This window comes from Leptosomus discolor, chromosome 3 (genome assembly GCF_034619465.1).
Source record: "Leptosomus discolor isolate bLepDis1 chromosome 3, bLepDis1.hap2, whole genome shotgun sequence".
NCBI classification, from domain to species: domain Eukaryota; kingdom Metazoa; phylum Chordata; class Aves; order Leptosomiformes; family Leptosomidae; genus Leptosomus; species Leptosomus discolor.
In genome coordinates this window covers 65,480,398-65,544,985 of record NC_141393.1, presented here as the reverse complement: position 1 = coordinate 65,544,985, position 64,588 = coordinate 65,480,398, and the positions used below count along the sequence as shown (strand labels likewise).

Here is a 64,588-nt window from a genome sequence, read left to right as displayed (position 1 = left end):
TTTAAATCTAGCACAAGTTGAGCAATTTAGATGAAGAAAGTGAGTTTGGTACAGCCTGAGAATCCTGTTTGGGTTAACAGGTAAATGATGGATGAATGTCTCAGAAGTGCTGAAGCTTTTTCTTCAGCACACACTGCACATGTAGTATATGTGGATGGACCACTTGGTGGATCAGGAATTGACTAGATGGTCATATCGAAAGAGTCATGGTCAACAGCTTGATGTCTGAGTGGAGACCAGTGACGAATGGTGTTCCTCAAGGATTGGTACTGGGACTAGTGCTGTTTAACATCTTTGTTGGCGACATGGACAGTGGGATTGAGTGTACCCTCAGCAAGTTCGCTGATAACACCAAGCTGTGTAGTGCAGTCGACATGCTGGAGGGAAGGGATGCCATCCAGAGGGACCTTGACAGGCTGAAGAGGTGGGCCCGTGCAAACCTCATGAAGTCCAACAAGTCCAAGTGCAAAGTCCTGCTTCTGGGTTGAGGCAATCCCAAGCACAGATGCATGCTGGGCAATGAGTGAATTGAGAGCAGTCCTGTGGAAAAGGACTTGGGAGTGCTGGTAGATGAAAAGCTGAAAATGAGCCAGCAGTGTGTGTTCGTAGCCCAGAAAGCCAACCACATTCTGGGCTGCATCAAAAGAAGCATGGCAAGCAGATTGAGGGAGGTGATTATCCCTCTCTTCTCTGCTCTGATGAGACCCCACCTGCAGTGCTGTGTCCAGCCCCCCAGCCAGGGGCCCTCAGCACAAGAAAGACATGGAGCTGTTGAAGCGGGTCCAGAAGAGGACCATGAAGATGATCATGGGGCTGGAGCACCTCCCATATGAGGACAGGCTGAGAGAGTTGGGGTTGTTCAGCCTGGAGAAGAGAAGGCTCCGGGGAAGCCTTAAAGCAGCCTTCCAGTACTTAAAGGGCGACCTACAGGAAAGATGAGGAGGGACTCTTTATCAGGGAGTGATAGGACAAGGGGTGCTGGTTTCAAAATGAAAGAAGGTAGATTTAGATTAGATATTAGGAAGAAGTTCTTCACTACAAGGGTGGTGAGACACTGGAAGAGTTTGCCCAGAGAAGCTGTGGATGCTCCATCCGTGGAAGTATTCAAGGCGAGATTGGGTGGGGCTTTGAGCAACCTGGTCTAGCAGGAGGTGTCCCTGACCATGGCAGAGGGGGTGGACTAGATGACCTTTAAGGTCCCATCCAACCCAAACCATTCTATGATTCTGTGATTCTATCTGAATCAAATCCCATAATTAGAGAGGTCTTCAGGTTTTCGTTGCGCTGGCCGCTTGTCTATGCCAGCTGTTAGGAAATTGGGTCATGCTATGTGATATTTATTGTATTCTATTTCACGGCTGGAAGATGTCGATATCTGCAAGAAGGCCAGCTAAATGGAGGATGGAGGTTGCAGGATAAATCACAAGGTTGGGATGTGTGTGACCACTGCGTCTGAGCATTTTACCCCAAAACCAACACTCTGTGAAAGGAAATTCAGGTCTTCAGATGCTCAGACTTGTTCTGAAAAAATACTGACCATGAATTCCACCGTGAGCAGTTTGGGTCTGCAAATAACTGCTGTATATCTTGGATTTTGTCCCTATGGATTTGGAGTCACCATATAGCTCCATGCTTCTAAGTTTCAGCTTTAGAATGAAGGACTGGATTTAAAAGATTAAAAAAAATACCCCCACCATTATTAAATAGTCAGCTAGTCCTGTAGGGATAATAGTTTTAGCTCCACGAATGCTTGTAGTAAGGGATAACTTCATTTGCAGCTGATGCATGTAGGAGCACTGATGGAAGGAAGCTTTTTCTCTTCTCTAAGAGGGTGAAAAAAAGTAGTAATGGGTTTGACCTGTGAGAGCATCTGCTTAAGAAGCTGAGGCTATTTCAGATGTACAATGTTAGACGGAGACAACCCTCTGGTGGTATTGGAAAGTAAAAGTTACTAAAAGGTGACTTTCTTCGTCACCTGTTCCCAGTTCTAGAAGAGGACCATAACAGGAATGTAAATGGAATTATTTGACTTCCAGACTTTCTTTCTGGTCTCATCCAGGAGGTGTGAAATTCTGTGCAGCAGTTGTTACGGGTGATTGGCAATGCAACGGTCATATTATGTAGTAGCAAATTTCTTTTCTGTATAGTGCCCCATAAATATGCAGACCCTCTTTTGATTTGATTGGTTCATATTCTCTAACTTTAAAACAGTTTTAATAAGGAGCTTGAAGGCAAACTGATGCAGAAACCCAAAGATATTTCTTTATTTTAATAACTTTCTTCCCCAACCATTGTAGGTCGCAGCAATGGGGAGATGTTGTTGGTTGAAATCCACATTTGGTTGTAAACTTTTCAGTCAAACACTTCCTTAATGTGCTTAATGTGTTGTCAGTTGTTGATATGAATGCATATTTGTGTGTGGTCTGAACTCAATTTGGAGGTAAAAATCCTACAGGTTAGAAATCACGGTGAGCAAACCTCTTCTCTACAATAAAAACATGCATTGATTCAATATATCTTTACTTTGATTAGTTTTGAGAAGTTCTCAGTCTAGCTTTCAGTCTGAATTTTATCAGAAAGGAAGCAGCCCTGATAAATGATGATCTTTGTGGGATTTTTATGTTTATTAATCATCACCTTTACGCAGTTTATTTTAACTTGCATGTTGACAGCAGGATAACTGAAATTTTGCTTGAGAAAACCAACTTTTATCTCAATGAAGAGAGCTCCTGGAAGGACAGGATCATGAAGTGGACCCAGTCATAGAGAAAACATGGAGTGCCCTGTCTGTGCCATAGCAGGAGAGGTGGACATGTAAGGCTGGTGTGCATGTCCCATCCCTAAACCCGATCTCCATTTGAAGGGATACTAAGAAAAAACACCTATTGGGACTGAAAATTAGACCGATATTGGACATTTTCCCATGGGACCACACAGCATAACTTCTATTTCAGAGTTCAGTCTCAGTGAATGTTTTAAAAGACCCTTCTTATAAAGGGACTTTCTCCCTATTGGAAAAAATTTGCATGAACTGCGGCAGTTCCCAACAATTATCTTCCTCTTGCTGATAGTGGGTTTTCCCTTCTTCTTGGCAACGTGTCAGCTAAGGTGTGTCTGCTTCCCCATCACTGTATTACCAGTAAACTTCCAGGAGTTCTGTGATAAACTTGGGGATTATGACATCAATATCTTATACGAAGTTTTGTGGTGACAGTCACGCACGAGAATTATTCTGCTATGAAAGATGTTTGCAAATTGGGGGAAAAAAGGATGAAACTTCATCTCCCCAGCGAGGATTGTTCCTATGGTGCCCATACAAGGAGATAGGCAGGTGCCATTTAGACTCTTCTGTTCCCTGTGGGAGACAAAGGGGTTCGCCACATCTCTTCTTGATGACTTTTCAACTGAGCCAATGCAAAAGGCTTCATGTTGTTTGAATCACAAAAAACACCACTTCAGTTGCATCTGACTTCAGGACACAATTCTCCAAAGCATGGAAAATTTCCACAGACAGCAGCTGGGGTCTCAGCACAATGGTTCTGCTGGCTGCTGCTGGTCCGTAAGGTGACTGGCTTGGTGACAAACTCAGAACTGCTAGAGTATCCAACTTGCTGACAAGCACCTTCCCCTCCTCCTTCAGACAAGTTTTATCTTAGTGATCTCTCAAACATGAGGTAAAAGAGCTTTTTGTGAAAGGATCAAGCAGCAAATAAACTTGTAACATGGCTTGGTGTTGACTTTTCAAGGAAATATGTCATGGCTAGCTATAGCTTCTATAGGTACATTGGTGATAAAAGGAAGACTAGGGAAAGTGTGGGCCCTCTTCAGAAGGAAACAGGAGACCTGGTTACCTGGGAAATGGAGAAGGCTGAGGTAGTCAATTACTTTTTTGCCTCAGTCTTCACCAGCAAGGGCTCCAGCCACACAGCCCAAGATGCAGAAGGCAAGGCAGGGACAGGGAGAATGAAGAACTGTCCACTGTAGGAGAAGATCAGGTTCGAGACCATCTAAGGAACCTGAAGGTGTGCAAGTCCATGGAACCTGTTGTGATGCATCTGCTGGTCCTGAGGGAACTGGCGGATGAAGTTGCTAACCCACTATCTGTCATAATTGAGAAGTTGTGGCAGTCCAGCAAAGTTCCTGTTGAGTGGGAAAGGGGAAACATAACGCTCATTTTTAAAAAGGGAAAAAAAGAAGACCCGGGGACCTACAGACCAGTCAGTCTCACCTCTGCGCCTGGCAAGATCATGGAAAAGAATCTCCTGGAAACTATGTTACGGGACGTGGAAAATAAGGAGGTGATTGCTGACAGCCAGCATGGCTTCACTAAGGACAAATTGTGCCTGACAGATTTGGTGATCTTCTACAGTGGGATTTTACAGCATTGATGGGTAAGGGAAGAGCAACTGATGTCACCTACCTGGACTTGTGCAAAGTATTCCACACTGTCTCACATGACATTCTTGTCTCTAAATTGGAGAGACATAGGTTTGACAGATGGACCACTTGGTGAATAACGAATTGCCTGGATGGTTGCATTCAAAGAGTCATGGTCAACAGCTTGCCGAGCGGTGTTCCTCAAGGGTCGGTACTGGGACCAGTGCTGGTTAATATCTTTATTAGCAACATGGACAGTGGGATTGAATGCACCCACAGCAAGTTTGCCGATGGCACCAAGCTGTCTGGTGTGGTTGACACGCTGCAGGGAAGGGATGCCATCTAGAGGAACCTTGACAGGCTGGAGAGGTGGGCCCGTGCAAACCTCATGAAGTTCAACAAGTCCAAGTGCAAGGTCCTGCACCTGGGTTGAGGCAATCCCAAGCACAGATACAGACTGGGCAATGGGTGGATCGAGAGCAGTCCTGTGGAAAAGGACTTGGGAGTGCTGGTGGATGAAAAGCTGAATGTAAGCCAGCAATGTGGGCTCATAGCCCAGAAAGCCAGGATTGGCTTTTGATGCATCCTGAGCTGCAACAAAAGAAGCTTGACCAGCAGATCGAGGGAGGTGATTCTTCCCCCTGGTGAAGACCCCACCTGGAACACAGTGTTCAGCTCTTGGACCCCCAACAGAAGAAGGACATGAAGCTTTTAGAGTATGTCTACAACACAGAACTAAGTGGCTGATGTCAATGCCAGTGCTGCTCCCAGCATCCTGCCTTTGCTCGCTGTCCCACAATGGTGCTCTCTGCCCAGCAGAGCCTGACAGCCAGCATTTGTTTCCTCTGGCACATATGCCCCAACACAGCAGGTTAAAGGGTGAATGAAAGCAGCTGTTTCCTCTCCTCGATGGGAGTAAGGAAGGCTTGCAAAACCCAGAGAGCCCTGGCAAATGCCCCTGTGAGTGTGTAGGCATATAGTAGTGCTTTGCATAGCAGAACCATATTGAACTGGCAGCATGCATATGATTCAGATATCTTGCATCAGCCCGTTGGCTGGCTAACAAAACCCTCTCTGCCTGTAGCTCAAGGAAATTTAGGGGTTCCCCTTTTTCTAGTCACTGCTCACATGTGGTCAGTGTGTCCAGGAACTGTTTATATTTCCCCGAAATAATAAAAATATTACCTTTAACTCCTGCTTGACATGAGCAGAGATGGTGAATAGAGATTCAGCTCTCCTAAAATACTGCTAAAATCTGCATTAGCCAGCTGATTTCAGCAACATTTCACCTGCCTGTTGATCACTGTCCTGCAGTCCCAGACACTGAAAATAGCCAGGTATTTGCTATTACTTCCCATAACCTGCTGAATGGAGAGAATAAGTTTACTCTGTATAATGGCAAACTACAGTATAAAACACATGGAGAGGTTTGGGGGTCTTAAACCACTGTTATTCAGTGATTTCCATTGTTGGCTCTTTCGTATTCCGATTCACAGTGGAGTATGTTTAAAAGCTGATCCTAACTCGCATTAAGAAATAACAAAGATCTTCATAATAAAAAGCCCAGCCTATTGTGATTCTTTCTATGTAATCTATTAGGCAAGTTGAAGGGACAGAGCCTTGAGCAAACATTAACATATTTAAATTGTCAAGCACCAGCAAACACACAAGTACAAAAATTGCTGAAAAGGTCCAAATAACTTGCATTGCGCTATACTATCTGCTCTGGTAGTATAAGATAGGGGAAATGGTTTATTGCCCTTTTACTTCTGTGCAAAACTTGCTGTGCAAGTTCAACATTTAATGGTATGAGTAACTTGAAAATTGAAATACAGATATTAGCGAAGGATTGCCTTTAATGTCTCGTGCCTGGCCTCTAGGAACAAGCTTATCCACTAACTTTACTGAATAATATGAAGGACCTATTGAAACATTTGGGTTTTATGAAACACTTCTATGTATCTTACCAAAAGCTCTGAAAAGCAAAATAAGTGCAATTGCAGAGTTCAGAACTGAGTGTTCATCAAGAAGAAGATACAACTGCTCGTGAGCCTCAGTAGGGCTGGAATCAAGTTTCATCAAGTTTTGCTGATCTGGTCTGTCTGTTCTAAGCCTATGATCTTGATCACAGGAGCTTGTCACAGCGAAGAAAAAGGAGGAAGATTTCTGTGCCTCAGTGATAATTTTGGGTGTAGTGTGGGCACCCCCTTTCAAAATGTGTTTGCAGCTGGTGATGGAGCTCAGTGAGAGCAAACACTTATTTCAGCTCACACTCCCCTCGGAAGAGCTATGCATCACCTTGTCAAAGCTTGCTTATTGGTGCTATTTTCCTCTTTTCCCCAAACCACAGCACTCCTGAAGAACCCTGTGCCACCTGCCATATTCCCATATGAAATTTTAAGCAGTCTTCTTTGTCCTAGTGTGTGAGGCGCATGGAGGAGCTAAATACAGCTCTGTGTGGCACTGTGGCAAACTTTCCCCTCTGTTCTTCTATCCAAGCCATGCCTTAATGGCCTTGCATTTGTTCTGTGCAAAGATGAAGGTTGACCATCGCCACCATATGTGGAAGTAAAAACACATGTGAGACAAAGTGGAGAGCACTGCCTCTTTCCCACTGCCTGTTGGAGCCAACCTGATGTCTCAGACATCCTCAAGTGTCACTCTTTGGGATAGATTTCTGCAAGTTTTTGCTTGTGTTAGCCAAAAATGCCGCTGCTGTTGGCTGCTGAGGTGGATCACATGAACACACACACACACACACTTTCTACGCCAACATTGGCTGCCGGAACACAGAGACTGCAATTTCTTCCCTCTCTGGCTGTTACAATGCTGCTGTTGGGGACCCACAGGCACATGACAGCATACAGCACGATATGCAACAAATCTTGATTTCTCAAGCATTAAACCAAAATATTTATTTCTATCCATGTATTTAGCTATTGCAAAGCCAACATCTATTACCAAACCATGAGGGCTATGGGAGTAAAGCATCCTTGAAATTGTAATAGGACTTAGTGATAACAGGAAACCCCCAAACTGTAAAATGCAGCAGATCATAAAATCTAAACAATTAAGCATAGCTGCCCTCAGACAAAGCAGAAGTGTCTGCTGTAATACTGGCATATCTTTTTGTGGTGTGTATGCTTAAACTTGAGCAGTGCATATGTAAGTCAGAAACTGCTGTCACTCAGCAGCTTTCCCCTGTTTCAGTGATCATTCTGCATAAGACACATCATGATTGTTTTTCCTCTGCTCCCTTCTAACAGTGAGAATGAGTTTGCCATTTGCAGTGAAATAGTGAGCCTCACAGTGAGGATAAATTTAATAACTTTGCAAAAATACCCACAGACTCTAATGATAATGTTGAATATTGAGCATTTCTGCATGGGTTTAGGGCTGAGTGCTAACCCTGAGGTGGGTGAAGGATCTTGCACAGGTTTCATCATAAGGTTGCTTAAGTGTGGTTTTGCCCCTCTCAAGTTAGATGGACGTTTTGCAATGGTCAATATGGGGCTGCTCTTTCTGCTCTCAGTGACCATAGGAATTCATTGGGTTGCAATTTCAGTATCTCTTTTTCTCCATTATCTTTAAAGGCTTCCCCAGATCGCATTCCTGTACAAAGCTAGTTATAACAATGGAAAAAAGTGTCATTGTTTGGATCAGAGCTGTCACCTGCTGTGAAACAGAATCTGACCTTTATACAGCTGTTTTTCTCAATTGCAATGAAAATGGATGCACAATTAACACAACGCTAATAACTGCATGACCAACAGTAATGCACTTAGTATTTCTGCATAGGTTAACACATCTAAACAGTGACTACATTTTGTCATAGGAAAAATACGGTAAATACAAGAATACTAGTATTTCATTCATGAAGGTGAAAGAATTTATAGTGCGTAATTCTTTGCCAAGTCACCAGTTGTGTAAGTGTGAGGAAACTGTTCATGTGGTCAGCTTGATGATCCTACTAGTTCTCATGGATCATATCTCCTGCAGTGAAACATCTTTGCATAAGTGCAGGAAGTCCTAAAAATTGAGTCAAAGATCAGTGACATACTATGTTTGCTGACTGATACATGCAGAAGGTACCATTTCTATGACATCAGGTCACAGGATAACTCAGGCTGGAAGCAACCTCAGGAGGTCACTGTCCAACATCCTGCTCAAAGCAGGTCAGCTCTGGGGTCAGACCAGGTTGCTCAGGGCTTGATCCAGTTTGGTCTTGAAAACCTCCAAGAATGGAGATGGCACAGCCTCTCTGGGCAATGTGAGCACGTGTGGCATGTTGTACCTTCCTCCTGCCCAGAATGAGCAAATTGCCCTTGTAACATTTGTTTCTAAAATGAATTCTTTTGCTAATAATCCTTGCCATGTTTTTGGCCCCAAGTCCATCGTCATTCCTCTACTGGTCTCTTAAGTAGATTCTTAGGAAACTAAAATTATGTACTAAAATGTTCTGTGATATGTTTTGTACGATAATATAAAGAACCACCCCCACCCCCCCCAAGATAAACCCAGAGTCCGGTCCCGGTGAGTGCACTGATGGTTGGCAGGACAGGTGGGAAGTGTGTCAGGATCTGCTTTGTGGATGTGGGCGCTCCTACCTGTGCCAGGTAACAGGACCTACAGTTTGAACTCTTTCTTCTTGAGATAATACTCTTTTTTTCTTTTTTTCCTGAACCTCTTTTCAAGATCAAGTTCTTCTCTGTACAGATCCAGTTTATTTTAAGGAGGCTGTAGATTCAGAGGCTGTAACTGCACAACAATATTCTTGTCATGCTTGCTAAAGTCTTCAATGAAAATCACTTGAATTAATTAAAACCCTAACCCCAGCCCCCAGCAGGATGTAAAAGAAAAAAATTCCCTAAGACCATGGAGATGATCGAAGTATTTTTTTATTTACTCATTTTTATGATCAGTTTTAATGTTGTCAGTAACTGTTCAAGGAATAAACTGATATCCACCTGTTTTAAATACCATTTGTAGAATTATGTATGAAACTTGTAGGTTATGTACAGTGTAAACAAAATTGAGATGATTTACACTAGCTACTGTAGCTACTGTAACAGGAAGTGTTACAGAGCGAAACGCATTGCAACATATGGCTCAAGGCGACAAAATTAAAGTAAAATTCATTCTTCTGATTGCAACTTTTTTTAATGCTGACATATTGCTTAAGCAAATTGTGAAAGAGTTGGTGAAGTTTCTAGTCTGTTTGAATCCTTTTCTAAAATCAACTCACTTGAACTATATATTTAAAATTGCACAGGCAAGAATAAGACTGTATTTTCTTTAAATTAGTCTATTCAAATTGGAGTAACATTTAAGAAAGGACTGCTGGGCAGCTTTGCTAATATGGGTGTTTCAGAGTCCTCAGGATGTTGCCACTGGGAATGTGTTTATCAGCATAACTGTAAAATGTACGGATTTCTTAAAAGTTGGGAAAAGATTCAGGTCAATCTGAAAAGCTTTTTTTAGGATTAATGTCAGCATGACTGGGTTTGATTGAAACACTTTGGACCTGAAATCTTTAATTTCAATCTTAGGACTTTTTGTTCTTCAAAATAAAAAGGAGTAACTTTCACAATGGCACACTTCACAGTAAAATCCAGCATGTGTTGAGTGCTGAATGTAGGGACAAGCGGCTAATGTTCCTGAAGTATTTTGGCTGAAGCCATTTGACATGAATTCTGGAATTAGACTGCAACAACTTAAACATCAGACAGTTTTAATTCACCTCTGAATTGCAATCTGAGCCTACTTTGGAGTCATGAGCAGCGAGGTTATTCACGGATGGATCCTTAAGCTGTGAAGATCAGTTGACCTGTTCTGCAGCAGAAGAGAGCTGGGGTCACGGATTCATTGTTCTGATCTCTCTTACTACTGCTTGCTCCCACTTGAGGACAGGTATTCCCAAGATTGACTTGGGTAGATTCAATTTTCAGAGCCTTGAGTGAAATGTTTCCCCCATTCAAGGGTTAGGCTGCCCATGCCGGGGCCACCTCTGATACAGTGCAGCCATATGGGCCAGACCATGGTGACAGTAGCTGTGGGAGAAAGCTGAGAGAAGTGGGAGGTTCCTCCACCTCTGCTAGGAAGCTTGACTTCAGCTCAGGGCCCCACCCTTGGTCCTACCAGGACTGCCCTGATCACCACCACGGGCTTGTCTCAGCCTTCCCCATCTCTATGGGCTTGTCTGGTGATCTCCAGGCTGTGCATGACCCTGGCCACTAGACCTACTCTGCTCAACCTGCTCAGGGGTGGTAGGATAGCACCCTGGTCACTGTGGATGCTCTGCTTCCCTTACTGCCACCCTCAAATGGACTTTTTTTGCTTGTCCAGACTCCCCATGTCTGCCTTTAATTCTGGCTAGATTTTATATTTCAGGTTATTTTAGATAAATGAGGTAGTCAGGCTTACTCTTGGGCTGTAAATCTTTCAAAATAAACTAAAGTAAGGAAGATGTGTTAGCTGGTACCGTTTATTCTCCACCCAAAACAATTAATTTAATGCCCAGCTGTAACAGCTAAAATAGAACACTTTTACAAAAGTGCCATAATGAACAAACAGCTCTCAAGCTGGAATGTCATTAGCCAAGTTGTCAATGACACTTCAATACCACTTAAAGCTTCTTCAGTTGCCCTCCAGCAAATTGCTTTTCTGCAAAGATTTCTGTTAGAATGATGGAAATACTGGAAATGACAAATCTTTTGTGCCTCATTGCAGAGTGTGTAGGCAAACAAAAATTCTCTTGTACACAATGGGTTTTCTGCTCGTCGAGGGGCTGGAGAGGCAGATCCATGGAAGAGAAATATTCTTTGTAGTGTACTAAACTGTTCACACTGTTTCTTCAGCTTTGTACTGTTAGAGCTTTGGTGAGGGCTCTTTGTTCAATGGCTGCTGTGCACTGCAAAATTCTTTGTATTTTTTCTTTTCCTGCTTTTATTCCTCTTCAATTTTTGTATCAGCTATTATTGGCAGAATGGCCAACCTTTCTGCACTATCCTGAAACCAAGATTTCCCTGATAAAACTGACTAAATTACTGATTATAGCCCAACAATATGCTTCCTTTTACTAACTTCCAAAGCCTAGGCATACTTCTGTTCTATCTGAATGCATTGCCACTTTTTTTTTTTTTTTAAAAATAATGAATTCCAAGTAAGAGTGTGTTCTGCTTCTGCACTTGGAACTTCACAAATACTGAACAACTTCTTTATGAAGTATATTTTACTAATACTGGCTGAAACCTGAAGTAAAATCGACTTTCAAAGAGTTTGTTAGTCTCTTCATGAAAATGAAGTCTAAGATTTCTTCTTTGATAGTTGCAGTGGTTTTTCTACCACAGTAGAAACCTTCATAGTTCAAGCACTGGAAAATCTTGTGGGTAAAATCTATCACTTTTTCTTGTTTCAGTCATAAATAATGTTGAATGCTCAGTAATTCATAGAACCACTCCAAGTGTAAGGAACTTGGGAGGCCTCTCTTGCTCACAGCAGGGGTCAACGCTAAATTCAAAGCGGGTTACACAGGGAGTTATCCACTTGGGTCTTGAAAACCTTCAGTGATGGAGTTGGCACAGCCCCTCTGGGCAACCTGCTCCCATACTTGACTGTTCACATGGTCAAACAATTTCTCCTTAAATCCAGTCTGAACATTTCTTGTTTCAGCTTATGCTGCTTCTCCTTCTTCCTCCTGCCACGCACCACTGTGAAGGGCTTCACTCCATCTTCTTATCCACAGACTTGGAGCTGATTGCTCTGTCTCCTCTTTCAGGTCACTGAAACAGATACCAAAGAGGACATTAAAGAGACCCCGTGGTATCACACCGTAGGAGCCTTTAAGACACAAGAATGTTCACAGCCCTCCCTGTATTTACATATGTAAGCCTTTCACCAGGCAAAACTCACCCTTGGTCAGGCCATGCTGTTCCTGGTGGCCTTGTTCTCCCACACATGTTCAGAAATGTGCTCCAAGAGGCTCCCTGCATGGGGACTGAAGTGAGGATGGCTGAACTTTACTTTCCTCATCCTCCTTTCCCTTTTTGCAGATGGGTATAATATATACTGGGAGAAACATTTGCCTTTTCAGTCATCTGGGTCCTTCCCTGATCTCCATGTTCTTTCAAAGATGATAGACTGGTCTTGCAAGGACACCCGTCAACACTTTCAGCGCCAGTGGATGCCACCCGTCAGGTCGTGTGGACTTGTATGGGCTAAGATTTCTTAAGAGACCCTGACTTGATTCTCTTCCCACTGGTAGATCCTGTCCCCCTTGAACCCTGTGTCTAAGCTCAGAAGCCTGGAAGACCTTCCTGGTGAACAGTGAGACAAAGGAGGCATTGAATACCTCATCCCCATCTGCATCAATTGTCACTAAATCATCTACCCCACTCAGCAGTGGGCCCACATTTTCCTTGTTCAGCCTTTCACTGCCCATGTAGGTGTAGATACTCTTGACATCCCTTGCAAGTCTCAGCTTGAGGTGAGCTGTGGCCTTCTCAATGCCATCCCTGCGCACCTGGGCCGTGTTTCCAAGTCCCTGCCTTGTAGCCTGTCCCTGCTCCCAACTCTGTACACTGCCTTCTCAGTTTGGAGCTCAGTCTAGACAAGGCTGCTGTGGATTACCACATTCCCAAACCACATTTCCTATTTTTGTGAGAATTTACTTTCTGTTATGAAGATAGAAAAACTGTAAAGGTAGAGATTTCCTTTTGTGTTTAGATCCAAGAGCACATTGTGACTCTTGAATTTCTGTTTTCTTGATGTACTGGGAAAGCACAGTGTCTTCAGCTTCTTACTTGGCTATTAACCCTGTCAAATAATGAAGATGATATTTTGGTAAGTGTTCACTTGTGAGTAGTGCTACTGAATCATGAGTTGCCAGGAGAGAGTATTTATAGCTGCCATCAATGTTTATAGAAGCAAAGAAACATAGGAAACTTTGCTTACACATGAAAAAAAGCTTTTAAAAGTGTTTATTCTAGAATGCAGAGTTTAACTCTTACATGATTACATGATGCTGTTGATATTTTGCAGGCCTGGGCAGATCCCTGGACATTTTTTCTAGGGTCATGGTGACCTTTACATGCTGTGCTTAATGGCGAATTAGAGAAAAGGAGACATTATTTGCATAAACTCTGGTATAATGGATTAATCCATGTTTACATACATAATCTGTGAGTCACTAGGTAAGTGCCAAAAATCTGAGAACAGAAGATAACAGTTCAGTGCTTTGCAAAGTTCCTTTTCAAGGTAAACAGTCCTGTGCTGCTACTTGATGTGTGATATTTTTATACCAATTGTATTGAAAGAAGGTATATTCAAGAGGAATGTTCTTAAGCATTGAACAAATTAAAGGATTAAAGGATTTTCTGTGCTCTGTTACCTTCCGTCTCTTGGGGAAGTGAGTTCCTATAAAGATTTTATTTCAGTTCCTAGAGTTTTTGAGTATGTGGTGTTTGAACAGATAATTCATATGTTTTCATATACTCTTAGACACTTATTTCTGTTAGCTTCTCAGATGGAATTAATTTCCATGTGCACAGTTAACAATGTAAATACTGGAAATTGGACATTTTTGTTTGCCTCTTGAGATCTGTTAGGGCCAGGGGCTATTAGAAGATCATAGAATCATAGAATCGCAGAATACCAGGTTGGAAGGGACCTCAAGCATCATCTGGTCCAAGCTTTCTTGGGAAAAGGACGATCTAGATAAGATGGCCCAGCACCCTATCCAGCTGAATCTTAAAAGTGCCCAATGTTGCGAAACCTACCACTTCCCTGGAGACATTATTCCAATGGCTGATTGTTCGTGTGAAAAATTTTCCTCTTCTGTCCAATCAGAATCTCCCCAGGAGTAACTTGTACCCATTAAAGCTCCTCTTTTCCATGTGACTCCTTGTAAAAAGGGAGTCTCCATCTTCTTTGTAGCCATGCTTTAAATACTGGAACATGGTGATAAGGTGTCCCCTAAGCCTTCTTTTCTCAAGGCTGAACAAACCAAGTTGTCTCAGCCTTTCCTCATATGACGGGCTTCCCAGTCCTTCAATCATCTTTGTGGCTTTTCTCTGGACCCTCTCCAGCCTATCAACATCTTTTTTGTATAACAGGGACCAAAACTCAACACAGTATTCCAGGTGTGGCCTGACAAGCACTGAGTAGAGTGGCATAATGATGGCTCAGTATCTTTGAAAAATTGAAATATATTCTAATCAGGAGACCTGTGAGATACAGTTACTATGTAATGTTAAACTGCATGAAAAATACAGTTTCTTGATCAATGTTAGAACAGCTTCCTAAATCTCACTTTGTCCTTGTGAGTTGTAAGTGGACACATGAATGTGAATAGGAATTTAAATTAAGTGACTTTTTTGTAGCAAGTCTTGTTATGAGAGAGTGGAGAGTTGCATCATTACTGCATGAGCATAGCAATAAGATGATGAAATATATCTTTCAACAGCTACTGATCCCAGCCACTAACGTTTCTTATATTGTTCCTTATGTTGGTACTTCTGAAAGCACTTTTTACAGGATTTCTACTTTATGGGAAATCTTCAAAGGCTATTTTTCTTTGAATTGCCACAAAACCAAGTTGAACGCAAGTTGAAAATGTTGAAATTCTCTGCAAATTGGAAATACTGTGTTTAGACATGCCATATGTGGCAGTCTTTTCTCTCGGCCATGCAACAAGACTGAGTCAATAGTGCAGTTCTGTGACAATAACAGAAAAACAATAGTAAGTGATGGTAAAGATCTTATTTGGCTGTTGGTGTGCGTGTGTGCGGCAGGGTGTTGGTCATTTTTTCCATCCGAGAAACCAGTAATTCATTTCAAAGGCTTTCTCCATTTCATGACCTTGATGGAGATGACTCAGATGAGAATATTTCTGAAATTTCCCTTGGCAGGTTATTGCACAGTTTTACAGCCTGTCACCATAAACAATACTTTTGTGAACACATTCAGCCCTTAAAATTATGTATTTGTTAAATTTTTGTGTAAGCTAATGTGTGAACTAATGTGAGTTCTGTAATAACTTGGTGGCATATAATGGGCTTTCCCTGGGGTATGGCACTGGGGACTGTTCTCATCCAGGGAAGGGCTGTTTGCAAACAAGCAGACTAGTGTCCTTGCAAAATGAAACCCCTGCACTGCACTGGTGCAGTGATGGTGTTAGCTCTTGCTTCTCTGTCTTGAAAACAGCTTTTAGGAGATCAGAATAGCTGATATTGCAGACACTTAAATTCATTGTTTCTTTGCGCCAACAATTCTTATTAGAAGGATTTTTCTTTTGTTCACATCCCAGGGTTGATGTTTTGCTGTTACTTGTGTGGCAGGTTTTGCTGACACATTGAGGGATACATTATCAGAGTGCCATAGTATAGGGGTGACCATATTGACTTGCCTCTATTTATGGTTACTAATCAACGAATGGCCCTTCTTCCATTAATCTGAGTAATTATTAAATCTAGTTATACTTTAGGCTTTGCCAGTATGCCATGGAAAAATGGTGTGTAGTTTTGTAAGATGTGTAGAAAAAGTCATCCTTTTGTTTTAAAATTGCATCAGATAATTTGAATAGCTCTCAAGCTGGGTAGTGAGAAACAGTGACTACTCCAGTGCTACTCACCTTCCAAATGCCATCCAGTCATATCTGCGTCATGGATCAAGCCCTGGGCAACCTGGTCTGACCCCAGAGCTGACCTGTTTTGAACCAGAGGTTGGACCAGAGAACTGCTGAGGTTCCTTCCAGCTTGGGTTTTCCTATGAGGCTGTTTCTCCCACCACCCTGCTCTCTTCCAAGTTATTATATTATATTATATTATATTATATTATATTATATTATATTATATTATATCATATCATATCATATCATACCATATCATATCATATTTATTATTATCATATATCTCCTTCTGTATCAGCTGTTCTGTATTTTTTGTCTTCCTTGTCTTTTTGCCTTTCCTTTTTTTTCTTTTTTTTTCCAATCCTTTTTATGATGGGAGGGGAACTGTTAAAAAATCCAAGGGTATCAGTTGCTTGCATTACTTTTTCCATAGCACGTGTCTTCCACACAGATATTTGTCTACTCCTACAGATTGGCTCGCAGCCATTGTTGAGATTTGGTCTCTTCAGGCAATATCCTGAGTTTTGCTGTCATATTTGTTTCAGGAGTGCAAGGCAAAACTGTGCTTATGAAAAGAAATTCAGTTGCTAAAACTTTGCTTTGAAGGATTGTCCTGTCCTAATAACTCGTGTTCACATAGACAATGCTCATGTAGGCAACTATCCTAGAGAACTGCACAGAGACAGACCATATAATGGTGCCTGGAAGTAAATTACTAATGACTTCTCCTGCATTTAAACTGATGAGCTATCAAAGGAATTTTTTTTTTACATTATGATCAGTTTCGCAAGTTAGCCAGTCCTTGCTATTTCATTTAATGATTTAAGCTTATGAAGAAGCAGATATAGATTATTCCATTTTAGCATTTGGATGACTGCACAGGTACTGCATAAATACCAGTGAAATAGGGTTTCCCATCAGGCATGACAGTAGGAATATTTAAAAGGGTTTCAGACTTTAGATTCAGACTTGACCCATTCTGCTAAACTTGCTTATGCACACCTAAGCTATCTGTTGGACAGACCTGATGTCTGTTTCTGGTAAAAGAAAGAGATTCAGGATTAATGATTCACAGAAGACAGATGAATCAGTTGTGAAAGTTAAAGTCTCTTTTAATTCAGACTAAAGTGAATTAATATATGCAATGCATAGAAATTAAATGGATCAGGAACAGTGGATTGCATTTACATATGTAATGTAATTGTATTACATACGTAATCGGCTATGCTAGAGTCTTGAAAAATATTTCAGTGTCATCATTAGAAGTCCTTTGGTGCTTGTTTGAATTTTGGTTTAGTTTATAATGTGTATGTTCTCTTTAAGATATATACTGTAACACGCTACTTCTTATTTAGCAAAGACAGTATTTCAAATGGGGATGATAATGGGTAAAAGTATGATAGACAAATTATATGAAGCCAGACAGCTACAATTTATTCAGGTTACTAAAGGCTTTCCGTTTCATGGACTTGAAAGAAAAATACTGGTTCGTCCTACGTGAGTGTTTGCAGTCTCAGCTTGTGTGGTGCTGTGCTAGTGCTACATCTCAATGAGCAGAGAAGCAAATGGAAAAACAATTAGCTGCATTTTTCTGGAAGTCATACTTTTCTACCAACAGTTGCCAGGCAATGTCAGAGTCCAGGAATTAAAAAAAGAAATAATTGCTTCTGTTCAAAAATGCTGGAACAAGTGTGGAGTTACGCCACTACTCAAGAGCTAGACAAAGAAAAAAATGGCTGCGAAAAATTTTCAAGCATCATAATATGACTCTTGTCTGTCTAAGCCTGCATGCCTTTCACGAGGTCTTCCTAGCCTCTATTTTGCATCGCTTTGGCTGCATACCAGAGGGATTTCACTTTATTAGAGTTCTTACAGTTCTTCTGGCTTGTGATGATGTGATTACACTCTTCTTATTGTAAAATGCTTTACTCTTGGTAGTTTCTTCGTGCTCGAGTGACAGCATTAATGCCTGAGAGGAAAGAATGTTTCTGCCTTCACCATTTTTATCCTTTTTGGTTATTCTATACATTCAAGTCTCTCTAAAAGCCAGGAGAGTTGCTATTCCACATTATGTAAGGAGGAATCATGAATTTTTCATCTTATTCTGTCACTACCAAGCAACCCAGTCCACATTTCTCGCTCTTACACTTTAGTGTAAGTCACAGATAATTTAGACAGCCTTGTGAAGCTTTACAATTTCAGACAGTTTAGGAAGATTTTCCAAAAATCAAAGGGCTTTAGACATCCAAGATGCTCTGAATCATCCTTTGTAGGTGCACAGCTCCGTCCACTGACTACATTGGGGAGAAAAAGTTCTTTTTTGGGTCTTCTGAGTCACAGCTTAGTCGGATTCCCAAAGCAGCAGCAGGACGAGGATCAGATGAGAGGGAGACCATGGGTTCACCTCCTTCCTTGGAGTGGAAAATTTTCTGGGGTTTGTCAAAAGGAGCCCAGCTGGCCCTGACATCGTGTGGGAACTCAGCTGACAGCAGCACAAAGCAGCCCCAAAGAGGGCTTGTAACTCAAAATCTTTCTCTTATGGGACGTGATCTGTAACAATCAGTAGAAGCACTCACAACTGATAGGTACAACTCAAGGATGGATGTGTTTTTTCACACCAAGGATCCTTCCAGCCCCATACCCATCTCCTGCCGTGGTGCCTGGGGAAGAACAGCACAAGCCATTTGCCCCCAGCCCAATGTGGTTTCCCACCAGTAACCCATGATTAATTTTTCCAAGTACTTATGCAGTCCCTCCATGTAACACTTGTTCTAGAGCCCAGAAGGTGACAAACACCTCCTACCAACCTTTCCACAAACCTCTTTCTGATCCTCACTGTCCCCTTATGCCCTATCTTGGAGAACAGTGACTCAAAAAAGGTGGGTTTTCTTACAGCACTCTTCTAGCATGTCTCACTCAGCTGTCAAAGGAAAGAGCTCCTGCTGACGGAGCTAGGGAGCTCCCATCTCCCAGCAGAATAAAGTGTTCTTCCAGATGTTCCCTGCAGCTGGAAAATCTTTTGTGCTCATAGGAAAGTGACTACAGCATTTGAGTCCCCTCATGTGGTTTCTATCTGAAAGATATTTGGTTAATCTGTGATGGAAATGCATCTGTTAAAAAGGTAAGTTGGCCTTTGCCTTCAAATCCTTTGGCAATCTTGGTCATGAGCTTGGAGCAGAGCAAGGCCTGCATGCTCAGCACTCAAACATGAAACTGCTCTGTTGGGCATTGCAGGATTCAAACACCATTTAAAACACATAAGCGGGGGGGGGGGGGGGGGGGGGGGGCGGGGGGGTGTTACCTTTGGGAGAGGCATTTCTAAATTGCTTCCTCATGGTCTTCATGGGCCAACTTTCCTGGTCAGAGCTGAACCGTCACCTTCAGGGGAGAAACCTCTTTGGTAGAGCAATCAAAACATGATCAGGCTCTTCAGTAAAAGGAAAGAAAAAGAAAAGAAAAAGCGACAGGAAGCGCTGGAAAGCAGAGGCGGTGGAGGGAAGGTGGGAAGCATGGCCCTGTAGCAGCCTCGCAGACATGCTGGGCGAGCATGCCTGCCCCTGGAGGCTGTCCTTGGATGCAGCCGGAGGTCCACGTCATATCTGCCATCCCTTCCTGTCCCCAAGGCTCCCAGCCCACGGACGAGCATGATGTCAGGCTCTTTGCACAGCTGGGAGCCTGGACTCTGAGTGCTGCCCACTGATGGCAGCTTGCACTCTCTGCGTGTTTGACCAACCTTGTGCTACATCTCCTCTGTTTCTCCCCTTCCTGCACCTTTCTCTTGCCATCCTTCCTTTGTTCTTGCCATCTCATTTTTTCTCCTCTTCCTATGCTGTCACTTTATTTCATCACTGACTGTCTCCTCTTCCTCCCATTACCCCATGACCTCCCTTTCCATCTTTGACTCTGCTTCCTCGTGATATAATTTTTTTCCCTAGGAAAGTAATCCACCGTACTGCTGATGCTTTGCTTCTCTGCTATGTTGTGTCTTTCTAAAAATGAAGCCCTTCGCATGAGGGTCTGTGTTGTTTCTTTTGTTTCTAGGCCACAAAAGCTGCTCCCTGTGGAGGCCTCAGGGCACCATGACAATATAAATAGTGATAATTAATGAAGCACTGCCTGTACGGAAGAGGCGGGAGAACTGACGACACAGGGCTGACATTTGGGAACGTATATGGTCATTAACGAAAGGCTGTTGAGACGTTTCTCCTGCAATTGTGGAACTATTTACTGCTTCAGACTGTTGTTAACTCCCAGGAGTTACCCATTAACACACAAGCAAGGCGCAGAGTTATGGGTATTTAAATATAGAAGAAATCGATGCATAAGCGAGTTTAATGAACGTTAGCCACAGATGGAAGTAAACAAGTTAGGCCAGGTCCTTGCAAGCTCTGCCCAATTGCCGTTGGCCAAATTAAACACCAGCCGAGGCCTTACAGAAGATAATTGCTTTTCTGTACAGCAATGTCTGTCAATGTATATCTGTTGGCAGTACGTGATGAACAAGCTCACAAGGCTTTCCCTTTCCCACATCTTTCTTCCAAAATGTCCCCACCTGAAAAGAGGTATTTCTGGCTTTCTTCCATCATACTGTGGTAACATGCATTGATGCACCATCAAGTGCCCTCACAGCACTCTTCAAAAGACACAGAGCCAAGCACTGAAAGCTAGCCATGAAGACAGGTGTCTGCTCTGCACAGCTTTTACAGGAAATTTCTTGAGGTGTTTGTGCCTGCAGAGAGCTCTGCTAGAGGAGAGGGGAGTGAGGAGATGTGGGAGAATGGCAGGAGGGAGCAGTGAGCTTTTTCACCCACATCTGGGAGCTGCCTTCCTTTTCCAGGCTCCTGGAGTAGCAGTCAAAACCCAATGTGTTTAGTTGAAATCTACACATGCTACACAGTTAAGCTGTCAGTGCACTGTCTTGGTGCAAGCACCCAAGATCAGCCCTGCTGCTATTAGGCAGCAGCAGGTCTCTTATTTCTGGTTCTCCCCATCTTCCCTGGCACATGCTCATTTCCTGACCCTTGGGTGATACACTTAACCTGGTGTCCTGTATGGATGTCCTTTGAGAGGTGTATAGAAGGTGTCAGGGATTTCCTTACACTTTGGACATGTTGGGGTGACACTCTCATGCATGTTGTAACACTGTGCTGTTCCATATAATGGTCTCACCACCAACACAGCAGCATCGCTGTTGCTCCATGGTGGTAGCCCCAAGGACCATAGCATCACAAAAAGGTGGGGTTTTTTGTTTATATTGCCATGTTTCTCGTAACTCTGAGGTCACTTGCAACCAAGCAGGCAGACTGAGTCTCCATTTTCTGTTGAACAAAAGTCTGTCCAGTTTCCTGTGCGGGGGCCACTGTGCAGCTGAACTTTGCTCAGTGACAGCACAGTTTGGGTCCATGATTGGCCTGAGCCCCTGGCGCTTCAGCACTCTGTTTTCCTACAGTCTCTGAGAATGAGGGAGAGGAGGGAGATGTGATGGCATGCCAAAGCTTGTGCTCCTTACGACCTGCTCCTTTGCACCCTGAAGTGCATCAGATATGCCACATACAGCTAAAATGAGTTTAGTCTGAACAGTTGACTGGTTGGTTACTGTATCTTCACAAGCCTACGTAAGAAAGGCTAGCATAATAGTCTAGAACAAACAAATAGGTTTTTTTTTTCCCTAGCCAATTTAAATATATTTGTTTTGCTTCCCAGAGGCACATTTGCTGTGCTGCCAGCATGACATTTTGTGCTTGACAATGACTCTACTTTGCATATAGGGTGAATTTTAAAAACTTTCTCCTTGTCCCAGTTCACTTGAGGGCAGTATAAAATATCTCTAGCCTTTCCTTAGGCTTCCATCCCCCAAACAACTTATACATACCATTTTAAACATCTTTCTTTTCCGTGATAATTTAAGAAACATCATTCAAGTGCTGCAATCATATTTTGGCCAGGGTGCTTCTTTTTAGATCATAACAGGCCTGGGAGTACACTGTCCTGTCCAGAGTGTTATCTCAGCCAACCGGCCCCAATACCTCTATTACAGTCACTCCTTTTATGACATTCATAGCCTCTTTTTGTTGCCAAAAAAATTTGCCTGACCTTTTGCAAAACCAGCATGAGTCCTGCTTTCCTCCAGACTCCTCTCTTCGGTGCTTCTGTTCAAGAGGTGGGTTTCCCCACAGGAGGTGAGAGCCAGGTTTGGCAACCTGCTGAATTCCCCTGCTCCTTCCCACTCTCCAGCAGATCATGAAGGACAGGAGAGGGAAGGGAAAGCTAGGATACTGCAGGTGGGTCTTGAAGACCTACAAGATGGAGTAGTTCCCTCTAAGAAGGACAGGCTCCAGGTGCAAATACTGGCATGAAAAAGGCAAGTCTGGTCACCAGAAGAATAAAGGCAATGTTTGGCTACTTGCCTGATATCTTCTGGACCTGGTTAGCAATTAGCCTTCTAATTTTGAGGATGGAGACATTATGAGAGGTTCACCCAGCAACTCTCTGGAGCATTTCAGCAAGTGACAACCAGTCAATCCTTGCACCTCTTCTATAATTTTAATGTCTCATTTACTCTCCAATCCAAAATCACTATTCATGCTGAACTCTTATGTTTTGTTTTTCTAGGAAAGCTGCTTTTGCAGTCAAATTCCTTTCTGTGAAGTATGAAGCCAGTTATGAAGTGAGAAAAACATTTGCATGGACTAGCGGTAGGCAGGAAAAGATTTGCCATCCTAAAAAATTCTCCCATTATATGGTGGGAGAGAAATGGAAACTGACAGTTGTTATTTTTTTGAAATGAAAAACCAAGGAAGGAACTGGTGTGGAAAGAGTGATCGTGCTACAGTGAATTTATTGGTAGTTAACGTACTTACTGGAGGATTAAGGCATTGCAAAAGCTTATCCCGAGCAGTTGTCTAAGAGCCTCTGCAAGAGGGTAAACCTCTGCACTATCTGTCAGATGGGAGGGGGAAGGTCTCAGCTGTGTTTTGACCGGGAAATTCCTTGCTAGACCTGAGAAATATTTCCTAAAGACAATTTAGCTGAACTTGGCATGTTTCCATAAAAATATTACATTCCAAGACAGATTTGTCCAAAAATTTCCACCGGGCTCAAATGGAGATGTTTCCTTGCTTCCCAGAATATGAAGGAGGTGAAAAAAACTTCATATTTTCTAGGGGGGCGGAAAAAGTGTCTTCCAGTTCTGAATGAATGTGGCTCCACATGTCCACTCCTTACTCATCATGAGTCTGCTCAGGAAGCTTAATATTATTAAGCAAAATAAACTCCTTGATAAAGATGCTTTTGTTTGACATCAGGAAAAGTCCAGGACCCATCTTGAAAAAGGTTACAAGTGAGTTTCTGCAGCACTGGATGTGGCCCATGACATCTGAAAAGAGCTGCTATGTTACTGGGTCTGCAAACATTGCTTTTATGTTTAAGGACTATGTTGATGGGAGGGTTAAAAATTGGGTAGAGGTGTAGGGACTTTATAAGGAGACTGGAAACGTGTTTTCAAAATAAATTTTAAAAATTGAGAGTAAAATACCACATTGCTTATTTAGATGTTAATCTCAACCAAGGGAACCTTAGCACTGCCCTTTCATGGACTTTTACTGTTGTGGCCCCGTTATCATTAATATATTTATTTAAAAATTGGTTTCATTTCACCTGTTTTGACTTCTGATATCATTATGAAGCAGGGCTGAAGCCGTTTATTGCCTAATATGCATTTCTTAATAGGTTTATATTTCTTTTAAACATTAACTTTACTTTTATTCATTGCAACATTCCTATGTTATACTCTATCCTAAATTAAAATAGGTTTTTTTCTTATCTTCTTGTGTAAATACTTGTAAAAACAAGAAGCTTAAAAGAAATCTTATCACGATGCTCTGGAGTATTTTAAATTATGAAGATTAAGACTTGAAAGATGTTTATTATAACTTTTACAATCAGATTTGGAGATGCATGATAGTTTTTACCTAAAAAGCAATGAATACAAAACAGTTAAACTGTTTTTTCAACTGTTTTTTTCTTTAGCCAGGGCAGTAAATAGCCCTAAATATAGCATAAAAATTAGACCCGTTTCTTCTGCTGCTTATCTTTGGAGAGTTGCTGCATTCCCCAAATGTGAATGCATGCTCCTTCCTGTGGGATAACAGGTCTTTAGGAAGAAGGCATGTACACACGTGTGTGTGTACATATACACACATTATCTTTGGCATCTGCTGAAGAGCTTTGGATGAATGGGTAGCTTTTACAGAGGCCATTTTTGTAGTTCTGGTTTAAACCTGGAAGTTTCTCATCTGTGGTTGATTTGTCTTCTCCCTTTCCATTATGAACAGTCATCACATTCCTTCTTAAAAATAGGTCTGTAGACAGGAACTACATTTAGGACAAAGTAGTAGTTTTATAGTAAAAATTAAGGTACCCATGATGCTGAGAAAAACAGGGACACACCTTAGTCAAAGCCATCATGGACTGAAGATATGGTGTCTGACCTGAGAGCTGCCCCTGTTTTGCACTGGAAGATGGACCAGAGAGCTCCAGAGGTCCCCTCCAGCCAGTTACCCTGTGATTCTACCATTGCTCGTTGTGTTCATTGCTTATGGTATCTCAAATCACACATAAAGCATTTGCTTAAATCATGGTTAGTTATAATACTTACATACCACAAAAATAATCTGATAGCATTTTCTGGTATATGAAAATTAAGCAGCTATTCTGCTAAGTGAAATTTAGCATGAGTTTTTCTTTCAGTCAGGCACATGCAAAATACATACCTTCTAAATAAAAAGAATGTGCCAAATGCAAAGAAGGTGCTGTATGGCTATTAGCACTTCAAGTGAAAGCTGAGTTGCTAAACAGCTTTCCATTACTCAGGAAGGATGTCTTCTCGTTTTGCAGTACAGAGACGAAAATGTTAATTTTTCTACTTCACTACTATTGTAGGAAACCCATCCTGGTCCCTCTGCCCAACTGATACCAAGGTCTTCTGCACTGTGCTGTGAGATTTGCAGACCGAGGTAGCAAGCCCAAACTCTGAAACCCTGCAGAAGACTCCAGATGATCACCTTCACCTTCTGATAATAAATGTGACTTGGCCATTGTTAGACCAATCTAGGTAATACCAGCTTTCTGTGGAAAAAAAAAGTGGGCTGCAAATCCAAATTTTCACATTGCTTGCATCAAGCAGTAAGCTTGTATCCGTAGGATGGTGCTGAATAAAAAACTATGTTCAACCTTGGCTTCAGTCCTTGACTGTTAGGAGGAACATTGTCACTGAGGATGAGAAAAAGGCTGAGGTACTTAATGCCTTCTTTGCCTCAGTCTTTAATACTCAAGACTAGTTACCCTCAAAGTAATCAGCCCCCTGAGCTGCAGGACAGGGATGGAGACCAGGAAGCAGTAGTTAATGACCTCCTATGCCAATTGGACACTCACAAGTCTATGGGGCTGGATGAGATCCACCCTAGAATACGGAGGGAGCTGGCGGAGAAACTTGCCAAGCCACTCTCCATCATTTATCAGCAATCCTGGTTACCTTGGTTAGACATTGGAACAGGCTGCCCAGGGAGGTGGTGGAGTCACCATCCCTGGAAGTGTTCAAAAGACATGTAGATGTGGTGCTTAGGGACATGGTTTAGTGGCGGACTCAGCAGTGTTAGGATAGTGGTTGGAGATGATGATCTTAAAGGTCTTTTCCAACCAAAATGATTCTATGATTCTATGAAATATCTAGATTGTCTTCTCCATTAGAGGAGAACAAACACTGGAACAGTTATTGACTGCAGCTAAAAGCAGAAAATGCAAACTTTTAGCTACATTCAGATTAGTAAAAAATCAGCTGAATAAAATCAAGCTAAAAAGTAAAACGTTCAGAAAAATTGACTGTTATGGAACTCATTTTTCAAGTAAATGCACTTTACTTCTTATCATCTGTGCCCTAAGGGTTATGAGAAACAGGGAGTGCAGTAAGGAAATGAGGAGGGGATTTTGTTAAGGAATTGAAAACGTGCAATCTTACAATTATTTTTCATTAGAAGTCAATAGTGGAATAAGGAGAACTTGACCCAATTTGAGGAGAATTGCGTGTGGCTGTGAACTGGAAGGTGGGGCTGGCTTTGTGCAAGTCGCACAAATCTAGACTAGCCTAAAATCTGATGATGGATTGCTCTGTCAAAGCTTTATTCAAGTGGGTGCATTTCTGGCCATTTAATAAAATAGGGAATCTATTCATAATCTCCCATGTCACCTACCCATTCATGCGCTGAACCGTAAGTAATGTAACATTTTCTGAAGGAAGAATCTTCCTGTGAAAATGGAGCTAGAAGCAAATAAATAAAAATTTTATTAGTCACTCAAGAAAATTTAAATCTTTTTCTGATTTCCAGTTCCCCAAGTAAATTTTACAGTTATTGAGAACGAGCAAGCAGATTTAATGTGATGGGGAGCAGTAAATTCTTCTCACTAATTTTTTTCTCAGACCAACCAGTATGAAAGCACTGAAGCAAATAGTTCCTCAGTCTATCTTCTGGTTCCTGGTATGTAAGTGAAGAAGAAGGAAAAAAAAAGAATTCTGTATTAAAGGCATATCTTGTAGTGTCTCATTATGACTGAAAGCAGAAGTGGCAGAAATCTCATGGGAACCTTTTCCAGTGAGCTTCCTTGTTCATTTTTGCAAAGTCAGGAGATGCAGATAAGCTCTTCAGTTTTTCAGAAATCAGCTCTAAATCTGATATGCAGTTACAGAAGAGTTTTTTCAAATTACTTCGTAGTACTAAGTGTCCCAAGGAGCTGGTTTATGTTGAATGATGCCTGCAGGTTTTTCAGTACCCTAACAAGTTATATAGGGAAATAGCTTTGTACCTGTCTTTCCATTGCACCCCACTGAAGATGGAGACTGGAAAGTACTGCTAAAATAGCTGCTCCTTGATCCTAGGAAAGGACATAAACTTTGCAAATTATGTTTGCAGCAGAACGTTATTCAAATCATGTGCAACTTCAACTATGTCAAATTTGATGTGATAGCTGAAGTCATTGTAGACCTGACTATGGAATAAGCAAATATTTAAGAAGAAGGTGGTAAATGTTTACTTGTTTGCATAGAAGGTTTAAATGGAGTTGCGAGAAATTTTTGCAACCAAGGGTGACTGAGGAAGTGCCTTTAAAGAGGAAGACAACTTCCTAAAGCCCAAGGAACCTTGGGGATTTTAATTCTCTATTCACAAATCCTTCATATGAGAAATGGAATTATTTTTGCTGTTGCTTTTAAAAATTAGTCTGTGAAACACTATTGGTCTTGGCTTACTGGTAAACCATTGCCTGCTCATTTTTTCTACATCTCATTTTAAGTGATATTTTAACTGAAAAGCCTTACACATTTGCACCTACTTAGTAAGTGATACAGAACACTTGCTGGCATTCTTGGGGAGCCCTGAACTTCAGTATCAAACAGATCTCCAGAGATGCTTTCAGAAGTGCCAATTGTCACAGAAACCAAAAAACTGGGGTCTGCTAAAGCAGAGTCACTTTTCAAAGTCTCGTCTCTTCTTAAATGTTCTGATGTTTGTTTTGCAGTTACGGGAGCCACTAACTCGGTCTTCACAGGGTGGGTGTTCATATACTCCTTAAATTTTTCTCAAAATGAGGCATGCATCCTTTTTCTTTCTTCAGACGGAGAAGAAAACTTCATGGAAACTTCAGTAGTGTTTCATCCTTCTCTGTCTACTGAGTAGGAGAGCTTTTACAATTGAAAGAAAAAAATGTCTCATATAGAGTGAAGATTATTGAGAACATCTAAGTTTATCTACTATAGAGTAATGCCAGCTTGCTTTTGGGAAGATTATGTATATTTTGCTTGATCTGTAAAAAGACCTTCCATTTCATGGTCAGGTTGGTAAATCTTTTGTTTACCATTAAGACTGGGTCAGTTATGATAACAAACACTGAAACATTTCACCTAGCAAACAGTGAAGAGAAGCTGGTTTTATTTTTCCGGGGCCAGAAATAAGTCCTGAATTTGTCTGAAATTCTACCAATTTATTGGACATTGAGAAAATTCAATCCATTTCTAATTTAGAAATGCATTTCTTTTCTGCTTTCACTGAAATTCTCTGTGCTATAAAAATCTCAGCCCTGGTTTACTTGGAATGTTCTCTACTTCCCTGCCTCATTCGACACAACACCTTTTTAACAGCTTCTCTGAGATGTCACTGGCTCATCTTGTGTTACATCCCAGCCTTATGTAAGAACTAGTATTTCACAGCTGAGCAAGCTCAATGCAGTTTTGTTTTAGTTATTACCTATGACTGCTACTTAGCAACTCTGCCATTGTTAGGCAGGATTAACTAGGCAACAGGCTCAAAAGCCACAGCTGGAAGGATATCACGTTGTGTCAGTTCTCAGCGTAAAGTTTTGAAGATGTTGGAGAACGTAGCTGAAGTCAATGTCATGGCTTTTAGCTGTGTTTTGTTGCTCTGTCACAGTTCACTGAAGCTTTTTGGGGCTTAAAATAATGCAGAATAATTGATACTTCAGCAATCTCACGAGGCTGGGTTTTTACACCAGAGCTGTGTTGCTTCTTGGGGTCTTGGTCTCACCTCCCGTCTCTGAAGACCTGCCAGCATAAATTTGGAAATATCCTTATTAGCAGCCACACGTTATGGAGTTATGCTAAAGCCAGTATGATCTGCACAATGTTTCCTTGATGAACGCTAATGAAAATATTTTCTTTGGGTAGATATTCATGGTATATGGGAAAGCCAGATGAGATGACACGCTGTTTGGGGAACATGACTTCTCCAGCTGCCACCTGGCTGCTCCATGGTGCTCCATGTGATGGGCATTGCTTTCACTTTTTTGCCCATTTTGGTGTGTGCGTGTTTAAAAAGTTTCATGTACTCCCATAGAAAAGTCTACCACAAATGCAGTCCTTTTGCGGAAAATGAATGGGTGTTAAAATTACCTTTCAGCAGGGCAGGTTTGAACAAGGATGCTTGCACACACCTATATCCACTACTGTGTAAGCCTGAAGTAATGAGCTACACCTGGTTACCGTGAAAAAATAAAGTGCAAAGCAAGAATGCATTTTCCGCAGGATCCTCCTTTAGCCTTGGTATTTTTTTTTTATCCTGAGACAGAAGCATGAGCTGCTACTTTGCTACTGTATTAAGTAAAGATCTGAGACGCTTGCAAGCAGGATGCTGCTCGTTATGTGACACTTTCTATTTTCCCAGTGCCCCTCTGGTAACAGCTACTAATTAACAGAAAAAAAAAAAGACCATTAGGATTATAGTTGGTTACAAGATGCAATGTATTTTCAATTTGCTGTAGATGCACCCTGCAATGGGCTAGATCCTCAACTGGCATGCAGTCATTTGGTTTGAAATTAGATGCTTTGAACATTATTTGCCTTCTCCCCCCAGGTTTGGGGTTTCCATGATTTCCTTTCTATCTGATGGCTAATCCCTGCTGGGTAAAATGGCTCAGCTTGCCCAGAACTGAGGACAAGTAACCAGCATGAGTCAAACCTTGAGTGCTTTGTACTCTGCCCTTTCCCAATGGTAAAATAGCGAGATCCCACAAGCTTTAATATCCTCTCTCAGCTGATGGTGCTCAGCTTTCAACTTGCCCAGGCCGCTTCTGTCTGTCTGGTTTCTCAAGCTTTAGCACAGCTGTAAGTGAACGCTGAGATTTTCAGTGCGGTCTCAGAATTTTCAGCCAAGAAAATCCCAGAAAATAAAATTGCTGAATTTCTTGTTCTATTTTTTTCCTTCTCACTTTCTTGACATCTACTTTGTTGTTTGTCTCGCTTCTGAATGGCAAAGGAGGAAGGTAGTGGTTGCGGTTTTTTTTTTGTTGTGATCAGTCTCTTGCCAATATTAATGAAAATGTCTGGACTTACAGAGTAAGTAAGCACAGGAGTCACAGGAGATTTTACACTAATTTTAAAAAATAAGTATGAGAGGGAAAAAAGTACAATTTGAAACCAATCATGTTGCCTCAGTATAATGTTATTTCCAAACTGAAACTCCAGATTAAAGGAAGAGGAGCACTCAGCTCTTTCCAAGGAGTTTTTCCATATGATGTTTCTTTGCGATGCTGCTGCATTTCTGCCTTGTGTGGCTTTTTTCAAGACTTTTAGCAAAAAGGTTAGGATCTCTCTATTCACCTCCTTTTTCATATTTAGAGTATATAGCAACAGCCTGCTCCTTTACGTCCCATATATATATATTCTTACAACTTGCAGGTTTTTTCCTTTATGGTCTTCCAAAGAAAACTGCACATCTTTGCAATAAGCTTTTCCAGAGCTGTTCACCTATTTCAGTAGCTGTAAAGAGGCAAGGAACAAATTATATGTCCATTCCCCTCTACCCGGTTTCTCACTCTCCTTCGACACTTCCTGCAGCTTGGACAAGCTACCTGTTGACTTCTCTGGATTGATGCCGAAAGCCAAAGGGGTATTTTCTTGCAAAGCAGAAGCTGCTTGTGATAGAAACGTTTACTGAAATCTGGGTAGAGACTGCATTGGGAGCATTAGTGCTCCAGTGTAAAGGCCAGCACCCCTCCAGCAAGTGTATGAGAAGTCATAAACTTGGTCAGATGCCTGCAGGGCTCCAACTCAGCACCCAGAAAGACCTCTTACGCAGTGGGCAAGTGAGCAAACGACATACGGCAAAAGCCCTCAGTAAAGATGGTGTGCAGTGACCTGCTCCCAAAGCATGGAGCTCTTGGGCTCCTTGACAGACTTCCCTCCAAGGGTATGACTTAAATACTGAGCCCCCCTCCTTTACTGCATTGCCTTGGGTGAAACAGTTACCTCAACCCAGGCTAGAGAGCAAGTATTTCACAGGGCAGGTTTCCTCCGAGGAACATTCTTGCCTTTTGTATCATCAGGACATGCCCCTGCTTAGAGGGAAGGAGGAGCTCCTACACAATCAGGCTATCTCATCCATCGCATGCTGAATCCATTCGCAGTGGCCCTTCCCTAATTAGGGCAGCAGTCACCTGAAAAACCTTCTCCGTAGATGACCTTGCTCTTGCCTTCACTGTGCCACGCCTCCCCGTGCAGCACCTTGCCATGCTGGTGGCAGCCGCCAAGCCCATCCTCCTCCTGCTGAAGTGACCAGCCTCATCTTCACTTACGCGCTCTCTCAAATTCTCCATGAAACAGAAGCATGTCAGAAATGAATTAACTTGTAGAGTGGATGAGTTGACTGTTTATTAAAGAAAAAAAACCCCACATTGCTCATACATGCTCTGCACATGCCTTTGTTCACCCACAGCCTCCAGCGCAGCCAGGAGAGGGACTGAAGTGATGCTCTTGGAAGGGTCCTCAGGATGTTGCATTTTTGGGGCTGCAGATGGTCACTGAAGTCACGAGGACTGAGTTTTAAGTTGAGGAGAGTTGCTGGAGGTGTTTAGGTGCCCGGGTACAATAGGAATATAAGGAAACTGCACACTGATGGATATAGAAAGGAGCTAAAGAGCAGAGGTAGGAGGACTGTCATATTCCCAGGGTGGAGGGTCATTTGGAATATAGAGCTGTGGGTCACTGGGATGAGCCTTGGAGCGAAGAGGATTTTGGAAGGTGGAAGGAAGGTGACTGGGTGAAGACTGTGGCTATAGGGTTGGTCACTAGGAAAAAGCTGTGAAAGGACAGGGCACCAGTATTGGGATGGAGGAGCATTGGAGATGGTCAACAGTGGGATAATAGTGGAGGGCTGAGCACAGAAGTGTGCTTAAGGTGACATTTGGTCAGTGGCTAAGTGGAGGTGGTAGGAGTTGACTGAGGCAGTACAATGTGCATGATCACCTCAGTTGTCTCCTTCATAGCTTCCTCTCATTTCTTATCAGAAATGAAAATGTAGGGAAAAGACTAGGTAGCCTCAGAGGTACTCTTTGTAGAAGAGGAACACATTGCACCAACTCATGCAATTCCTGCCTCTTTTTTTTTTGTGCTAACCTCACTGCTCTTCTTTCCAGCTTGCATCACTCTTTGCAAAGTTAGTCAATAACTGTGATGGAGACAACAAAGCAAGATGCTTAGGCAAAGGTAAGAGTCAATGAAGAAGTGGCCATCACAGCTTCAGAGTTTGCCATCTGACAATAGGGACAAGATAGCCCCGCTAAAAACATGCTCAAGTGCAAAGACCTTGTCCAGTAGTTACTTGTATCCCAAAGCAGTTTCCCTTCTGGGGTGTGCTAAGCTTGAAGAGAAATGCCTATGGACTACTCTTGCTTGGGAAAGTCTTGGCACTCGTTAGTAATGAATGGAGGTTGATTACAGAAACTTGGTGTTGTGTAACTCTAGTATTATGCTTTCCCTCTAGAGCACCTAGGTATTCAAGATAGCAGTACTGACATCTTCACTGTGGTGAATAGCTGGTGACTTCTCTAGTGACATCATAGTGAAATCTCTTTTCACTGGTAACCAAAGGGAAAAAATACCTGTATGTTAGGGGTATCTTGGGTTTGAGATATGAGAGAAGTTAATGCTGTCAGTAATTCCCTGGAATTCTCCATTTAATCTTGAGTGGTAATGGTTTCATATTAAATAGTGCTGAAGGAAATCACAAGCAAATGAGCCAATACAGGTAATGTTTTCAATTTATTTATATAAACAATTGCATTTTAAAAATATTCTTGCCCTACAAAAATAAAGTGAAAAACAATTCACAGAATCTTAAATAAATAATCTCAAACATACATATTTGTCATGAGCAACTTGAACCCAGCCAAACCCAGCAGGTTGGGTCACAGATAAGTGACACTTGAAATGTGGCTACAGAGCACAAAACACAGAATGAACATGATTCTTTTCTGAAGCAGCTTATAACTTAACTCAAATGACATGGTCTGAGGAACTCTTCTTTACCTACCCCAAAACAACTAGATCTGTCCAGACTTGTCTCCCTTTGACTTTAAGCCAAACACTTTTCCTTATTAATAGTAGAAAGGTGCTCTGAAGTGTGTTCCAAAGATGGATCTGAATGACAAGTGCATGTTTAACAAGTGTCCAAGCAGTTTTCATTAGCACATACAGTACTGACCATCCTTTAATACAAGGTTATTTAACTTTTTCCCTTCTTCATGCTTCAAACAGAAAAAGGAAAACAAATGCCCTTCTTTCTCCCAAAGCATTCATACCAAAGACCACCTCAAATCAGTCACTGGTATTGATTGCTATTGGAGATCTTGATTTAGCTAGTCACATTAACAATTCCAGACTTAGACAGCATAAGGTAATTGGTGTCTCTAAACAATCAACAGAAACAGAAGTCACAGCCAAGCTATACTACTGCCATAGCCATCAGAATGCATGGGCTTCTACAAACTTTTGAGAAATTCAGATGAAATATGTAACTCAAGTCTTTTTCCACAAGTAGTCAAGGAATTTGGGGCAGGGGCACAGAATACCAGGTTGCTGCTCTATTCCAGTCTGAAGTGACTTTTTCTTTTTACCTATAGTTCCCCAGCTGTTTTTATGGGAAGATCGTCTTCTACATTTCCTCTCTAGAAATTAAAAAAAGATACCCTTATATGCAAAGTTTGAAGTGCTGGTACAAGATCCCGTGAAACTTCTTACGTACCCAGATGAAACTAGATATTTTAGTGTTAAATCAGGACAAATATGGCTAGGAGATTTTGTGCTAGCTAGCCAGCTTTAATCAAGCTTAAGCCACTTACTTAAAATGCCTCTGTTTATAAATTATAAACAAAACATTATCCCTCCTCCCCCCAATAAATAGAACAGTAAGTCACAAGTATGGCCTGCGTACAGACATAAGGTACCTTCAAGTCTTGATGCCTTGAAGTTTTACTAGATCTATTCTGTACACATTTCACTGCTGTATAGATTCACACAGCTTCTCAGTTTTCATTATTCCCCAATAATCTCTGTGTTTTGGGTACACAAAGCTATACTAGTCACATCCTTAACTAAAACTATACTGTCCATTTGTCCTTAAAGTGACAGATTAAAATTATTATCAATTAGACTAGAGAACTATAGCTATGAAAAGAATACCAATACTTTGGACTAAGTCTAAGTCGTTCCCAAACTTGCATAATAAAACATCCATATCAAAATACAAGCAGCCTTGTACTGCAGCCTCAGAACCAGTTACTTCTAAGTTCAGTACCTTATCATCATCCTCTTACACAAGTAATACTTCTATGTCATATGCTTCAAAACCAAGTAGGATCCAAGAGAAGTTCTATTTTTTTAAAATAACTAATTTTAAAAACTATAATGCCATATGAAAGTCAATTTACATATAAAAACAAACATATAAGTTACTACACAAAGTGCCTTATTTGCAATGAGGGCGAGGTAGTATCAACAATAAATGCAATGCATTTTCTGACTTTACATAGATGAGCAAGTCTCAAGTATATGTATTTTTTGTTAATCTTGGGGTGCTCATACTAAATTCATAACATTTTCTGGCAGTTTAAGTCAAATTTTTCTTGTACTTTTAGTTCAATGGCTTGTTTTCAAGTTTAAGACATTGCTGAGGCAATAACTTGCTTTTGTAGTGTTATGTGACCTATCAAGTGAAAAGAAAAAACCCACCACCACCCTTTGTCAAGTATTAAGAGAACATTTAAAAAAGTTGGAACCTTTGTCCACTTTGGAATACGCAGTTCTGTTACAGAAGACTTTAAACAAGGGATTCACCACTGTAGAGCTCAAACACAGAAAATCCCTTTTGTAAATGGAAGCCTTACCTAAGTAAGGAATCCAGAGCAACCCCCACAATGAAGATGCTCAAGGGTTGTTTTTTTGTTTGTTTGTTTCTTTGGTTTTTAAACACTTTAAGGCATAAATAGAATAAATTATATAGTTAAATAAATAAATAGATGGATTTTTACAACTCAGCAGATCGCTCTTTCAGTAGTAGTGTGGGGTTGATATCTTCCATTGCTGTTTTTGAGGTACTAACATTAATAGTTGCCTCTGTGGGTTCAGGATTTAAGATGTGGAAAGCAGTGAAAGGACAGCCTTTCACATTGTTGCAGATAAGCTTCTGTAAGGAGGCAGTATTGATTATTTCAAAGCCCACTTTTCCACCGAAAGTGCTAGGCTTCCAGTACTCAGGTGAGCAGATAGCATTTCCCATCAGTCCTTTCAGAGAGAATGGTGCTCCGATCTCCACCATTGTTTCACCAAAGATGGCACCTGGTCGTGGCTTTTCTACGAGAAGGCCTGGGTACAGCTCCATAGCATCAATGTCTCCATAAAGCTCTTCCAGTTCAGCTGCCATTTCTTTTTCTCCTGTAATTATTGATGAGTAAAAAATCGTAAGTGGAAAAATCCCTATTTTCATTGCAAGACTATCCATTTCAAGTCCAGTAATAAAACTGGAGGACTCCATTAGCCATTTTAAGCAAGGGGTCCTTGTTAGAAAGGATGAAAACTGTTACCTGTAAGTTCTTCAAATGATTTGAATGGTTTCAACATGAAGCGTTTCCTGTACTCGTTCAAGGACTGGTATCTCATTTGTCTGCTTTGGTCAATTGAAGCCTTTGCTACTTTCTGCACTGCAGCAGGAACATTTTTCCCACCAGCAACCTATTTAATAAAGATGAAAAGTAGTAAGATCTCCTGACAAGATTAACGAGGAAGTTTATAGTATACAATTAGTTTTGGATAGCTTTATTCTATCCCCTTGTCCCACTGCCAGTTTGTGTCTCTGTTGGTTCACTAGCAACTTAAGAAAGTACCTACCCTGCCAGCACTTTGCTTGGAGAAAGATTTCACCATATGGGAAAGGCCATGTTCCAGCATTATAGAGTTGTTGTAGAGGAACTGCTGGAATGTGTACTCCTGGTCATGTATCTGGAAAGTGTCAGGCAGAAGTGGGTGCCAGTGGTAGAGAGTATTGAATTCTGCTGCTATTCGGTTCTGGTATTGAAAGCGCTGGTTGAACAGCAGCTCAGGATCAAACTTGAGTTTGAAGTGGTAGCCACTCAAGTGTTGCACATAGTCCTCAATAACAATCTTTATTGTCTCTCCTGTTGGTCAATGAAACAGAAGACAACATTGATACTGGTTCCCTGAGAAACTTTGTGTTGTTACCCTGTTCTGATGGAAAACACTATTTCTGAACTGTTCTAAAAAAAAAACCCAAAAACAAACAAAAAAAAACACCAAAAAAAACCCCCTACTGTGATCAGGATAACAAACACTTCAACATTCTGTAATCTCTTCTATAAAGTAATTCACATATTTTCTGTTACTGAGGGGTAGAACAGTACATAAGATCCCAAGAGTTTCTGGCTATGGTAAAGAAGTGTTTTTTCTAGCCCAACACACCACCACCCCACCCCCGCCCAAGATATGCTTCCTTGTACGTTCCACAGAACAGCACACATCAGGGTCTATATTGTGTTCAGTTATACAATACTCTCTAGGATAGAGGGATAGAGGTAGGGGATAATGAAGAATGTTGGCATCTGAAAGCAACTCCCAGCTTCTGAGCTGCTTAATGCAATTGTCTTTGTTTCCTGTTTCAGTCAGTTTGGGCAAAGTCTTTAACCTTAGCGTACATCACCATTTACTTAAGACAAAATACCACTGAACAGTTAGAAGTAGTATGTAGAATTACATTTTACATAGCTTCCTGAACTTTAGACTTAAAAGAAAGATTGTGTTTAAAGCATGCCTGAACTGACCCAACCCTGGGGATAAAACAAACAAGACACAAAAATCCCCACAAGATTTGAGACTCTGAGGTCATCTAGCTTCACATGCTTTGAGAAGTGAACCTTAGCTTCCTGCTTCTTTGCTCCTTTCAGTTCTGTTTCCCTTAGATAAGGGAATCAAGTATCACTTAGCTCAATTTTCTTCAGTTCTGTCTTTAACACAGCTGGGAGAAAGCTGTATCTCAATACAATCCCAATGACAGGTCATGAAGGCTCAAATGTATGCCCTCACACATTAATTTAAGTAATAGCTTTTCCTCTTACTACACCTACTGCAACTGCAGTAGATAATCGGTAGAAGTGTCATGCTTGAGAGAAGGTTAGAGTTGCATGTAGTAGAAATGACACTCACCTATCAGTATCAGTCTAGTAGTTTGGAATAGCTGCTCATCATCCCACTCTGGATGCTCCTGTTTCAGGATGTCACAGACCCGGTTGTGTTCCCTCAGCCATATTGTAGCATACATCATCAAGCCTGGGACCAAACCAAACACCTCCTGCCCGACAGAAAACTGCAAGTGTTCAGGTACATGAGGAGGGTAGATCATCTCTGCCTGAGTGTCCTTCACCGTTGGTGGATACATTTCTCCGTCAATCATCTGCCGGGAAGGAGAAAGAAAAAAAACAGAGTCATAAGCAATGATGCTTATGAGTTAAGCTGTGTTGACTCTGTTAGTACCGACTTTAAGCTTACACTTTAGATCAACTACACCATGCAAAGAGCACTGGTTTCAGGAAGTGTATGTCATCCAATAAGAAGGCAGGAATTTGGGGTAAGATATACCTGGTATTTTAGCTTTCCATCCTTTAGAAGTCTCAGTTTAAGTTGTCTCTCCAGAGTCTCTCCATAAATATGGTTCAAGTCAACCTATAAAATAAAAGCATTTGGAACATCACGCCAGCCTGCATTTTTTGCTATTTTAGGATACTTCCCACTTCTATGGAGGCCCATAGGAGTTTGTCCCTTAGATGTTTACCTTTTAATTATATTACTGTTACCTTATAAATATCATGCACTGATATTTAAGATGGAGCCAAATTATTCCCTGGCAACTGGAGCCATCTCTGCATAACAGCAAGTTGTCAAATTGACTGGTGATTTAAAAGGACTGTTTAAAGTGTCAGCAGCTTTCTATTATGCAGACAGCTCTTTGTATAGGCACTTATTTTATAGCTTTGTTTCAGATAGACACCTTACACTTATATTGAAGAACTCCTTTGTCCAAAGGCTGCCTGTCTTGTTGATAAAGACCCTAAATCTGCTTTTGAAGTTCTTTTTAAACTATGCCTCTTCAATTAGCAGCACACAAGATACTTTACAGTGCTTGCAACTGACAGAAAAAGAGTCCAGAGAAGTTCCAGATGCTCACTGATCTAACATGCTTCAGGTGAAGAGATTCTTGGGAACGATAAAAAAAAAGTCAGAGAACACTGTGCAGCTATTTTAAACAGAATCATGTGCTTTGCACAAGTGGTTCTAACTCAGGAAGAGATGCTATTGAGTCCTCCTTAGGCAAAATTTCAGAAGTTAAAAAAGAGGTAAGCCCTTCAGTTTGTGGCAAAGTGTTGTACAGTATGTGCACCGGTGTTTGCGTACCCTGACAACCTGGAGGATACCATTCTTGCTGCTTAGTAGCACCTAAGAACTAAGTGCTGTAAGAACCAAGTTACAGAGCTATGATCGTACCCCATGGCCGAGAGCTTTGGTGAAGCCAGGTCCTTTCTTTTGGTCTGTCTTAAAGAACTGATGAGTGAAGTGCTGGGCAAAGAATGTGAACATCACATTTGTGCCTTGTGGGTCAGGAATAAATTTTTTCCTTAGCAAAAACTTCTCCACAATCAGCTTTGAATCTGGGAGCTCCTTCTTACCTGCAAGAGAAAGAAAGAGTGATATATTCAAGACAACTTTATTATGCAATACTTAATTTTGTTCCTAACAACAAAAAGGCTTAAGACTTTCAATGTATTATTAAACAATAGCAGCATATAAATAAGGGGAATTATCTCTTTTCTATGCTCACTTTCCTGATCTTATTAGAAACTTCTAAACTCCCTGGTTTTAGCACTTAACTCAATAATGAAAACCAGAATAGTTATCCTTTAGGTCTTTACACAGCGTATCCAAGACACGGCTGTTCTTAAAGTCAACTACACTGAAAAATGGTTATAGACAGGCAGGTCTCATGGTATTTTCTAAGAGGACAAGTAGGAATTCCTAGAAGTGAACATTACACATCTGGTTTATTCCCTACCTTTAACACCCATTGGTGTTGGACAGTCAAGTCCCACTGGTGGAAGGCTTCTTGTGTAATAGGAAAGATTGGAATAAGCTTCCCAGCTTTTGTAACTGTAATCACTATTGTAAGTTGGTGGGCTGTCAATCAAGTGTGATCTTGCTGAAAAAGAAAAAAAAAAAGTTATTCAATTTCTTTTTAAACTGTACATTTTAGTCTCAGAAAGTAAATCACAATACCAGATCTTTTCCATATATTTTGGCAGCAGTTGCATTGAAAAATTCTACACCTATCAGGTAGTGATAGTTACTGAATAACTGGACTGGGTCCTGGAGTGTCAGCTGGATCCAACCATTAACATGAGCAATTTAGTGCACAGTTTATGCTAGCAGAATCCTGGATTCTATTAGAGGCTAGAACAAAATGCATTTCCACTTCAAAGCATGTTTCATACAAGTCTGCATCATGCACAAATCTTAAGTTTTGGTTAGAGCACTTTTACCTTAGTGCATTTTAGCTTGCTAACTTTATATACAGACAATCAAGTTCAATATTCTGGAGCTCTATGAGTAACTTCTGCCAGTTAAGAGGACTAGAAGAGAGAACTCATACTTACACATTAATACATATCTCATAATATTATCTCGTAAGAAGGGAATGTTGTTAATGATATTCCAGGCTCCTTTGAAGTGGGTGAGGATGTAGTGGACAGTATTCGGCGAAGGTTTCAATGTTAGCCTCAGCCACGTGAAGAATTCCGCTGTTAGCATAGATGGAAAGATTATTGTAAATTAGCTATTGAGAATAATCTGCAGACTTGGAACTGTATTCTCAGTTTTCCTTTCCATGGAAAGAGATTTAAGATACTTACGTATCGTACAGTTTTCCCCATAAAATCCTGTCCTTGTACAGTCACATTCATACTGATCAAATCCTGTTGTCATGCATACTCCTCTGTTCTGACAGGGGTTTGAGCAGCAAGGGTTGGCTAGAATGAAACCAAATGCTCCGATTAGCATCTTACATAGCTACACCGGTATTCTCGTCTCACTAGGCTAACTTTTCAGACTTAGGTGGACAGCGCCCTGAAGTTTAATGCTTATCAGGAAGCCAACTGAGAGCGAGCATCCATTCACACTAGCCTTTGGGCTGCTACAGGTAATAGTTACTAACAAAAGTATAGGAATTTGTCTGTGTTTCCTGACAGCAAAGCAACTCCTCAGAAGGGTTAGATTATCTCAGGCCAATGGAGGCCTGACATAGTTTCTACCATACATCAAGCATTCGAGAATCACAAGAGAATATAGAATCGAGAAATCACAAGAGAATATAGAACATTAAAAAAAAAAAAAAAATCCATTCCACGTCTGAAGAGACAGACAGTCCCGATTGATGGTATGAATCACAAGTCACCCACGGCCAGACCCGCTCCTGCCGCGGGAGGAGAAGGGACTCACCTGCGTGGCTGGCAGCCAAGAGAGCGGCCACCAGGGCGCAGGGCAGGATCATGTCCCGGCGGGGCTGTGCGGGTCTCTCGCTGCGGCTCAGGCTCTGCTGGTGCTCGGCGCCGAGAACCCAGTGCCGCTCCCAGGTACGCGCCCGCCTATATATTCCCGGAGCCGCGAGTGAGTCACCCCCCTCTCTGCCCGCCCGCCGGAAACTATCACGAAATTGGGGATTTCGCGCTGCTGTGCGCCAGCCCGGCTCGCCCCGCTGCTGCCCGCTCCCACCTGCAGCGGGCCGGGGCCCTGCGCCCGCCCCCGGGTGCCGTCACGCTGCGGCAGGGGACGCTGAGGTGGCGGCGGGTATGCGGCGGCGGTGGCGGCGGCGCTGCAGTCGTACCTCAGCCAAGCCTCCGCCGCGGCGGGCCGCGGCTCTTCCGGCCGGGAGCCCCCCAAGGGCGGGCACTGAGGGGAGCACCCGCTTGGGGTGGGGTGGGGGTGGGCTGCTCGGGCCCCCCGTCCCTTTTCAGTCCTTGGCGGCCTCGAGAAAAAGGAGGAGGGGCTTTCGCGGAGGAGGCTCCTCAGCGGCCAGGCTCGTTCTATCCCCCTTGGCGCCGCCGGCGTCTCCTCGGGGCAGGGCGGCGGGGAGCTTCTCCGGGCGCCCCCTGCCTCACGGCGCTTCGCGGCGGCTGGCGTTGCGCTGAACGACACGGGTGCATGGCCTCCAAAAACGTGCCGAAATTTCCCCCCCAGCCGCCCCAGGTTTCTGACCGCCTCAAACTGCCCGTTTTCCAAGTGGTGTTTAAAAAATGCAGCTCGTTACCGCACCTGCCCGCCGTGGGGCTCTGCTGCCGGCGTCGCCCCGCGCCGTCGGGAGAAAAGGTACTTTTCTGACTGAAAACGTGCAATTAAAACTGTTACCTGGCAGAAGAAATTAAACGGGCACTCGGCACTATACCATTAGGATCCTACTGACGTTTGGGTTCCCCCTCTGACACGGCATTGAGCACTCTTGGGAACGTGGGGTTTAGATTGTTAATGAGGTAATTTTAGTATGTTCATTAAACAAGTGGTTGGAGGACATTTTTAACCCTACTCGTGAAAGTGGGCTTACTGCAGAGCGCTTATGTTGCAAATAAACACTCACAGAGGGGAGAAACACTGGGTATTGAATTTTGTTTCTACATATTTGTATTTCTGATGAGACCAAATCCCATTTCTGAAATGACCAGTGACTTTTGCTCAAAGTTTTGCTTTAAAATACCCCCCCACACACACTGCTCTGTATAGTTGCTTTGTAAATAAATCTTTGCTCATTTCCTTCAAATGCTGCACAGATTTTGCCATTTGAGGATGCTTTACCTTTTTGTCATAGATTGTTTTTTTTTTTTACTCAGTACACTCTACTACTATTTTTAATCTTCATTGTGCATGGAAAATGTATTATGAAAGAAGTAGGATGTAATGCAGTTGTGTAATTCTCTACAGCGTGGTGCTGGGGGCTTGCTGCAGTCTTCCTGTCGCTTGCACTTTCGCCCTTGATGTCAGCTTTAAACACCAAAAAAATCCATTGCTGTTTCAATAAAGATATCTTTTGAGGTTTGATGCTGATTGTGTTTAAATTGTAAATAGCTGAGTTAACAGAAAGTGGATTTGATTCAGTTTAAACAAAATCTTATTTTTGGCCCTGAAGAATTGTATTGTGGTTAGTGAATAACTTATATACATCAGCAGTTGGTCATCCTAGATGGTTTAGGGAATGGTGCATGAACGTCTGTAATCACATGATTCTTCTGTTGTAGGAAAAGCCGTATATTATGTATTTATGTATTTACATGCATACGTGTAAAAAACCTACTGGCCTTGGTCATGTGCTTGAAGCAGAAGACAGCTGTCAGGAGCCTGTTCCTGCGTGAAACGTAGGTCACTGCAGGTTGTGGCTACATGCAAGTCTTGTAACTGTTGCTCAGTCTCATCAAGTGTGAAAGGGGGATGTTTTATTCCTGCATTATGAGATGTCATGAGCCACATTGACTAATTATGGAACACTGGTAATGTCCAGCAGAAGAGGGTATAAGAAGAGATGCATGGTATGCACAATGCCGTAGATCAAGTGTCTGGCTTCATAGATTTTATATGTTCATTTTACACTGATTTTATTCTGTCTTACAAAGCTTTTATTGATGCTATAAGATATTACTATTAGATAGTAAGACTTTACAGAAAATGCTAGGCAAGTGAGATGTTATGTTTTAATAAGGTGCATAGGAAAATGTAAAGCCAGAAAATGTTTCTAGGGTATAGAACCAGCAACGTTAAGGGAAAAACCAAACTAATTTTGTGCAGCTAGAAAATTACTCTAAAATGATAATACAAAGCTAGCTATGCTATGATTTTGAGGATCCTGGGGATGTAGGTACCTGATAAAGTTTTCAGTTATTATAAATAACCAATGTGTAAGCCAAGGAATAGGGCAGAAATTCAGCCTTGGCAGAGAATGCTTCTTCTTGGGAAGTGGCACTTTTTGCAGATGAAAATACAGTCAGCACACTTCACCTTCTGTCCCACCCTACATATGGTGCAAGGTGAGCTCTCTGTAAGTCTGTTTTTGGCTGGGGAAGGTCTCTTGTGTGTCTGATAGCTGCATTATAACTAAGAGGATTCTTTAGCTTTCCAAGATGATGGAAAATAAGGGAGATATGGTAGGGCTGTTTTTCTGAAGGCTTCGCTTCCCTGCTTGTTGTTTTGGGATTGTCTATAATAAAGAACTCGTTGTATGATGAAACAGGAATTTTTCTTAAAAATAAAATAGTTTGTTGTGTCAGGATTCACCACCAGGTGGAGATTTTATGCATCAACTAATAAGTGCTCTTTTTTTCCTTTTACATTTTTTTTAGCATATAAACTGTCTTTGCAAAAAATCAGTATTTTTCCTTCTGCAATACTTATTTTAAGTACCCTTTGGTCCAGATGAAAGCAGCCTGTAGAACAGAGTAGCTTCCTCAACATTTTTACATTGGCTAATATTTTGGAGGAGGTGATTCTCTGAAAGCTCTTCCTGCTTCTAATTTAGGTTTAATTGCATATGAGACGTTACATATAGAATATATATTGAGTTCACACCTCTTTGCTGAGGTCAGGTCACTGCTTCCCTAAGGTGAACTTTCAGGACAGTTCTTCTTGGCAGAAGATCCGTCAATCCGTAAGGATTGACATGCTTTAGTGGTGCCACTAAAAGAAGTGGAAATGGAGCGGCATCAGGGAAAGCATAGTCCCCCGGCACAGATGCTACTCCATTTTTGCACTGACTCCTGAAAATCCAAGGCAAATGCTATTGTTCTGATAATAATGATTTTTCTGAGATGGCATTTCTGTAGAAGGGAGATTGAGGCTTTGCAATGCCCATCACGTGTCTTCCTTGCGAGGTACATACAGCCTTTAAGCACAGTTTTCAAAGCAACAAAATCTTTTCAGCAAATGCATTTCCCCCCCTGATTATTTTTATTGATTTTATCTGTAACTATGGTTCAGTAGGAAAAATTACAAAATTCCTCAGTTCTCATAGGGAGTATTTGCACTCCTGAAGTGAAATTCAGCCTTGCCATTTTGGGGTGTTTCTTAACAACTGCACATGGAAATTAAGTCATAGTGGAATATAAACTAATACAGATTTTTTTTGGCCCAAGAGTAGGTAGAACCCCACATGATCTGTTTTTGACAACTTCTAAGGAAGCAGAGATTGTCTGATCACAGAAGGATTCGGTGAGTGTTACTGCCCTCTTTTGCTGGGTGTTTGTTTCTTATTTTATGACATGATAAATGACGATATGCAGCTCATTTTTGCTCTTCTTACTGTTTTGATGATACCCTATGTGGGAGTAAGCTCTATTAATTTGATAATTTACAATCCAAGCCACATAAAGCTTGTTTTGTAACCGAACTTTGTAAGGTTAAGCTGTCATTAGAAATTGTTAAATAAAGACAGGAAAAAACCTGAGCAATTTTAAGTAACGTGAGTATAAAACCATAAATGGATCATTTGGAATTATTTTTATTCCTCCAAAATTTGAAATTGTAGCTATCAAAACCGGAGTTGAGCAAATACTTGAACTACCAGATTATATTGCGCTGTTAAAAAATAATTTTTAAAATGACTGTCATCAGATGCATGGGAATGACTCCCAGGGGCTTTCACTGGATGAGCTGAATGCTGTGTACATCAGAGAAATGTGCTAAACTGAATTAGGATTTCTCATTTTCTGGGGAAAAAAATATAGAAGTAAATACAAGATGTTTATAGTATTGCCACTTTAGAATCATAAAATACTTCCCCAAATTGGTTTAAAAATCAAATATTAAGAGTTTTTAATGCATTTTTGCTTGTCTGTTGTTTTCTAGCTGTCCTTTCTTTCTATATGGTCTAAGAACTTAAGGTTCTTAGAAGGCATGTGAGTTTATTCTTATTTTGCGTCATATTTGGTGAAAATAACAAAACAATCTACATTTCAGTTGCAAACCTGTTAAAATTTTGTCCACAGTGAGAGAAAGGATTTTATTGCATATCTTGGAGATAAAGTATCCCTGGGAAGATTGCTTTTCCAGGAAAAAAGCTGCATCTTCTTACTAGTTCTGCTCACTGATGGGTTGATTGCACAGTAAGCTTTGGATTTGAGACAAAGTAGAGCACGAGTAGCTGTCTGGATGCCAGGATGGTTTTGACTTCTGCCCAGTTTCACCTGCATAGTGGGGTGTCTGGCCACTTCCAAGATAAGGATAACTAATGGAAAGGCTCTGACAGAGCTGTGCTGGTGTGAATACTCTGCGGAGACAGCATGAGCCTGCAAAGGCTGCTTGTGGTCCCTGGTGAGGTCCTGATAAAGTGAGCTGCTCACTTCAGGGAGCACCCAGTATTTTTCTAACACAGTGAGTAGATGATGCACAGTATTAAATAAAGGCATGTTTCTATTCGTAGTTACAAAGATCCACACCAGAGCTTTGTCAGGTTTATGTCACCACGAGCTCAGAGGTATAGCACGCGGTCTATGTATGTATCACAGTTGCTCCAAAGGAAACCTGGTGTTTGTGTCAAATGCGTGGAAACAGGAGTGAAATATTTATAGGTACTCTGTAAAACAGAATGAAAGAAAACACACTTTTTCCCTATCCATTGTTTGCATTTACAGGTTTCTATTGAAATGGAAAAGTCATCCGGCCAGTAGATTGTATAGGATCCGTGCGTTACATGAAAAGAACATTGGTAAAGCAGACTCTTCATACCAGCTAATTCAAAGGAATAAACGTTATTGAACTCAGTGGAGTTGCTTGCACTTAAACTAGAAGTGAATTTATCCTTGAGCCTTTTTAATGTTTCCAATGTTCTCCCTTGCTTTGTGATTGTGGGAATCTCATCATCATGTTTAATAGTGCAGTGGTTTCCTGGCAAGTGACCAGTTTTATTTCTTCAGTCTGTATTTTTCTGCTCCTTTATTGCAAAATGTGCTCAATCTGAAGTTTGCTATCACAGAAGGTTTTAATACGTTGCATTAGAAGCAAAAACACACTCCAAAGCTGATGGGTACAAAGATATGATAACAATTCTGGATGTTCTGAAAATGTTCTTGAAAGTCTAAGGACTTTAGGAGGAAGTCGATGTCTTTAAGCTTCTTTTGCTGCCTTCTGCTAATCAGAAATGTGTTAACAGAAGTGTTTGATTATGTAGTTGCTTTAAACTTCCATGTAATCACCCCTTGGTCTGTCTGTCCAGGCAACTGGACTGACAGCTCTCTGTCTCTTTGTTCTGTGTCCCCATGGAGCTCTCCGGTCATTTGGGTCCCAGTGTCATTGGTACCCCTAGGTTCTGCCAGAAAACAAAAATACTCTCTTACCTGGATTTAAAACAAGGGAGGTTGGTCTATTTTTCCAGGAAAAAAAGGTGCCTTATTTGTGGAGTTTCTAGACTACTGCAATTTTGGTGCTGTTGTCTGGAACACAAAAGAAATTTGTTCCAGTCAAAAATACGTATGAATATAGAGTATGTGAGATCTGGGAACTGGACTGCCTTGCACTCAACAAAAATACCCTGGATGGTGATTGGCAAGAAATGCTTGTGCATGGGCTCTAACTGCCCACACAGACCTAATTTCAGGGAGACAAGGAGCATGAGGTTGAGGTGGGAGGTCAGTTAAATGGGGTAACTATGGGCATTGATCATTACTTAGGAAAATGGGAGTATACCTTATTATCCAAATCAGTTTGCGCTGGTTTTTTATTTCCTCCTGGAATCATCAAAAAAAAAAGTGTACAGAAAATAGGCAGATGGCATGAAAAGCTACAGCTGATTTAGGCAAGAACTGAGCAAGTTTGGACTGCATTTTTTTTTTTTTTTCCTTTTCAAAGAAGCTTATCTTTGCACTCCAGCTTCTGAAGAAGACACAAAAATCCACTGCTTCTGTTTTATTTGTGAGCCAACAAGAATTTTGGGGGATGTTTTCCGGTACGGAAGATTGTTGTTTCTATCATTATCATCTGCTTGGAGTAAACTTCATTCAAGTAACCTTTCCATGCTTTTTTTTTTTAATTAATGTCTCTGAGTCTTGTTTTAATCCTCTGACATTCTTGACAGATTCAGTTAAGAGTCAAAGGCTGGAGTGAAACTAAAGTGAAGAGTGACTTTATGTCAAATTTAACTAGTGAAATGAGACACCTGTACACTTTATCATTCTGCATCATGGCCAGGTTTCTCCCAGGTAGGCCTGTTTTCTTTGCCAGTTACTTGTATATTATAATGTGGCTATAGGCGATCTGCACACTTCTCAGTACGTGGTAAACATCAATTTGTCACAAAACTAGAGAGAAAAATAACACAACAATTGCTCATTAATAACAGTTAAATTTGAATCTCCGCCTTATCCAAAGCAAGGTTGAGCTCTTTTCTTTGGGAGGTGACTAGACATCGAATTCATGTTATTTGTAAGTGAAAGTTAATGAATGAAGCCTCAGCAGAATGGCTTCCAGAACCATCCTTTGTTTTTCAGGTGAAATGTATTAGACGATATTATTCTATTCCTCATTTACAAATTTGGTAGCCACAAATTCAGTCCTGCCTGACTAGTTCCTGAAAAACAAGCCCTAAATGACTTAAACTCAGCTTGAAGCACTCTAGGACAAACTTTTTCCAAGGAGTGTAATCGAATGCAATATGAAACAACATTTTTATCCCATATTATAGTTCAAGATTGAGGTGGAGGTTGACTCTGAAAATTTCATCCTAGCTACTCTCTGTCCCAGTTTTTTTTTAGGTGGCAAGACTTTGAATTCCTTTTTATGGTGAATTTAAATGAAAAGGCCGTAAACATAAGCTATTAGTTCTTGGCAGCCATGCTCCGGATCCGATCTATAGATTTGTTTTATTTATTTCAAATAATTTTTCAGAGACCTTGTTTGAATGCACTCATCTATGTGATTTTCTTCCTATTTGAACTGTACCTATTTGAATGGAAAATATTTTTCATTGTTATTTGAATGAAGAAAAATGGAGGATTTTTAATTGGCAACCAAACTTAAACCGTGAACTTCTCTGCTATTGTGATTTGGTTCTCTGGGGTTTTTTTTAGCATATCCCCTGTTTTTTTTTCTCCATGCAGCCTCATTATGCTTTGTATTTCCTATGTAGACATTTGATTACAGTTAGCTCTGAAAAATACGTCATCAAATTTTGTAACTCCCTTACATAAAGAAACATCAGCTGACATTTTATCTGCTTTTTGTCATCTTACAAAACGGCTGTAACTCATATTAGGGTAATTGCTTCTGTTATGCCATTTATAGCAAGCATTGCAAATCAAAAGGCTATCTTTCTGTGGAAAACCTCCACAGAAAATCCATCCATAGAAGATTTGCAAATAATTACGTTTCTCTTTGCAGATGCTGGAATTTTTTTTAACTACTTCCTGCTTAACTTTTAGTGAATTCTTTCATCCAGTCTCATGCTCTTTTGTTCTGCAGCTGAAAGCTTGTCTGTTATTATGTAGCAAATACCATACTTTGCAGTTTTCCATTGCTTTCCAGCATGCCTACATTAAACTGGATAAGGGAAACTGTGGTAGGTTTTACTGAGAAGAAAATTGTTTCAGCATAATGCTTTTTTACATAAAACACCTCTTTGGGTACTGAAGTTTATTTAGTTTTATTCATTAATCCCTTTTCTTATTCAGTTTACAGAAAGTAAACATTATTTCTGCAAAGAAGAGGAGTTTTTTTTCTACAAGAGCATTTACCAGATCAATTTACAGCAGTGCAAAAACTGCTGTTCCATCTAGTAACCTCTGCTCCACGGGGTTTTGCAAGGTTTTTTTCTGTATGTGAGGCTCACATGTGAATAATAATTGTGAAAGCTTATGTGTACAGTGCAGTAATACTTTTTGTTAGGGCTTTTACATTGTCAGTCCATGATGGGACTTTGGTGATCAACAGCAGAATCTCACGAGGTGGGTACACCCACAGCACTTATGATAGCATTCAGTAGAGATTTTTTTCAGTGTGAGTCTGTGGAAGCATGAACTATCCTCAACTTGTCCTCCAGTTTCCAAATGCCACTTTGCAAGTATTGGAATGGTTGCTGTGTTAGTTGCTGTGACGCTGCTGTACTTACTGTGATCAGCAAATTAGTTTTAAAGTAACTCCATTGGGAGTTGTAGTAAGATCAAGCACTGCTTGTTAAGTAACAACATTCAGTGCTTTGAGAAGGGAGTAGCTCCACTCTGCAACTTCTTGTGGTAAGCCTTCACTCAGTACCCACAGAAGAAGATACCATCAAGGTATATTCTTCATTGAGGACTAGATGTGGATTAAAATGTTGATATTAAGACGCTGAGTTCATTAAAACTTGTCTCTAGCTCTTCACAGCTGGGAGGCTGGAGGAGTCATCTGATGTCAGACAAACAAAAATGTTCCATGACACACATCCCATGGCATCGCTTTGGGATGGACAGTGGAGCATGCCTGCACAAATTATAGTAATAGCTTGCACCAGTGTGGGGAGATTCCTGGAGCTGGTTGTGCCTAGTGCAGGTCACTCAAACTCCCAAGTCTCCTTTCCAGTCATTTGCATTTCCAGAATTAAATCAGGAGTGTTTACCAATATTCTTGTAATGGCTTGTCATTTTGCCTCACTTCCAACATACTCTTATAATTTAAAAAAAAAATAGGAAGAAATGAAGAAATTAAAGGGATGATATGGTTTTAAATGAGCTGGTTACTGGTGAGGGAAAAGGACTCGGAGACCAGATAAGATCTGTTCCCTGTGATCCTTTTCCTTAAAAGGCCTTTAGAAACTCAAGCAAGTATGTAACATGCTGTAGTTATTCATAGTTACCAGTGGGAATTGAAGGCATTTTAAGAAATATTGTGAGTTAAACTACTCAGGTTGGAACAAGAATTTTAATCCAGGAAGATTCTGCCAAGAAAATGTACAGCTCAGGAGAGAAAATCTGGAGAAACTCCTGCTTTTTTCAAAGTGAAATTAGATGATTGTAAAGGAGACATCACATCATGTTATGTCTTGCCAAGACGTATGACTCTAAGCAAAGGCAAATAATTTAGAAATTGTTCAAATGCTTTTATGCTTTTTGAGACAGCCAATTATGTAATGGCATAAAAACTGCCTGGCTTGCTGGGCTTAAAAGCAAGCCTCTGAGGGAAATAATGCCATTGCGATACTCATCAGGAAATAAAGTCTTGCTGTTTTTAATTTCTTTTCCCTAGAATTTTCAATTAGAGAAAATGTATAATGATAAAAAATATAAAAATAGAAAATAATGAAGGAGATACAAACACTGCAGTGGCTCTAAGAGATCAGACCCACAACCCAGCTAGTTTAGTATCTGCCAGGGAAAACATCTGACGTTTCCTTTTGGTGTTTGAGCTGTGTTACAAGTTTCAGCCCATGTGCTGCGAGTGGAATGTCATCCACTTATCGTTTGTTTGTGTATGTTAGGGAATAGGACCTGGTGAACTGTATTGCTGCAGAGCACCTTTTGCTGTAGGAGCACCCATTTACAAAAAACAAAATGAGGGAATACCTTCTGAAAGGATATTTCCTCAGAAAAGGGCATGTGTTTATTTGTTCCAGATACTGCATTATCAGCATACAGGCTAAAGGACTAACTTATGTCTAGCTGAGCATCTCATTACTGTTTGTAAGAGTAATGCATATGATCTTGTGAACATATTTTACCCCACACGATTCATCCCATATCATGAATTTTGATGGTGTTTCTTTGTATGGCAATTGTAAATTTGGTTTAATATTGACATTACTCTCTTCCACTATTTTTCTGTTTATTCAGAGGTACTCTCTCACCCGCAATGAAGAGAAGATAAATCATACAAACCCAAATGAAAACATTTCAGCTTATCTTGTTCAGTTGTTTCCACCAGATGTGGAAATTCTGTGCTGGTGCCACTCTGTGCCTTGCTGTGTGCTCCTTATAGGTATTTCATTAAGTAAATGAGGGCTTTGCAACATGTTCTGGCAACGCATGTTATTTTGGATTTTCATTTCACATGGCAGTTTTCCTGGCATTGTTTTGGAGAGAGTTGCCAGAGACCTTGGGCCAGCAAGCAGTCAGCTTTGGCTTGAGGCCAGGTTTGGTTGGAAATAGCAGGGTATGTTTCACCTTTATAGAGTTCTGTCTGGGAGCTAATTTTGTGCTGATGCCCCAAGGAGTCGTTGCTTCCTTGAGCCACCAGCAGTTCCTTTGAAGTGACTGGTTCCAGACCATTGCAAAGAATATCACAATCTCATGATAGGCCTTTGGTGATTTCTAGGTCAGCAGATGGTGGCAGAGCCGATGGGGATTACCATTCGTGGCTCACAGTGAGCTTTTCTTCTTTGCCTGCAGTTCCTTAAGAGTTTCAGCTCTTGCTGGAAAAAAAAAACCAAACAAACGACACTCTGCAGTATGTGTCTTTCCTCTTGACTCGATTTTTGTAAAGAAGGGCCATAGCTCCTATGCAAATGGCTCCCCCATGGCTTGCGTTAACCACAAACAAAACTTCCAAAAGGCTCCTCCACCCTCTCTCCTGGACTTGGTGAACTTGGATGATTTTGGGTCAGGCCCGTGGGCATCTTGGGGTAGCTGTTAGTGGAAGTGTGGATGTGGCAAGCAAGACCTTGTGAACTTCCTCTTGGTGAACTAATTTGAAACAGCTGGCGCTCCTGCCCGTATCAATTAAATATGGAGTGTTTCAAGCAAAGTAGTTCTTAGGTGTTGTAACTTAGCTCTTGGGGATTTTGAAATGTTTATGGACTTCCCAGAGGGTAGGAAAGAGGAGAAATATTTATGTGTAGAACACTTTGTTGTTTCACTTGGCTGGTAAGAATGATTAGCCCCTTTGCCCAAGGCTCCTTTTCCCCTGCTCACACACTAGTGAATGTAAATGACATAAAGGCAGTATTGTGAGAAGTCATATATTATTATCACACTATGAGCAATACTGAACGGGGAAGGAAAAAACCCAACAAATGCAAAGCACTTTGCACGGCAGGAATTACTAGGTAATCCAGGTAACATCCTTTTTCTATTTGCGGCACTTCACTGTGCATACAGTGTTATGGTATTAGTTGACTTGCTATCCGCTCCCAAACAAGTCTCTGCAGCTCCACGCAGATTTACATTGCAATACTTCGGTTACTTTACAAGTCTTGTCCTGGGGATGGAATATTTTAGTTTTTGCCAATGACCTGGAAGTCCTCCTCAGCACAGGGCAGTGTAAGATTAATGTGAACTAAAGAACTTAGGCACAACATCAACATTTGGACAGTTAAAAAGTTTGTGGTGAACAGGAGTGAAACAAGCCTGTATGCAGAACTCTATCTTCAAATCCCAAAAGTTTCTTACACTGCTACCAGCCCATCAGCTGGATAACGCTTACCTAACTGTAACTTGGAACCAGTTCCTATGCAAAAACTGTGACTTTAGGCTTGCAGTCATCAAAAGTAGTGTTGATTGGGGTAACATGTTTCATTTTATGCCCTAAGTGTATTTGGATTTCATGCAGGTGAAAATTTCAAAACCTCCCCTTCCCAGGGTGTTCTGATTCCAACTTAATTAGGAGGATAATTTTCATTTTCCTCTTCCTAAACTGTTCCTTTTTGCTTAGATGCTTAACCAAAATATTAATAAATTGTTAGCCTCCTGTGGATTAAAAATAGGCTTTTCCACCTGGCATAATTGTGTCCTTGTCTTAAGGTGAATCTTTTTCTCTCTCTTTGAATTTCACATTTCATACAGCTATTTTTAACCATCTTTTAAAGTTACCAGTATGAGAGGTCAATAGCAGCATCAGTACTGATTTTGGGATGGAGTGCTCAGCCCTGAGCTCTAATCCTGGTTGTACCCAAGGTCAGGGGTTTATGTACAGGAACACTGCTAGGAAAGCTACAGAATATGTCTTTAAATATAGTGATCCCTGCCATACCTGTATTCATATCCAGGACTGAAAGGGTACATTTGAAGCGTGTGGCAAACAGTGTGTCACACATTTGCATAATTTTTGTTTAAAATACAGCACAATGCTTTTTTCTCAGTATACACGAAGTGCTTTGTTTTGACAAGACCTGAAAGTGTTTCAGTCCAGCCTGGTATACAGACTCACCCCTCTGCTCATTCCGTGAATCTGTCATAGATTAGAAGTGTGGCACCCTAGAGAGGTTTTTTATGGGTATGGCTTATGATTTTTCAGTTGTTTGATTCTATGCTGGAAGACAACAGGCAGTTACAAAAACATGAAAAACAGACACTGAACAGGCAGATTTGGAAGAAAACTTGCTGTTATTTCATGTCCAAGAGCACATCTAGAGCAGGAAAACTATCATGGTATAGTAGTGCTGCATGATTTTTCCGATACAAGATGACCTGTGGCTGAAGAGCCTCCAAACTGACTTTTATGGATTTGTGTAAGGACCCACATAAAACGTTTCATTATCTCTTGCACTGTATGGAGGATTTGAAAGATTCCTCTCCTCCTGTGCTCACAAAAGTTATGGAACAAGAAGCTCTCAGCATATTTGATGTTAATATGTACCTGATTCTTTTCATGGATTTCATTGGCCAAGACATGATTTATTTGCTGAATTGAGTATCACTTCAAAAGTAACTCCCTGTTCCTGCTAATTTGAGAACATGAGTCATCATTTTGTTGACTTCTGTACAAAAAGGAATAGATAACTGAAATCTCCTTTTCTCCCAACCTTCTAGCTCGTAGCGTCATCTTTTTCCAGCGAGAAAAAACCTGAAAATGTCTATTTTGAGAGTAAGTACACCTGCTGGGTATTGCAGCTAAGGGGGAAGATACACATAAAAACCTCTGGGGAAAAAAAAGCGCAAACAAACTTTATTTTGCTAACTTAAAAAGTAAAAGATATAATTAACAATAAGGTAAGCAACTCTAACAGAAAAAAATGTTTTGTTTAGTTACTGAATAAAGTACTACTAGGCAAATTAGATTACAGATTTGAATTGACGTACAAATTGTACAGGGAATTAATCCTAAAATAATCCATACAAATTTTGTGGTAGTGATAGCCACCTTTCTTGTTCTTTTCATTCACACCACCTCCTTTTGTCCATATGATGTGATATGTTATGGGAGTTGTGTGAGAGAGGATTGTTTGCCTTCTCTAGTTACAAGAACTGTTCAGCTCACAGAGGTTGTCAAAAACTCTACCTCACGATAAGCTTGGGGATTATGGTGAGCTGCAAGCTCTGCAACACCAGGTTATTCCTGTGTACCTGGGACAGTGTCTTCAGTTCAGAGACTGGATTTAACAAATAATGGGCATGGCTAGATGATAATTTTTGTCTTGCTGTTGTTCTTTTGTCTGTCTGACAGCCCAGAGAATAAGGGTGAAAACTTAGCAAGACTGAAAATGAGCATCTGTTTGTAGGTTCTCTTGTTGTCTTCCCACTTCCTTTTCAAAAATGAAAAATGTTGGTTTTGAAAATTTTTGCCAATTGGAAATTCCCAGCAAGTTGCTCTCAGCTGGATGTGTATGTATATATGATTCAGGTCCCTTTTTTGCTGAAGTTCGTGGGAGTGTGCAAGTCACGAATAGCAATGTACATAGGTGCCGTCTTGTATTTCCACTCTCTGGTTCTGACATCAACATTCTCCTTGACAGGTTTCCAGCTTCTATGTTTTATGAATGCTACTAGATAAATATGCATGAGGCATAATACAATATATCTAAACATACGAAATTGAAAGTAATTTTAAAAAAAAGTAACAAAAAGAAATATTAAAAACCAAATTAACATTGTTGGAAGAGGACACACAGTTTATCCATGCAGCTGATAGATCCCAAAGAGATTACTGATCTGCTTGCCAGGGAAAACAGTTAGAGAGGGCTAAATTGAGTAGGGTCAAACAACATGCAGGCTGTCACAGTCCACTCAAGTATCCCTGAATGAACTAATGCCGTGTAATATAAACTGAGATAGCCTTTTACATTTTTCATACTCATTTTAGATGCAAGTGAAAATATGAAGGTTTTCCTTTGGCATATTTGCTCTTTTAGACGATGATGGCATTTGATAAAGGATCAAGTGTGGATAGTTGGGGATCCACTATACTGGTATGATTTGTACATACACTGTATTGGGTATAGCTAGGCTTATTTCCACATACTTTTGTATAAATATGTGCTTGAGTTTAAAAATGTGAACAACTAGACTAACAAGTCATAAAGAGGCCAACACATCTGTGTATAGTTTTTCAGGGCAACTAGATTGAGAGGAAAGTGTCTGAGCAAATCATACATATATTTGACAGGATAGAGACTAATTACCATTGGCTTCCAAAGGTACAGTAGATACAGTCAAACACCAGCACACCCTTGTCAACCTCAGATGAACAGAGGAGCTACGATTAAGGCTTGATAGCCATCATCTCTTGTCCTTTGTGTTATTGAAAGAAACCTGACCACACAACCTTGAAACACATTCTTGGTGCATGAATGCTGATCAGAGTACTTGGACAAACATATCCTAGTGCTTGTGATCCTGTGAGTATGAGAGTTTGAATACAAGTAAATTAAATCAGTTTTGCTTTAAAACAAAGTCACCTTCCCCTTCTATAAGTTCATACATTGAGCTTTGATCCATTGTTATTCTAATATTATATCCTCCACGCTTCATTTTTCGAAGGCAGCAGCAGTTTTTCAGACCTATTGTTTGGGTGACTTGGGCTATATTAGGCTTTCAATTTGTCAGAAAAAAATGTTTTATGCACTAATTTTTCAGTACCAAATTTATTATCCCTTTTACTTATCCAAGCCTTTAAATGTCTATCAAAAAGCTTCTGTGAAGTACTGGTTCTTTTTGTGCTGTCTCATTACAACCTAAAAATGGGAAAGGTAGGGACAAAATAAGGTCCAAGCATCTCACTTATTCTATCAGAACATGGGAAAAAATAGGGTTTTATGTAAAAGCATAATATTAGGAAGTGAATAATTATTCTGTTTCTAGTTTATCACAAATTTTCATGCTTGCCTTTTTACGTGAGGCACTGCATTACAGTGTTAAGTTTTATCAAAGATGTCCCTGAAGAATTTATCCCCCAGGATAAATGAACCAGTTCTTCCAGAACTGGAAGAAGAAGGGTGACTTTGAGATTAAAAGTAGATTTTTGTCATTAGCTTTGTGTGCGACCTGGTAAGAATCGTTCAGACTCCTATGCCAAATTCCTAGATGTAACAGCAGAAGAACAATACTTGTTTGTGAGTTTTGCCTTGTCTTCTGGGCAGGGGCACTCTTCTGAGTTCTTACAGAATTTAACATACCTGCATTGCAGTGTCAGTGGGAGTCTCTGGTGTTATAAATTGCAAATAATCTCTCTAACAAGATGGATTGAAGGTTTATGATTGTAAACTGTGGACATTAGGTGTGATTTATGCTTGTTGGATTGGCCCTCTTTATATATTTCCAATTAAGATAAATTTTCAGGTACCTCTTAATGAATGCTGAGAAGGGATCTGCAAGCATAATTGTGTTTGGAGAAATTTTTTTGGGAAGTGCTCAAACAGTCTAAATTTAAAATGTAGGTTAATACTGTGCCTGTTATATGGCTGTTGTATCTCTACCTTTGACAGGTGTAGGTGTGGTTTAATGACAGCTTTCTGCCTAATATGGGGTATTTGTTTTCTAGCAGCAGCACTAGGTGGCACACGAGGTCAGGTCAGAGCACCTCACCTCAGGAGCTGGGGTTTACCTGCTCCCTTGGATCACCATTTGAAATGACCGCAGTGAGCCTGTGGCTCACACTTGCAAGGCCTCTTGGCATCTATTTCAGCTTATTGCAAAATCCAAGAGATACTGAAGCTGTTCCTGATGACAGCTGCATTTATATACAATAGCCGTTTGCCACATCTGGATGTATTGTGCTGCACAGAAAAAACACCTGCGAGTAAAGTGCACATAACCCACAAAAAGCAGCTTCAATGTGAAAATTCATCCATTTGTATTTCTCATAACTTACAAGCAAGATGGAGGCTTGGTGGTCTCTGGGGTTGCTTGGATGCTGGATAGTTCTTGCTAAGAAGAGATCGAACTGCACAGAGTTTGTTCAGTGAATTCCTGCTGTAACCAGGTCTGTGCAATCAAGGTGACATCCTGGTGAGGAAGAGCATCAGTGGGGAACCACATGTTAACACCAGCACCGTGATGGAAGCTGTTTTGTGTTTCCGTTACATGTTATTTGCTTTGTCTTCTTGTACCTTAGCTTATTAGTATCAATTTTGTAGCATACTTGAAAGTAAACAGACTTGCTTTTCTATCAAGTAGCTGGTTTAGCTATAAAGACTTCTTTTTGGCCTCGCTAGCCTTGTGCAGATGTGTGTATCTTTGTTTTAGACTGATTGGTGCTGAGAAACTTGCAAGGAAACTCCCTAAAAAACCCACCCTCACCTTAACTCACTGCAAAAGGCTGGTCGGCGTGCATCCAACAACTGACAGCCAAATTTACTGAGAGCTCCATGCTTCGATACTCAGGAAAAACAGGATGGACCTAAAGAGGTGAAGAGCCAAAGTTTACAGCAGTCTTGATTACTCAGGTCAGCTGAATCTGAAGCTGGATGTAAAGTTGCAAACAGATTTCTGAAGCTATGAGGCATCAAGACAAGTTAGCAGATACATAATCTGAGAGAAGAGCAAAGAATTAAAGCTGATAACCTAGTCAAGCCATCTTTCCATGTGGCGAAGAGCTGGATAGGTCTGTGTCCTGGGGAAATACCCAAGAATTGGAGTGTTTGGTGAACATTAGCTAGGTGAAAATTAAATCCAGAATCAACAAGTGCTCAGAGAATGATGAGTCAGATGATGCAGGGACACCTTTGTTATACAGAAGAGCAGCTGGCTGACAGAAAGCGATGAGCATCCTGTTGGAAAGTGTCATTCTTAATTGTTCAGCTTCATTAACAACAATTTTTAAAACCTGAGCAGGGCCAGTTTTATAGAGAAAACCTCAGCTGGTAAGTATTTCTCCTTTGGTTTCTTTTGTTTTTCTTGATTCTGATATTATACACTGTGCTGCAGATTGGGTTTGCCTTGCTTTTTGTGCATTTTACTGGCTCATACCAAACTAGACAGCTGTACTTATACAGATACAGAGAGTGTGTGTGCACACAGCTGTGGCACATGCAGCCACATAACCGTGTACTGACAGGATTTTCTGGGAGTCCATTGTGAAAAAATAATTTGGTGTGTCTGAACCTCTAGACCTAATTCCATTCTGGATAAGAAATCTATAGTATGTGATTTCTGAAAGGTCTGCCTGTAGATAAAATTTAGATAAAATCTTTAAATTAACCAGTTTTCAAACTTGTCATCGCAATTTATTTAGATAATTTCAAGCTAATAAACCAAGTCATTTGCATCGATGCAGAGGCTTTGTGTGGTGTTGATGGTTTCAGAGTGTCACCATGCTCTGTGGATCCTGTTTGCACCAGGGGGCTGTTGAACTCAAAGAAGGTAAAATTAATCATGGCAGACTGATATCCTGGCCTTCCTTCTCATCCTTTCATCTTGCACTTCCATCCAATCACTTCAGTCTATGGATGGGAAAATGGCACAGGTGCTTCTCTAATTTGTGAAGGAAGTGCAAGCCTATGTGTGTGTGTGCTGGGCAGCATAATCTGAGGCATTGCATAACTGCAATAAAAACGTACAGAGCTGCTCTGGCACTGTCAAAGTTGGCATCGAAGAGAAACAGCATGCTTTGCTAGAACAAACAGTTCCCTGTTAAGACAGTCCTCCTTGAGATTCTTTCAATTCTGTGGAGCTTTTAACATTGTGCTAAATTTAATTTGGAAATATACTTTCCATTTAATTATTAGGAAAGGAGCAGTTAGGTTTTTCTACCTAACCTTTCCTTGCTAATGACCCTCTGTGTCTGCTGAACTACTCAGTGTTTTCTCTCTGAGTCATTACGCCTCCCTGGCAGATTAATAAAACGCAATGTATATGTATAAAACTTAAAAATCTACTCATAACAGGTATTCCTAGCATGAAATAAGGGTGCTGTATGGGGAGTAGGAGTTAATTATTTCTACTCAAGATTTTCCTAAGTTCCGGTGAGCATGTCAGGAAGAAGGGGTTCACTTTGGCAACCAGTGTTTTCTGATGAGAAAAGCAAGCAATATTAACCTAGATTTATAAACTGAGCTCGGTTTGAACTGTAACAATTGGGACCTTCAAAAATGTTAGAATTATTGCTTAGTTTTTAGAAACAGTTAAACATCTGGATGTTTTACATTGAATAAAAATTTCAAAAGAATAATTTTTAGGGCAAAAGGGTCTGGATCCAGTATATATTTTTAAGACTTAAAAAGTGAATCAAACTTTAAAAACTTCAAACATTGTTTGGTTCAAACTTGGGTTAAAAATGCCACTTTATACCCAGGAATAGTAGTCTGCCCCTCCAAAATTCTAACATTCTTTCTGAAGGGAGTTTTACAAAACTAGTGGCTGAAGAGATGACAGCATATTATAAAACAACATTTGAATGAAACATTGTCAAAAGGAATAAAAAAGAAATCCTGCCATCTCAAGTGCAAAACTCATTGAAATGTCCAGTAAACTGAGTTGATGAACAGTAAATGAAAGATAATCAAGAATAATGGTTTCCTTACAGAAGTAACTACCCCATCAGTTGTTATTAATAAGTTAATTGATTGTCTCTAAGTGAAAACTAATTAAACTTTGGACTTTTTGAAAAAAATTTGTAATGATTGAACTGCTTTGATGAAGATTGTGATTATTTTTAAACTGATGAACAAATGACTAGTAGTGGCTTCATAAGAGGATATTGTATTCTTTTGAATTTGTGGTAATACAAAAAAGGGCATAAACTTTAAAGTTATAGTAATGTTTCTTTACATTTTTCTTCTACTACTGGTTTTAAGCTTTAAATGGATGAGGTCTGTATATGGAGAAGCCTGAAATCATAGAATAGAATCAGAACAGTTTCAGTTGGAAGAGATCTTCAAGATCATCGAGTCCAATCTTTGTCCTAGCTCTACCAACACCACTAAAACACATCCCTAAGTATGATATCTACCCGTCTCTTAACTCCGGGGATGGTGACTCCACCACCTCCCTGGGCAGGCTTTTCCAATGCCTGACAACCCTTTCAGTAAAGAAATTCTTCGTAATACCTAGCCTGAACCTCCCCTGGTGCAGCTTAAGGCCATTTCCACTTGTTCTATCGCTTGTTACTGGGGAGAACAGACTGACCCCCACCTCGCTACAACCTCCTTTCAGGTAGTTATAGAGAGCGATAAGGTCTCCCCTCAGCCTTCTCTTCTCCAGGCTAAACAGCCCCAGATCCCTCAGCCATTCCTCATACGAGACATGCTCCAAATCCTTTACTAGCTTGGTAGCCCACCTCTGCGCCTTCTCCCGCACCTCAATCACCTTCTTGTAGAGAGGGGCCCAAAACTGCAGACAGTACTTGAGGTGCGGCCTCACCAAAGCCGAGTACAGGGGAATGATCACCTCCCTGCTCCTGCTGACATCACTATTCCTGATACAGGCCAGGATGCCATTGGCTGCCTTGGCCACCTGAGCACACTGCTGGCTCATGTTCAGCCGGCTGTCCGTCAACACTCCCAGGTCCCTCTCTGCCCGGCAGCTCTCCAGCCACTCCTCCCCAGGCCTGTAGCACTGCTGGAAATGACACTATATGGCAGGAAGTTGTGAGGACAGAAGGCATAGAAGTAAATACGCAGTAATGAATAGATGAAGAAATTAGAACAAAAATATACAAAATGAAATTCAGGATGGTAAATGCAAAAATTTGCAGCCAAAAGAAAATATTCTGAAATGTATAGAGAGAAATAGAGAAAGAATTACACCAGTGAAATTTTGGTATAACAATTCACAGGAAGTTTGTCACAAATCCCCAAAACAACCCAGTATGATTTTGAGGTTGGTCCCATCACATACCAGAGTGAGACATAGCAATTTTTAATGCAATTACACCTAGATCATGGCATTACCTTCTAAGCCGAAGACATCTGGAAGAAGGTCAGAGCAAACCCAGAAGTAAAAAAGGTAAGTGGCTGCAAGGTTTCTGTTAGAGGGTATTGAAGTAGGTAAATATACTGCATAACTTGGCTAAATGACAACTCACTGTACAGTGAACTCTCTATGGACATTGGAAGGGTATATACAGGAGGATGAAAGAACAGTTTCAGGTGTCTTTAAAAATAGCAGGCAAAGTAACGGAGGAAACATTTATCTGGACAAAAGGGAGGGTTTAACAATGATGTCTTGTAGGTCATCACATTCTCTCTCTGGGGAGTGGTGGAAACATAGCAGAGTTCTGAACAGTGCACGAGGAATGGGGAGGAGGTGGCCTGGTAGCGAGAAGCAAAGCAGGCACAAACAAGAAGCAGGAGAGGTGTGGGGAGAAAAATGTCCTGTTCTCTCCTCTGAATGATCCTTGGCTGGTCCTCCCATTACAGTGCTGGAACTGACTTCTGCAGGACAACCATCCTGCTGAACAGCGGTGGTTTCATCTACTAGAGCCTTTCCAGGTCCAGCTTATTTGAACATTTTATCTCAGTGACTAAGAATTCATTCAGTCCTGCTTAGAACATACATTCCGTATGAATGACAGTGGAATTTTACTTAGCAGCCCACACATTAGTTGCCATTTTCCAGGTTATTGGTAGCAAGGAGCTCTGATGTTAAGTGAGCCTGAATTCAAGGCTGGCCTGGGACCAGAGAGGATGCGTGCCCATCCAGAGCAGTCAGAGGAAGAAATGCCTGTTAGCTACAGCGACACCAACTAATCAGGTCATCATTTCAGAAAGGATAATATTCCGGGTCTATTCTTTAGTGATGTGTTATATTCCTAATGGGCCAACAGAAATCAGAAGGCTTGAGAACATAACTGGAAAGATGGAGTATGAGCGGAAAAGGCTTATGGCAGAAGGATTTGTTTGTTGACCTTTACCCATTGGTATTGTTATAATAAATTCTAAGGAAATACACCTAGGAAATTGTTGTTTGAAACAAATAATGGCCTGAAAGAGCAGTTTCCAGCCTTAGGCAAAGCTTAAAACCAAAGACGTAGCAAATTAATCATTAACCACAGTAATGATTTGGTTTCAACAGTTTATTATAAGAAAAGCAGTGTTTCAATGTCATGTCTGAGAATTATTACTCAAGCTTTAGAAATTTCTCCTGGTTAGGCTTAGGATGGTGTACACACACAGAATGGAGAAGGATTTTGTCTTGAAAAAATGAATGTGCGAACACGAGAATTAATTCCCCTGAGGGAAATGCAAGATCCCATAGGATTTTGAATGAATGCAGAAGGTGGCCATCTATGACCCATTTCAGACAAGCCTTTAAGTGTACAATTAAAATAAAGCATATATTTAAATTTCTTTGACGTCAATGGGACTTCAACAGGGCTTACGTGATGTCCTGATTAGAGAAGCTTCCATCACCTCATACTTCTGCTGATTTAAAACTGGACTACAACAGAAGTCCTTAAAGCCTATGTGACCTTTTATGTGGTATTAAAATTCCACCGGCAAATATATGCACAATAGAATAAAAATGCAGTGACGAGTCATATTCAGAACCAGAGCTAGCTAGATTATTTATTGCAAGATTTTATATAGCTTTTGCACAATTTTCTACACAGGAAGCTTCATTTGGGGACATACAGAAAGATGTTTCATAAGGAAAAAAGGCAGCAGGGAAGATTTTTACATTCATTGACTTAGGTGTTGTCCTGCCACGTGAGAAGGGAGGGAAGAGGTAGCCAGGAAGGAAACAAGGGTTATATTCTGATAAGCATAATGCTGGAATAAGCTCTGTGCTCTTGGCATCAAATTAGAAGGAATACTGAGGTAAACTGTGCTGAACTTGCTGTCAAGTCTGATTTGCTGTTTAGCAAGAAGGGTTCTGCTTGCTGAGGTTTGATTATTGACAACACTTGCTGGAGGATGGTAAAGATTTATGTTAACTTCTGTAGTTTTTTAAAAAAATGAACAAGGAGAATAAAAGAAAGGTCAGGGTCTGTAAGCCCAGAAGTGAAGAATGCAGCTGCAGTTGAGGTACCTGGTCTATATCCAGTGCTGTTTTCACAGGTGCTGCTATGTAGAACACCAAATAAAGGGAAGAACAAAGAAAAGATAAATTTTGGAAAAGTCTCAAGCATAAAAACTACTTTGTTCTTTTTTATTTTCTGCTTCTTTACTATTTCTAATAACTTGCATGCTTGAGTTCCTTGTTACCATAATAATTCTTCACTGGAGTCCTTATGAAAGTACCAATATAGTCTGTCTACTGTTTTTCTCATGTGTTTCATTCACTTGACTGTTCTTCCAAGTATCCTGACACAAGACTATGTATGTCCTTCTGCCAGTAATGGGCTGGTTTGTCTTACTGAAACATTCCACTGTCACATATTAACAAAAATATAGTTTATACTTCAATCTGTAATCATTTTTTCTTCAGCTGTTTTACTTAGCAACTTTCCAGGAGTAAGCCCTGTTATACTGATAGTAAATACAGAGTTATGTTCCTTAAGAGAATTTAATTTGGGCATATCCAGGAATGTAAAGAAGCATAATCATTGAGGACTAAGCTATTGCACCCATTTAGTCATTAATAAAAGGGATTATGCTTTATCAAATAGTAATAACATCCTCTACTATTTCTTGTATAAGGTTTGCTTTATTTGGCAAATTATTGTCTATTCTTTTCCAGCAGATAGTGATACTTGTAAGGGGCAAGTAGATTAAGCATGAAGCTTTCAATAATTGCAACACTATCCTCTGATATATTTAGGCTGCATTTACTGAAATGGGGGGTTGCAGCCTGTTCTTTTCCAGGCAAGAAAGCTGTTTTTCTGGTCTTCTGCAATCTGATTTTTGATTTTCCCCTGAGGCAATGGGTAAGGGAGACTTGCAGTTTAAAGGAAGTATTATCGACAGAGGCCCTCCTAGAATAGTGAGAGATACTGCCTGGTGAGGAGAAAGCCACCATATTCGATGAGATGGTCGCACCTTTGTTCACTGCTGCCTCATTGGCATTGGTCAGTAGTGTACGCTGGAGAAAACAAAGCAAGAAAAGGTCAAATATCCTGTCCAGCATTCAGCAAGCAATGGTTTAAGAACTTACTGATGCTGAGATACTGCCCATAACATTGCATTTAACACATGGACCTATCCTTCCTGTATTTCTCTAATCTCTGGGTTCACTTAGTATTTGGACCTTTACAGTATCTTCTGTTAGAGATCTTCACAATTTCCTTATGTGACAAAACCTACCTTAGGAGGGTGTAGTCCATTACTGTGAGACTTAATGAGTGAAAAGCCCAAGGCACAACCAGTGTTTATTTAGGAATCATCCATCACAGAGATTTTAGCTACAACAGATGTCCCCAGATCACTGTGTCCCAGTGCAGAGCATGCGTCTTTAGAGCTGCAGGACAGGGTTCATAGAGCCGAAGCCTTTTCTTGCCTTGTACAGACTTGAGCAGCAGCACTAGGGATGCAAGACTGGGGTGGAGCGACCCTCTTTGTGCTGTTACTGAGGTACTGTTGCAGTCTTAGACTAGTCAGTTTGGCACTCCACACTGCTCAGCACTCCTCCCACTTCTTGCCTGTTCAGACTAAATTATTTGGGTAT

At 40.9% G+C, this 64,588-nt stretch overlaps 1 protein-coding gene across 1 annotated transcript; it reads right to left on the bottom strand.

Annotated features, from left to right (window-relative positions):
- Positions 1-34,858: 34,858 nt before the first annotated feature.
- PTGS2 (prostaglandin-endoperoxide synthase 2) lies at positions 34,859-40,446 on the bottom strand. Its single transcript, XM_009945944.2, has 10 exons — positions 40,395-40,446; positions 39,809-39,925; positions 39,554-39,697; positions 38,956-39,099; positions 38,391-38,572; positions 37,488-37,571; positions 37,056-37,302; positions 35,727-36,013; positions 35,423-35,570; positions 34,859-35,273 (listed from the first exon to the last, which is right to left on the bottom strand). Exons 1-10 carry the CDS (start codon positions 40,444-40,446, stop codon positions 34,867-34,869), a joined length of 1,812 nt encoding a protein of 603 aa, XP_009944246.1. The 3' UTR covers positions 34,859-34,866.
- Positions 40,447-64,588: the final 24,142 nt, after the last annotated feature.

Coding starts and splice junctions, on each gene's coding strand:
- PTGS2 (XM_009945944.2), bottom strand. CDS start 40,446: ATGATCCTGCCCTGCGCCCTGGTGGCCGCTCTCTTGGCTGCCAGCCAC. Junction 39,698..39,808: donor TGGGGAAAACTGTACGATAC/GTAAGTATCTTA, acceptor CTATGCTAACAG/CGGAATTCTTCACGTGGCTG. Junction 35,274..35,422: donor ATCATTTGAAGAACTTACAG/GTAACAGTTTTC, acceptor CAATAATTACAG/GAGAAAAAGAAATGGCAGCT.